The sequence below is a fragment of the Nicotiana tabacum genome, chromosome 21, assembly GCF_000715075.1.
Source record: "Nicotiana tabacum cultivar K326 chromosome 21, ASM71507v2, whole genome shotgun sequence".
Taxonomy (NCBI): domain Eukaryota; kingdom Viridiplantae; phylum Streptophyta; class Magnoliopsida; order Solanales; family Solanaceae; genus Nicotiana; species Nicotiana tabacum.
The window spans coordinates 13,535,534-13,607,622 of NC_134100.1; the positions used below are offsets into that span (position 1 = coordinate 13,535,534).

At 36.4% G+C, this 72,089-nt stretch overlaps 3 protein-coding genes across 6 annotated transcripts; all 3 read right to left on the minus strand.

Moving 5' to 3' along the window:
* Positions 1-5,404: 5,404 nt before the first annotated feature.
* LOC107767996 (uncharacterized) lies at positions 5,405-16,017 on the minus strand. Of its 4 annotated transcripts, none has more exons than XM_075242442.1 (7): positions 15,795-16,017; positions 15,259-15,376; positions 15,069-15,154; positions 14,527-14,609; positions 7,158-8,567; positions 6,907-7,075; positions 5,405-6,205 (listed from the first exon to the last, which is right to left on the minus strand). In XM_075242442.1, the coding sequence occupies exons 3-7, from the start codon at positions 15,145-15,147 to the stop codon at positions 5,568-5,570; spliced, it is 2,379 nt and encodes a 792-aa protein (XP_075098543.1). In that variant the 5' UTR covers positions 15,148-15,154; positions 15,259-15,376; positions 15,795-16,017; the 3' UTR covers positions 5,405-5,567. The 4 variants fall into 4 exon arrangements, with proteins under 4 accessions (XP_075098543.1, XP_075098544.1, XP_075098542.1 ...); XM_075242443.1 differs by lacking the exon at positions 15,795-16,017 and adding an exon at positions 15,477-15,776; XM_075242441.1 differs by lacking the exon at positions 15,795-16,017 and having other exon boundaries at positions 15,259-15,776.
* A 5,324-nt stretch (positions 16,018-21,341) lies between these two features.
* LOC107767997 (uncharacterized) lies at positions 21,342-28,573 on the minus strand. The gene is made up of 6 exons (XM_016587100.2): positions 28,416-28,573; positions 28,258-28,345; positions 28,013-28,103; positions 22,938-23,022; positions 22,552-22,708; positions 21,342-21,979 (listed from the first exon to the last, which is right to left on the minus strand). The coding sequence occupies exons 1-6, from the start codon at positions 28,455-28,457 to the stop codon at positions 21,864-21,866; spliced, it is 579 nt and encodes a 192-aa protein (XP_016442586.1). The 5' UTR covers positions 28,458-28,573; the 3' UTR covers positions 21,342-21,863.
* Positions 28,574-37,200: 8,627 nt separating this feature from the next.
* LOC107767998 (HMG1/2-like protein) lies at positions 37,201-39,266 on the minus strand. The gene is made up of 8 exons (XM_016587101.2): positions 39,119-39,266; positions 38,975-39,020; positions 38,356-38,457; positions 38,203-38,260; positions 38,065-38,109; positions 37,770-37,850; positions 37,609-37,680; positions 37,201-37,523 (listed from the first exon to the last, which is right to left on the minus strand). Exons 2-8 carry the CDS (start codon positions 39,010-39,012, stop codon positions 37,503-37,505), a joined length of 417 nt encoding a protein of 138 aa, XP_016442587.1. The 5' UTR covers positions 39,013-39,020; positions 39,119-39,266; the 3' UTR covers positions 37,201-37,502.
* Between the last annotated feature and the right edge of the window lie 32,823 nt (positions 39,267-72,089).

A 72,089-nucleotide genomic window follows, 5' to 3' on the forward strand; every position in this document is an offset into this window, starting at 1 on the left:
CATTGATTATGGTAAAAATTCCCTTTTTGTGAAGATCCACTTCCCAAATATTTAATTGATAAATAAATGGAAAGTGGGGGGACTATCTGTATTGGGAAAAAACTGGATTTATCTATTGAGGATGACGTGTCATGACACGTGGACTAGTCAAATGGTCAGAACACGGTAATCAACCAAGAAGGCACGGGCGACAACAGATATGGAGAGAAGAAAGTTAAATAGGCACGAGTCGCTATTCAAAAGGTACGAGTTTCGTACCTATATAAGTCATTTAAAACCCGAAGATCGGAAGGGATTGAAGATATGAATCTGATGACGCACAAGAGTCCAAATTCAGCATTAAATATTAAATATGTTAGAGAATTTGTATTTAATAAGAATGATTGAGTAACGTTTCTTTTAATGTCATTTATTGCTCATAATTTCCTCATTAAGACAAAGGCATTATACCTTCTCCTAAAATCAACTATAAAAGGAGAAGGACTCGACATCTGTAAGGGGACAAGAAATATTATTGAGATTACACTGAAATACAAAGTCAAAAGTCTTTTATTATTTTCGTCTCTAGATTATCAGTAACCCGAATTTCTTTATATTTCTAAAGCTTTGACCAAAGACTCAGACTTTTGGTTAAACAGTTGTTACCCATTGTATTGTATTGTATTGTTACTTTAAATACGATGTTTGTTTTGATTGTTACTTAAATTTTATTGTATCGTATCGTTAAATCCGTCGTTACATAACAACGAAATGTGTCACTTTATGTAACGACAGATTTGGTGTGGTCGCTTCGTTACCTTGTCTTTTTCTTTCAATTTCACCCTTTTAATGTGGCGGATATTGAGTAGTGATGTCAGATTCATCTAAACTCAATGTTTTCGATGCGAAATATAAATTTATATAAAAAATTTATTAATATATAACAAATAATAGGTATAAATTCATAAATTTAAAAATACAATACATTCGGTGCGAAAAACTTTAAAAGTTTGAAGTCACAAAATTAAAATCTTAATTACGCATGTGTCAGCGTTTGCGTTAATTTAACTAGTTAATCAATGGATGAATGTTGTTTGGTTTCTTTTTTCCTTTTTGTTGGGGTCCAAGAATCACTCAATATATTTATTTGATTCACCCTAGGTAGATTAATGATAGAATAAAACACTCTTTAATTATCAATTTAAAAACTCTATAATGGTGAATGAATTGCTTTGAACCATCCCACCACATTCTTGATATTAACAAATGTAGGGGTGGCAAACGGGCAAGTCGGATTGGATATGGTTCGGATCGAAAATGGGTAATGAAAAAACACGTAAATTATCCAATCCGACCCATATTTAATACGGATAAAAAATGAGTTAACCGGCGGATAATATGGGTAACCATATTATCCATTACTTCTTGCATATGATCATTTTTGGGAGAATTCCTAGTCTTCCTAACTTGAGGAACCCCCAATTTGAGGCTTTACAAATATAAAAGTTAGAACCATTGGTTATCCATTTTCTAAATGGATAATATAGTTCTTATCCATATTTGATCCGTTTTTAAATAGTTTATTATCCAACCCATTTTTTAATGGATAATATTGGTGGTTAACTGTTTTCTTTGAACCATTTTATCATCCCTAAACAAATGCAGTGGCAGAGCCACCTTATCCAAGGGGGGTGTTAACTGATATCCTTTTGTTCGAAAAATTATACTATGTAGCTCGGTAATTTTTACTTGTTATGTATATATTATTATACGTGGAATCCCCTTGACTTTTTCGTATGTTTACTTTTTTGACACCATTTAATAAAAATTCTGACACTACAAATGCTTCTTTCACCAAATGCAAAATAGTGAAGTAGCCAAGTAGGGATTTTAGTGTTATTGATATACCATGACTTGACTTACATTTAGCTGAAATTTACCTATTTTTTAAGCTTAACAGAATAAGAGTAACATGATTACTGACCTTATTTGAATAATAAACAAATAGTAGAACTACTTTCTGTTTTTATGTTGTGAGCCTGTGGGGCATATGTAGCCTCAACATCACATTACTATTTCCTATACACTGTAAATTTTCGTGAGGCAGGTCCGGTGCATCACCGACTTTTGACATCGAGTGCGCTTCCACGGCACCGCCGCATCACGTGGCTGGGCCCAGGGGTGGGCCAAAGTACAATTTACAGGTTTGGCAGAATTCAAAAGTTTCGGTTTAAACGATGTATTTATCTTAAAAATATATTGAATATGTACAAATTATTAATTAAGAACTCAACAATTCAAAATGATTAGAATTCTGAACTCGTAAATTTTAAATTCTGGCTTTATTCCTGGCTGGGATAGTGTATAAACCCGATTAGATAAGAAAGTTAGGGAAAAAAGGACTTTTAAAATTTGCGGTCTAAAATAAGTTTTACATATTTGTATAGCTAAAAATTATCTCACTGAGAGTAAAATAAGAATTTTAAAGTTAAACTTTTTCTAATTTTAGAAAGGTAACATTCTTTTTTAGACAAACAAAAAAGGAAAGTATGTTACATAAATTGCAACGGAAAAGTAATTCTTATTGCCTCATCGGGTCTATGCACTATTCAAATCGGCATATTATAATTTTGAATTTATTGAACAGTTACCTATATGGAAAAAGAGTAAGGCTCGAGAAAGTAAATAAGGGGTCAAGAAAAAAATTAAGGGAATTCGAGAGAAAAGTTAAATAAAATGTGACATTGAGATTTTGAGGCTATGCTCACAGAAGATGTAATAGCACATGTACTATTACTGTTACATCCCAGCACTAGCTGTTAGATTTGGATGAGTCTTTGTTAAGTTATTTTAGGTTGTAATTTTGTATTAGTTACGTATTTTTTATCTTCTTCAATTAGTTTGTTTTTATATGGATCATCTATTACTACTTTTTAGGAGTTATTTTATACCGATTATTGTTTTCTACTTTCTAGGAGTTTGCTTAGCATAATTGGTTTCTTTCTTATATAAATTGTATTGGAGGCATTTTTATTCCAATTTTTTGCTTTTATATGATATCAGAGTCAAAACCATACCTTAATAAGTAAACTATCCAAGATCCTTTTTATTTTTGCGCTCTGCACATTATTTCAAACACTAATTCAATTCCACCCATAGGCTCATTAAATGGATTTTTTCCTATCTATACCATATATGAAAACTTATTACTAAAAATGTGCATATTTCCATTATTACCCGCCATGTTTATATTTTTCCTACAAAATTTATATCATTCATTAAATACCCAATATTAAGAGCTGATTCCTTCCAAATTAGGAGCCTACAAATCTGGGATAAAATTTTGAATAGCTTATTCCTTCCAAATTAGGCGCCTAAAAATTTGGGACTAAATATTTTTTCATATTCACATTAGATTTGTTTCCTCCTTTTTCTGCAGGCTTCTCTTTCCTCATTTTTCACGTATTTCTGTTTCTCTAAGTATATACCAGTCTTCCCTTTCTAAAGCTCAGAGTCTTTTTGATTTGGTTCTCCTCTTTTTTCTTTTAGGAATGACTGAGCATATTTAAATATGCAAGGCTCTGTTTTCGTCAACTATTCGAAGGGAGGAGCTCTTGTTCTTGACGGGAGTGAGCTGATGCGCTTGGGTCAACAAATTTTCTACAAATAAACTACAAATCAGTTTAAGTATGTATAAAGCAATATTGTTTTAATGGTATCTACAAATTACTATATTTATACTACAATTAAACTGCAATCTATATTGAAAAAAATGTTGACTACAAAATTTTCTCCTAATCTACAAATTTTCTACAAAAAATCTACAAAGAAACTACAAATCAGTTTACGTATGTATAAAGCAGTATTGTTTTGAAGGGTATCTACAAAATTACTACATTTATAGTACAATTACACTACAATCTATGTTGAAAAAAATGTTGACTACAAAATTTTCTCTTTATCTACAAAATTTCTACAAATAAACTACAAATCAATTTTTCCAGGATTGATGAAGAACAAAACAACAGAAGATGCAGAAGATGGGCCACCAGAGTTGCTCTTTATTCATGGTGGCCATACAAGTAAAATTTCTGACTTCTCATGGAACCCATGTGAAGACTAGGTCGTCGCTAGTGTTGCTGAAGACATTATACTACAAATCTGGCAGATGGCGAAAAACATCTACCACGATGAAGATGATATACTCAATGGGTCTCATCCCTGTATTTTTTGAGAAGAAGAAGGAATGGAGAAGAGAAAGAAATAGGAGGGGGAAAACGAATGTGGTCAGATCTTAGGAATTAAGGGGAAAGAGAAACGTGGGATATATGAATACCTTTAATTAAGGAGTAAAAACTGCCCATTAATTAGACCCTTAATTAAGTATGGTATAGGATTGGTAATTTGGTATACGGGTTTGTAATTAAATCAAACCTTAAACATTGAGGGTAATAAGTTTTCATATATGATATAGATAGGTAAAAATCTCTCATCAAATACACATGCTTTTCATTCCAATACTTTGCTTTTTTAGGATCCAAAATCTATAATTCGCTCAGTTTCTTTTCTTTCTTTCTTTTTTTGCCTTTTTTTGTTTAGCTACACGAATAAATATTTAGCTCCTTTGGTTGATCAAGATCTTGTAATAATAAAAATATTTCTCAGCGCTAACCAAAAATTAGTAGCCCCATGTCCAAGACCAACATGGCAAAGTTATATTGAGGAACAATATGTTTTATCATTGCATCAATAGGCTCAATACACCACAGCCCCACCTCAAGTTTTACGACTTTATAACACACTTGACTTTCTGAAGTATCACCTAATATTTGATTCTCAATCTCAATCTTTCTTTGGAGGCAATGTTGGTCTAATTAGCCTGTCCAAATAGACTCTTAATGTGGTATGATATTGTCTGATTTGAGCTAAATCTAACACGGTTTTCTCAATAAGTCTCACTCAATTAAAATTATCCTTGTACCTTATATGCAAATTATTTTCTTATCAACTTCTAATATTGGACTTTGTCTACACATCTAACGGGAACGACCAAAGAGATAGCAGCATCATGGTTCCATGACTGTAATTCGACAAGCATAGCGGACCTATACACAGAGAAGAGAGGTCACCAGACCCCATTAACCTCGGCAAAATTCTAGATATATATATAAGTTGAAAATGTGTATATTTTGTCTGGAATCCTTAAGATCAAAAATCTAATGTCTGCTCATATGGCCCCACCACCTTCAAATTCTGGGTCCACCGACAAGTTACCATTACTTCCCATAGTCCATGACTCCATGTTGGGATCAACAAGGTGGGAGTTGGGACTCATTTATTTCTTAGGCCAAACGGTAAAAATAGTTTCACTTTATCTACTATCACGTTGAATTGTGCGAGCTGTCTCATCTAAAAGATTAAGATGTTAGCGAGTTGACACTTTCTGTTTATTTATTTATGCTTGCAACAAACATAATAAGATCAGAAGTTCCAAAACTTTTTCATGAGAGTCATCAGAAGCACCCCTTTTCCCCTTACCTCAGAAACTTACAAATAATAGAAATATAGAAGAGCAAGACAGAACAAAATTATGGCTGCATATCATTGATCATATCATGAATAAGATCACCAATAATCTGGTATTCAATATCTTTTCCGACAGCATTAACATCTTCATCAACTAATCCAGTCCAAGGCATAGATTGCAAGTCTCGGGCTAGTATAGTTTCGAGAGATTGAGATGACATATCAGATGAAGGGTAAACATAAACTCTGGCAATTTCCCATACACAATCTAATAACTTTTTTCCCCGTAGAGGTAGAGGTCGTGCAGTCGGAACAATAGTACTTTTCATATAACTCAAAACTGTAGAAGGTACTCCAAGTACATCCGGAAGCATTTCGTTCATGAAATCACACAACAACTTGTGATTAAACTTCTGGAATTGATCACTTGTACATGCTTCTTCAATATCATTTCTCTTTTTCTTGTAAGACGTTTCGACTTCTTCAAAAACTTGGTTGCTGACTGGCTTTCCGAATGGATCCCATTTTGATAGATATTTATCACATGAACCATCATATAAACCAGAAGCAACAAGAAGATCTCTAACGAATGATTCAGCTGGATCGTCAATCTCCATTATCTCCTCTTCGACAGACTGCTCATCAATCATTGACTCCTCAGAGTCATAAGTTTCTAGCTGATTCAATTTCCTCCTTAGCTCTGTGTTATGAAAGTTACAAAATATCATTAACTTCGTTAAAACTTCAATGCAGTTCTACATTTATGATATAGTATTTGAATTAGTAGCCCATTCTTGGGCAATCGAGAAAGGCACTAAGTTAAAAGTGCAACAAAGGCATGAAATTCTTGGAAAATCATCAAGTGTAGTTAATAATCCAAGGCAACTGTGTTGAATCCCACATTGGCTCAAGATGGATAACTTGGACTCTTCATATGGTCTTGGACAATCCTCACCTCTTGAGCTAGGCCCAAGGTCCGTTTATCACGGTATTAGAGTGAGGCCCATCTCATTATTTACCCAATGTTGGGCACCAATCTTATATTGTCCATGCTCCAGATGTCCAATCTTGGGCATGTGGGGAAGTGTTGAGTCCTTTGTCGGCTCAAGATGGGTAAGTTGGACTACTTATACGGTCTTGGACAATCCTCACCTCGTCAGCGTCCGGGAGAGTGATCCCACATTGGCTCAAGATGGATAACTTGGACTCTTCATATGGTCTTGGACAATCCTCACCTCTTGAGCTAGGCCCAAGGTCCGTTTATCACGGTATTAGAGTGAGGCCCATCTCATTATTTACCTTAAGTCCATCTCATGTCAAATGGTAATCATGCCTGAAATGTATCATAAACTATGAATGCAGCTAGCAGATGTACAAATTTAGACAAGTTTTTACTTATACCATTCAGATTAGAGCTTATCTCTTTGAAAACATGAGGCATTTCACTATCATCCGGCGGATGTATATCTGAGGTTGATGATGAGCTGAAACAATCTGTTTGCCTCCAAAATTCTTCATTAGTAGTGCTGCATACAGATGCAGGACTTGGCGGGACTTCAGTGGAATTTTCCTACAACAAAAATAAAATAGTAAAAGTTAGATATCGATACCATATTTGAGATCTAAATTCCAATATATTTGAGGCTTCTTACATGAAATTTGGATGCAACAGTTGGTGTGTTTAGAAGATCTTTCATGTGAATTTGTTTGTTTCCATTTGATTCCTCCAAAGATTGAATCTTTCTACCAAAGAGCTTTCCTTTAAGTGCAAAACTATATTTAAAGCTGGAAACCTTTTCTCTAAGGTTGAATTTCTCTTTTCTGCACTTTTTGATGTTTATTTTGACCTTCTCAGAAGCTTCATGTTTTCGCCTAATATGAGCCCCCGTCAACATATGTTGATCCTCTAGGAGAAGCTTTCCGAATGATGATCGCGATACAGGAGCAGACAAAGATCTAACTAGGTTCCTATGAAATAGTTCCTGGTCAAGCATTACATTATTACTCAACTCTTGTCTGAAATATCTGCTCTGCATGTCTGATTTGTGATCTTTCATATCGTCCCTATGTCTCACTTTACTAGCAATATATCTGCTTTCTTCAGCTCTGCTCTTTTCCAAAAATCTCCTTTTATCTCTATTGGTGAACTCAGAAGAACCATTCGCGTCACATTGAATTTCACTTCTATAAGACCTCATTGATTTTGATCGAGGTAGAGTCGTTCCAACGTCCCTAGTAACACTCTCTCTCACCTGTTTTGCAATAGACTGAGCTATCTTCTTTGCTTCTGATGGCTTTTCGGTATAAGACGTACCAATGACAGTAGTGCTCCTTCTCAAACTCTTTTCATGCAATTCACATTTTAGTCTTTCCTTAACCTCCTGAAGAAATTCTTCTATGCTACTCCCATCTTCGGATATGCCAGGGGAACTGGCCCGTGATTCTTTGCTATCCCCCGTCCTATCACAAACAGGCCTCAAAATTACAATCTTTGTAGGAGTTGAAGAAACATCAAGTCTCTTTGAGTTCGCGTAAAGAACCAACTTTTCCTTGTTCAGGCGTCGTTGTGCCAACCACTGATCAGTATTTGTGCCAAATTCAACAAACTTTGAGCATTCCTTAAACCTTGTTGCTTGCCATGCTTCAAACTCCTTCTTAAACTTTTGTAGTTCCTCTTCCTGTGGATGTTCTCGGGGTTTAAGTTTGTTGAGCTTCAGGCTCTTACTCCGTCTGTCAATATTACATGCTTCATTGTGATCAAACGAGTTGAAATTCTTTTGTATCGAGGAATGTGTTCTGTGATCAAAGGAACCTTTTCTCAACCATTCCTCTCTGGGAGGATGTCTATCCATCATTTCATTCTTCTTTTCGACCTTCTTTGTTGATGGTTTTGTATCCACGGATAACATATCTAAGCCCATCAGACGGGCGACAACACTAGGTGCATTCTGTCCTGAGTTTGGAGTACTTCTTGATAATTCTTCACTGATCAGTTTCTTCATTGGAGCGTCATTGAAATAACAGTTGTTCTCTGACCAGTCATTTGTCATGTGATAAGTGCACTGTATTTGAGCAAGTAATGAGTTAAATTGCAAAAGCTCAACCAAATGAGAACCAAATATCTCAAAACTTTCATTCAAAGCCTAATTTCACTCTTGTGATATATCAAAGAAATAACAAACTGTATTCAAAACAAAAAACCATATATTAATTTTTTGAGACACCATAAGCAAAAGGAAACCAACGGTAAAAACTTACCCGCACCGGGTGTTTACACCAAACCAATAGATATATGACATGTGTCTTGCATATGGACTTCAATCATTTAACCATGGTAAATTATATGCATTCTCATCTAATTAAACTAATTAACCATGGTGAGTTAATATAGTTTGGTGTAAACAGCCGTTGTGGGTAAGTATTTACCGAAACCAAATGATATGTAAAAGTTGACAGACATGTAGAATGTGAATCATCTTAAGTTCAAAATACCAATGTTTTTACTGCATGACTTCTCCTTTCTGGAAAGCTATGACTCCACAGCACCTAATGCATCTATTGTGAAACTTAGGATTAAGTTGACAAAATGATGATCAAAGAGAAGAACCAAAAGCTCAAGAAGTCTCCAAATTTCCATTACCAGACATTGAGTATTTTGTCATCCTGAACTTGCAAAATGCTTAAATAGTAGAAGATGATCGCAGGACGACATTGTTGCGGAAGCCAAATGTATAGAGTGTGAATAAGTCACAACTACTATACCAAAAATTATGACAACCACCAAATAATAAATAAGACAATAAAACAATAATAAAGGGAACACCAGAATTTACGAGGTTCGGCTAATTTTGCCTACTCCTCGGACACAACCAAATATTTTATTCCACTCCAAAAATACAAGTGAAATAATACTAAAGAGAGAAGATACAAATGCCTTAAATAGATGAGAAGGCAAATGAGAGGTGTGTTTCAATCCTAAACATTAGGCCTTCTTTTATAGGGGAAAAATCCCCCCAAACTTAACTCCCAACCAATGTGGGACTTTGGCATTTTGCCAAACTTCAACAAATCTCCACCTTGGCAAAATTCCACATTTTCAATTCTCTCTCAATAACAAATTTTGGTTGTGTCTTCATCTTCAATCTTCAGTGTTCAACAATGTTGATCAAATCCAAACAATGTTGAAACTTGACCGCAGTCACCACCTTTGTCAGCATATCAGCAGGATTCTCTGTAGTATGAATTTTCTTCACCGTGACTCCACCTTCTTCTATGATTTCTCGTACGAAATGATACCGAACATCAATGTGCTTCGTCCTTGCATGATAAACTTGGTTCTTCGCTAATTGAATAGCACTTTGACTATCACAAAAAATTGTGATACCTTTTTGTTCAACACCAAGCTCCTTTAGCAATCCTTGAAGCCAAATTGCCTCTTTCACAGCATCTGTAATAGCCATGTACTCTGCCTCTGTTGTAGACAAAGCAACTGTTGACTGCAAAGTAGACTTCCAACTAACTGGTGCCTTTGCAAAAGTAAACACATAACCAGTAGTTGATCTTCGTTTGTCCATATCACCCGCAAAATCTGAGTCACAATATCCAACTACAAACTGATTGTCTTCCTGCTCAAAAACTAACCCGACATCTACAGTATTATGAATATACCGTAGAATCCACTTCACAGCTTGCCAATGCTCCTTTCCTGGATTGTGCATATATCTGCTAATAACTCCAACAGCTTGTGAAATGTCAGGCCTTGTGCAAACCATTGCATACATCAAGCTACCAACAGCATTTGCGTATGGTACCTTTGACATATACTCTCGTTCAGCTTCATCCATTGGCGACATAGTAGTACTTAGCTTAAAATGGGAAGCAAGTGGAGTACTAACTGGCTTAGTCTTGTCATCTATGCCAAAACGTTGAAGTACTCTCTTCAAATATTCCTTTTGAGATAAACAGAGTTTCTTTGAACGTCTATCTCTAATTATCTCCATGCCAAGAATTTTCTTTGCCTCACCCAAATCCTTCATCTCGAACTCCTTCTTCAGTTGAATCTTCAACTTATCAATTTCTTCCGAATTCTTGGAAGCTATCAACATATCATCAATATATAGGAGAAGATATACAAAGGAACCATCTTTAAGCTTGTGCAAATACACGCAATGATCGTATTTGCTTCTCTTGTACCCTTGCCGCAACATAAACTCGTCAAATCGCTTGTACCATTGTCTAGAAGATTGTTTCAATCCGTACAACGATTTTTCAAGTTTGCACACCATATTTTCTTTTCCAGCAACTTTGAATCCTTCTGGCTGAGTCATGTAGATTTCCTCCTCCAAGTTTCCATGTAAAAACGCAGTTTTTACATCCATCTGAACTAGTTCCAAATCCAATTGTGCTACCAAAGCCAACATAATTCTAATGGAGGAATGTTTTACAACTGGAGAAAACACTTCATTGTAATCAATTCCCTCCTTTTGAGCATATCCTTTGGCCACCAATCTTGCTTTGTAGCGAACATCTACTTGGTTAGGAAATCCTTCCTTCTTTGGAAATACCCATTTGCACCCAATTGCTTTCTTTCCCTTCGGGAGATTGGCCAATCTCCATGTATGATTCTGATGAAGGGACTGTATTTCATCATTCATGGCAATCCTCCACTTATCTTCTTCTGAACTTTGGACAGCGTCTTTATAAGTAGTAGGAACATCATCAGCTACAATTGAGGTTGCACAAGCAACCGTCTCTATGAGACGAACAGGTTTCGTTATTGTTCTTTTTGGCCTGCTGGTTGCTATTGATTCAAGTTGTTGTTGAGATTCCTGAGTTGGAATCTCCTCTACTGGCTCTCCTTCCAGAGGGTAATCTTCATTTGTTTCCTCCTCTGCTTCTTGTGTAGGAAAAATAAATTTTCCCTCAAACTCCACCTGCTTAGAAGCACCTTCATTTTGTTTGGTATCTTCTGTTACCTTATTTACCATAGCAAATTCATCAAAGGTAACATCTCTGCTGAATATTACTTTCTTTGTCATAGGGCACCATAAGCGATATCCTTTGACTCCAGAAGTAATTCCCATAAAAATAGCCTTCTTTGCCCTTGGATCCAATTTTGACTCCGTCACATGATAATATGCAGTTGAGCCAAACACGTGCAAAGAGTTATAATCTACAGCAGGTTTTCCGTACCATTTTTCAAATGGTGTTTTGCCATCAATAGCAGCAGATGGTAGACGATTAATGAGGTGACATGCATATGTAATTGCCTCAGCCCAAAATTCTTTGCCCAAGCCAGCATTGGACAACATACACCGTACCTTCTCCAGCAAGGTCCGGTTCATACGTTCTGCCACTCCATTCTGTTGTGGTGTATGTCTAACAGTGAAGTGTCGGACGATGCCATCATTTTCACAGACCTTATTGAAATGATCATTTTTGTATTCACCTCCATTGTCTGTGCGAATACCCTTGATCCTCCTGCCTGTTTGATTCTCCACCATCGTCTTCCATTTGAGAAAAATTCCCAGCACTTCATCTTTGTTTTTCATTGTATACACCCACACTCTTCGAGAAAAATCATCAACAAAGGTTACAAAATAGTGCTTCCCACCCAATGAAGGTGTTTTGGAAGGACCCCAAACATCAGAGTGTACATAATCCAAAATGCCTTTAGTATTATGGATCGCTGTACCAAATTTAACCCTTGTCTGTTTCCCTTTGACACAATGCTCACAAAATTCCAAGTTGCAAGCCTTTACTCCTTTTAACAATCCTTGATCTGATAGAGTTTTCAAGGATTTTCCTCCAGCATGTCCCAAGCGCATGTGCCATAGCTTGGTTGCTTCTGCCTCTTTGTCGTCACTGGATGTTACTGTCGCTGTCCCAATAACTGTACTGCCACGATAGCGGTACATATTATTATTCTTCCGATTAGCCTTCATTACCACTAGTGCACCGGAGCATACTCTCATCACTCCATTTTCTGCAATGATTTTGAACCCTTTTGATTCTAGAGCTCCCACAGAGATGAGATTCTTCTTCAAATCCGGTACATATCGAACATCTATCAATGTTCTGATCATTCCATCATGGTTCCTTAATCGTATTGAACCAATGCCATATGAGGTAAGAGGGCTGTTATCCGCTGTGTGGATGACTCCATATTCTCCTTCTTGAAATTCCATGAACCAGTCCCTGTTGGGACACATATGATAGCTACAAGCCGAGTCCATCAACCATATATCTGATGATGTTGATGACTCTGTTGTAACTAATGAGAAGTCTGAATCATCACAATCAGCTACATTTGAATCCATAATGGCCTTTCCATTGTTATGTTTGGCCTTATTCTTCAACTTCGGACAGTCTTTCTTCCAGTGCCCTTTTTCTCGACAAAAGGCACATTCATCTTTGCTGGGTCTGGATCTTGACTTGGATCTTCCCTTCTTTGTCCTCGTTTGATTTTGAGGACGACCCCTCACAAATAGTGCTTCTCCTTCTCCGCCCTTCTGTTTTTCTCGCTTTCTTTGTTCATAGCTGTACAAAGCCGAACAAACTTCTCTGAGAGAAACTTCGTCATTTCCATGGAGTAGAGTAGTTTCAAGGTACTCGTACTCATCAGGAAGTGACGCCAACAACATCAAGGCCAAGTCACCATCATCATAAGTTGTATCCATATTTTGCAAATCTGTAACCAACTTATTGAAACTGGTGATATGTTCATTCATCGTGGTACCAGGAACATAGGTGAAGTGAAACAGTCTCTTCTTCATGTACAATTTATTTTGACTGTTTTTCTTCAAAAATTTATCCTCCAGTGCTTTCCATAATTTACTTGCAGAAGTTTCCTTTGTGTATGGATATTTCTGCTCTCTAGCAAGGTAGGATCGAATGGTACCGCAAGCAACACGGTTGATAATTCTCCAATCTTCTTCTCCAATAACATCTGGTTTCTTTTCTTCAATGGCCAGATCTAGCCCTTGTTGAAAAAGGACATCTAGAACCTCGCCTTGCCACATCCCAAAATGTCCGGACCCGTCAAATATTTCGACCGCAAATTTCGCATTTGACACAATTCTTGTCATAAGCGAAGATGCCAATGATGACGTATTGTTGACACTTGATGTAGATTCTTCTTGTTTATTGTCTCCCATCTTTGACACAAATATTATTTAATAGCTGACGACACAAATCAAGATTATTTCCTTTCTGGTGTGGAAGATCAGACTAAGCTGCAACCACAGAGCATACTCAGACAGAACCTTGACTCAGTTACCAAGATAAATCTTTTCTGATGTGGAAGATCAGACTATGCTGCAACCACAGAGCATACTTAGACAGTACCTTGGCTCTGATACCAATTGTTGCGGAAGCCAAATGTATAGAGTGTGAATAAGTCACAACTACTATACCAAAAATTATGACAACCACCAAATAATAAATAAGACAATAAAACAATAATAAAGGGAACACCAGAATTTACGAGGTTCGGCTAATTTTGCCTACTCCTCGGACACAACCAAATATTTTATTCCACTCCAAAAATACAAGTGAAATAATACTAAAGAGAGAAGATACAAATGCCTTAAATAGATGAGAAGGCAAATGAGAGGTGTGTTTCAATTCTAAACATTAGGCCTTCTTTTATAGGGGAAAAATCCCCCCCAAACTTAACTCCCAACCAATGTGGGACTTTGGCATTTTGCCAAACTTCAACAGACATGAGACGGGAGAAATTCTAGCTTCAATTTTGTTTATTAACCCATAGACCTATCACTGTTTTATCATAAGATTGTGACAAATAGTTCTCATTTCTCTTTCGAGGCTCCATAAGGGGCGAAGTTACAGCCTTTGACCACCCTTAGGTTTTAGAGTATAAAACATATATTGAACACCCTTGGAAAAATTCCTAGCTTCGCCACTGGACTCCATATGGTAAAATATAACCCTGTATCAACTAAAAGAAGGTAAAGTAACCAAAATTTTGATAAATTCAGAATAGCATAACAAAATTGTTACCAGCAGATCGCTATCACCTTCAATGCAGAAGCTAGGGGAAGCCTCTACTTGCTGCTCCAATCTATTTCGAGGAGCCACCTCACCTGCAGAATTGATGAATGTATCATAATATTTCTAGTCAGTAAGTAAAGAAGAAAAATGAAATGAAAGTACCCTACTTCAGGATTTAAATGATCATTCTGTTGACTAAGCTAAGAAAGACTATGAACTCAACTAAATTAAGTAGGTCAGAAATCTCTCTGATCCTTTAATCGTGCAATCATTCTTCGATATTGTTGGTCAAAAATCATTGCGAGAAAAGGAAGAAAAGTTGATATTTGTAAGTTTGAAATCACTAATAAATACTCTCAGATTCATTAACTGTTTCTGTCAATTCGACATGAATGTATGGCCACTTATCACTCTACCACTTCAATTTGGAACTTCCAAAATCAGGATATGAGACAATTCATTAAACTTGTAGAAAGATGACATCTTTGAAAATTATTACTGTCACAACATTAGCCTACACTAGTTGCAACTAGAGAAATGAAAACACTTACCCTCATTTCTCTTATCCGAAAGAAACTTCCTCGTCGTCCCTCCTTCATTAAGATCAATGAGATCTGACAATCTCACCATTATGCAGCTGCCCCACTCCCCGCCAACCCCCACCCCACCCCAAAAAAAAGTCCTTTCTTCAAATCCCCACGACACCATTTTTCACTGTCAAAACAGTTTTCACCGGCGCACTTCTGGATTAAACAAAAATCTGCTTTGTATATAGGGTGTCCACTACTAATATATCACTATTTTACCGATCTTTACGTTGCTGATGACCCCTCTCGCTATAGCATAGGTCCGTCTTTGCCTGCAGATACAATAAGAAGAAATGAAGAGATTTATCAGGTGAAAAAATATTGTGTAGGGAAAAAGGAGATTTGAAGACAAAAAAAGGCATAGTTCTTCACTTAGTATGCTGATTGAGGGATAACTAACTGCAATTATTTTCATAAAATGAAGAAACTATTGTGGTCTATAATGCAACTAATAGTCTCATATATCTAAGGCAACAAATAAATTTACTAAAAAGATGCTTATATGCAGTGAATAAGTTTTTTCTTTCTCCTTTTCCTAATAGGGAGCGCTTCCCCTTTTTAATGGGCTCTACGTTGCGCGAATTCAGATTAGTCAGGTTATTGAGTTCCGGATATTGAATGGTTAAACAAAAAAAAAAAGATTCTAATGCTAAATTAGAGAAATGTGAAGAAGTAAGAATATGTACTGACAGAAAGAGAATTGCAGAACAACTTATTTAGAGAGCTCTGCAGTTGACGTGGACTCATGAATGAAGGAGGAGAAGAATGGAGAATTGTGAAAAATTTAATATAACTCCATCAAATCTTAATAACATTATTTAAAAACAGAATTTAAGATAACAGCATAGCTTAACGGTCAATTAATTTGGAATGGATAGTGGAGATGAAAGGTTCTAATTTTGGTAGAGTCAAATCAATCATGCGTGATTTCTTTTTGTTTGTCTAAAATTTTGGTGGATAGTGTTATATATATTGGTAGAATATAATAGGAAGTGCACACAAACTGACAGAAAAGTATTCCTATAAAAAAAATTATTAGTAATAAATTTGACTACACATTGCATTAGTTTTAGGGGAAAAAGAAGTCATTGTTGAAAATTTCATTTAAATCAATATTAAAAAAGGAATTACATAGTATGAAATATTACTAGTGAGGAAATATATCAAATGTTTAAATATAACGAATTTTTAAATGAAGAGAGTCGTAGTAGCATATACTGGATGAATTAGTTAAATTGTGTGTAAACTGATCTAGACATCACAGTTGTCAAAAAAGGAAAAAATAATTATTTGATTTTATGATGCATATTAGTTTAGGTTTTTAAAAGAGAGAACATCTCAAGAAAGTTAATTTGATAAAAGAACATCACATTATATTTAAATTTTAAAAAGATAGATAAATATTATGTGAAAATAATATTAGAAGTAAAATGGTGTCCAATAATATTAGTTCTAAAATCAAGACTGTGGTAAAGACTATGAGAATTAGAAGAAATATATATAATAAAATAAAAAAATAAAAAAGCATTGCCTTTTTAGCGTGAGAGTTCATTGATGCAACCATATCCTCCAGAAAACTAATGTTGTTGTTCTACCCCAAAATTGAAGTACAAATTTTCTTCCTATGTCCTTTTCTTTATTATCGTTCACTTTTTTTTCCAATTTAAAAAGGGTTAGAATCAAGTAAGTACATTGGACCACAAGGAGTAAGGTATACGATCTTTACAAGAAATATATATATTTAGCAGCTCCCAAAATAATAGCCGATAAAATATATTTTTTTTGTATGTGTTGTATATTATTACATATAATATATATATATATATATATATATATATATATATATATATATTTTATATATTTTTTGGCTAGCGAATGCAATTATTTTTGCCGACCGACCAATTTTGTATTTTTAGAGGAAGTTTGAATCTGAAAAAAAGAAATCCTGCAACAAGTAATTTTTCTTTTAATTGGCCGAGCAAATTCAGATTAGTCAAGGCCTTAAAAGGGATACAAGTGTGAAGCAAAAAAAGTACACGATCTTTTTCTAGGGTTAATTTCACTGATGGTCACTCAACTATGTTTTAATTTCACTAAAGTCATTCAATTATTTTTTGTCACTTAAAAATAACTAAGCTTTCACGTTGTCACTTAAAAGTCATTTTGGCTCAAACTCTTACCATAAATATGACATGGCATAAAATTTAATGAGAAAAATCCAAAATTAAATCTCGCATAAGCTTAAATGGACCATACCCATTTTAGATCCATTTCTCCCTTAATGTGATTTGACCCATAACTCAAATGGGTTTCAATAAAAAAAATATTAAATTTCACATTAGTTTTAAATGATTATCCTATACTACAAAATTCTTGCCTTTTCTGTTACATAATGCCTATTTATAATTATTCTATACTAAAAAAAATCTTATCTCGTTTGTATGGCCCATCCGAGTCGCTTTATAACTATGTTGAAGTTAAAATACAACTGTATCCAACTCACATAACATATTTAGAATTTTCTAATGAAATTAAAATAGTATTGTATTCATCTTACATAACATATTAATGTATCATAAGTATACAAGAATAATAATAAGGCTAATAAGAGTCTATTTTCACGATGAACATGCAATTACAGACAACCTATTATAATTGTTTAGACAAAAAAAATATTGTATTTGTACGATAAAAATCACACAAAAAAATTACAAGACCTAATTTTATTAGGGGTGTATGTTTTTTCCCCTATTGAAAGTTGAAACCCATTTGGGTTATGGGTCAAATTACATTAAGGGAGAAATTGATCCAAAGTAGGTATGGTCCATTTAAGCTTATGTGGCATTTAGTTTTGGATTTTTCTCATTAAATTTTATGTCATGTCATATTTATGGTAGGGTTTTGAGCCAAAATAATTTTTAAGTTGAAAGTTTAATTACTTTTAAGTGACAAAAAATAATTGAGTGACTTAGTAAAATTGAAATATAGTTGAGTGACCATAAGTGAAATTAACCTCTTTTTCTACTACCCGAATCCGAGAAATCAAACTTTCTTTCTACTGCAAAAATTAGAAAAGAAAAACTAAATGAACCCTAAGTGATCTTGACATTTGGAAATTGGGAAATTGTGAATCATTTATTTATTTAGTTTTGGAAAAGTTTCTACTTGTTTAGAACTATATTACTTAGTACGAAACAACTATATCTATACAGAGAATTTATTTTAACTAATATCTTGATGTGTACAGAATTTGATATGTGACAAGGTTTTATACTGGACCCTTCCTCTCAATATTTTAATAAGGAAAATCTACACTCTATAGCCTCCTTCTAAATTAATAGCCGAAAATATATATATTTTGTACTACCTCCGTTCACGTTTACTTGTCACATTTCGCTTTTCGAGAGTCAATTTGATTAATTTTTTAAGCTAAATTATATTAGATTTCTTAATATTTTAAAATTAAAATTTTGATATTTAGAAACTATATGAAAAGTACTATAATTTGTAATTTTTCTCATATCAATATGGTGAAAAAATACATGTTAAATCGTTGGTCAAAGTTTATGCAGTTTGACTCTCGAAAAGCTAAACTTGACAAGTAAAAGTGAACGGATGAGTATATTAATACATAATATACATATTCAATGGTATTTTCTTAAAATATATTTTGGCTAGTAGTTGTAATTATTTTCGGATGATCGGCAAAATATGTTAAAAGCCCTTTTAATAATGGGATTAGGTATACTCGATGTATCCCATTGCCTTATAAATATGTCTGGCAAAATGATCCTGAATTTATGATAGCTGCATTTAAACTATATAAAAATATTAATCATGTTCAAGACGGCAAGCAATTTCCATAAATTATTAAGTGCCTTTTGAAAGGCAAATAACAAAATTCCCACTTCATTTTAAAGTTGGGTTAGGGTCGCGTTTCGTGGATACTATTTATATTTACTTTTATATTAGTAAACATACTAATATAGAAAACACAAATCAATCCTCTACTTTAGGACAATGGCGAGCTGTACAACAAATCAATCCCCAAATTTTTTATAATATCGAATTTTGACATATAACAACTATTCATAACAAGCTTGATATATTAACTTGAAAATAGAGCAATAATCTGTTATAATCGATTAATATTATGTAAAAATACTTTATATTGTCAATATATATATATATATATATATATATATATATATATATATATATATATATAACTTAACGTTAGTGCTGTCATCGGCGTTAAGAAAAACAAAAGAAAGAATGCTGAAATCGTTTTGTATTTAATCTTCCATTTGATTAAGATAGCATTATTGGTGGGAAAGTATATAAACTATAAAATCAAGAGTCATGGCTGCTCCCAGGAGGTTTCAGGTTCAAATCTGACACATACAAGAATATCATGTGATTTCTTTCTATATGTTTAAGTCTTAGTGAATAAAATTATTCAGTATTTATGCTGGTGAGAGATAACAAATACCCGTTAAATTAATTACAGTGCAAAACTAATAACCCGGACACCATGATTATTTAAAAAATAAAAAATATAAAAATAAAGTACTGGCCGGTAATGAAGAATGAAAGGGGAGTAATGGAGAAGATCAAAACCCTATCACTTACAACTCATGAACATGCTGGTGAAAGTTTTTTTGTGGGGCTTATTGACTAAAGTCTACTAGAAAGGCAGAAAAGGAACCTTATCGAAATGATGTTGAAGACTGGTGCCATGTTCATGCAAAGTCAAGAAGCATGACATTTTAGTGAGCTTAATAATGAAAGCTATACAATTTTATTTAAAAATTATTGGTCCCCTCAACCCCCCACCCACCCCCACCCAAAACCCAACCTACGTTCTACTTCTATCAACTGACCATGCAACTTATATTCCTATTTATTCTGATCCTATGCCTATTTGTACTCCTCTAATTGGTTCTCTTTTCAATCTAAAGTGGTATGCAAAATTAAGATTTAGAACTACAATCTACAATGAGCATGTACTACTTGGTATCCAAATTGGCCCATTTACCTTTAAGCAAACGTTAGGAGAGCAAGAATTAACCTAAATAGCTATCTGCCTAACCTCTTAAACTAAAAATAGTCGAAAAGTATTTAATATATGTATAATTCATCTATAATACGTGTATAGCCATGTATAATCTATATATAGCGACTAAGAAAAGTAAATAATGAAGTCGGTCGGCTATGTGTGAAAATCCTTATTTACGATCAAGGCCCATATCTTGAGCCAGTAAACTTGGGAGAAATTCAAAAATAGCCAGATTTACATCTGGTCATTCAAAAATATCCCAGTTTTAAAAGTAATCGAAATTTAGTTATTTTTCATGTAAAGATAAATCTGAGCGAAAACACTGTTCAAAACCCGGAAAATACGCCAGTATATTATGCTGGAGTTCCAGCATAAGTACACTAGAACTCCAGAATAATATACTGGAGTTCCAGCAAGTATACCGGTCCAGCATAATATGCTGGAGTTCATACACAAGTGCACCGAACTCCAATATATTATGCTGGACCGGTCTCTGTTGCAGCAAAATAGTGGCTATTTTTCATTGACTTGGTAAACGCTGGCTATTTTTGAATGACTAGTCCGAAAACTGGCTATACCGTGCTATTTTCACAGTAAACTTTCAAGAATCCTTACCAACCCAACTGAAGGCAATGAACGTAATGGTATCTGACTAGTGGCAGATACACCCATTTGTAAGAGGTGTCACCCGACACCATTTCGTCAATAAAAAGAAAAAAAATCATATATAAATACAACGTAAACATCAATATGAGACATGAAATAAAACATTAATAAAACCAATGTAGTCCTAAATCTAAACCTGCCTACAAGACGAATGGTAACAACATTGTTTATGCAAAATCTTGTGTAAGCTACTGCTCGTGGCGCTTGTTTCTAGCTTCCTTTTTCTAGCGGAAGGTGAAGTTTATTGCTTTAATGTAAAGCACATTGTGACAGTGAAAAGGAAATTTATCTATTTGCTTATGATGTTTTGCACCAAAGTGAAAAGGAAATTTATCTACATCCTCCTGAATATGGCATGTAAAAACTTTAGGTCCCTTCCACTGTGATCCTAAAAAGAAACTTCAACAAGAGGCATCACACTTTCACCTCAAAATATTGGTTTCTTGTTTTTTCGCCCCCCAAAAAATTGAATGTAAAGGAAATGGTAACGTGAACTAAAAGCTCAATCATAATCTACAAATGATTTCCCAACTCCAAAGTTCACGGAAGAGCTGTAGGCACACGATTACAATCCACAAACAAGAATAGTCATTTAGTAAGCATCTTTCAGCCTTTCAGTACCATACTAAAGACAGTAAAGAAATTGAAGCTTCAGGCAAAAAGTTGAGATTGTGACATTAGTGAAATTTGAGAAGAGGCAGATGGTTGTAGTTAGAGTCATAAAACACCGTTTGTCCATTTGTCCTCTCGTCTTCAAGTCCTCTCTATCTTGCAGCAGCAGTTCTGAGCATTCTAAACTATGGTGTTCAAAGAGGCGTTCAAAGAGTTGGACCTTCCGAGTTCCGAGGGAGAAGGGGAAACATTCCACTTCTCCCATTCTTGTCTTCTTGAATAGTGCATCTCCAAAGGACAAAACTGTGATTAAGCAACCTATAGGGAAGGTAAATTTCTGGAAGTATTAACTATCAGATTCGAGTTTGTTTAACAGCAAGAAGCATTTGCAACATTAGCTGGAACATTATGCCCTGCATCATCTAAGGCTTTTGCAACATATCTGCTAAGGCGGAACATATCTGTTCTCTCATAGCATCCCTGTTATTTGCACTGAGTGTAAAAACTCTAGCTCCTGGATGATTTCTCATCCTCGCAACTGCAAAAATCCAAAACCATGTTGGTTTATTTTTTCCTCGATGAGTAAAAGAAAATTGGTTTATAAGTCCAACAACTTGTGGAAAACAGAGAGGTCAAAGCGAAGAATAAAAGACAATAAAATAAAATATGTATAAGATTTGTGAAAAAATGACCAAGAAAAGAGGCATAAGTTGAATATGCAGAGTGCCCGAGAATGGTCAAGTTGATAGCTTATGTACTTGCATCCATGTATGGGCAGAATTATTTAGCAAACATAATTTCAGAGTTTTCATCTCTTGTTTGTGGCTTCAATGAAGGTAAATGGTCAAAGAAGTTCGATTAGCATTTTTATTTTTGGACTATTGGCGAGCTGCCCCTTTAGTTACTCTAAACCCTTGCATAAAATCTATTTGGCCCTTATACCACTCTAAAGTAGAAGATATTTCTTCTATGAATATGAATCTGTAGTACATAGATACTTGGCTAGCAATGTGATTGATTTGGATTTGGTATATCAAATTACCGGTGTGATCGCAACAAAAGTAAGTTTTAGACCTACATAAAAGCACAACATACAGATAGAGGGAATACCTCCAGGAATATCTCGGCCTGCTTTTGGAATGGGGATAGAAGCCAAGAGTGGGATATTGGATTGCAGGACCTTTAGTACAGCTGGAAAGAATGAGGAACTGTAGAGCTCCATCTTCCCAACTTCGTCGATGATGAAGAGATCAGTATCTTCCCTTACCTAACAAATTTATGAACCATCAAAATGGCAAAATACAATGTACTACAGATCAGACAAGTTTTTTATTTATTTGATAAAGTAAAGATGAGACATATTAAACGGTTTATAATTTACAATCAAGATAAGCTATTAAAGAAGAGGCACAAACAAAGTTATCGCTCAAAGCAAAGGACAGCAATGTCAGAGACCCTCTTATGAGACTAAAATCCTACCGAACAACTCAACCGACCTGCAACTCTGGCAATGCCAGCAACTCAAATGACGCAACATCTACCCTGTATCTTCCCACAGTGGGCCATCTGAGAGACTCTGGGCTGCATGGCTAAAAATGCTTCAGCAAATATGACACAATTATACAAAAACCATGCCATTATTTATGAGAACATAGTCAGATAATTTAACATATTGCTGGCCTGAACTAGAAAACAACCTTAATATATAAGCTATAACGTTTGACATTTTTGTTACCACTTCACAGAAAATAACTCAACTGTAATTACTCATGCTGCAATTATTATTTTTATTTTATTTTTCAGGTAAAGTACTCATGCTGCATGTTATGATCCAAAATAGGAACTTGAGGAAGAGTAAGTTATCAGAAACTAGCAACTTGAATCAAATTTGACATCATTCATCAGAGAGAAAAAGGACTGGAAGATAAACAGATAATTATTCAGTCTTCTCATTTCTCCCATAACTAAAAACCGATGGATATAATAACAAAAGAAATAGGCTGAACACAACATCTCATATGGAACTCTCAATTCATAAAACTCTCGTGGAATAATGCTATAAAGTTAAAGGGCAAGAAATACTTCGAGACATAATTAACTACATATCATTACCATTTTCACCGAGAAATGCATTTTCAGATAACTTGATTGGGAAGAAACTTTCTAGAATAAGTACTAGAAGAAAAGAGGGAGGACCAGGTTTCCTATTCAAATTAGACCTTCAAACAGTCAACTATCACGTGAATTAGAATTTCTAGGATTTTGTGATGTTGAAGATGGTTTTGGAGAACAGTGGAGAAAATGGGTAAGTTCTGTATATCGAAGGTGAGTTGCTGAGTCCTGGTCTAAGGGAGACTGTGTGGTTTTCTCGACAGCTCCAGAAGGTTGAGGCCGAGACTCATTATCTCTCTTTTTGCTCATTCTGATGATGGAGAGAGCAAGATGACGGACAAAGTGGTGGCAGAAGGTTCTTCTGAAGGGCTTTACGGCAAGAGTTAGAAGTAACGATAAGTTAGACGCTATCCCTTGTTCGCAGATGATACCCTGATATTTGTAAATTACTAAATTTTGTAATGCTGAGATACTCTAGTTATCTTACCCGAGATAGGTCCTAATGTGGTCCAAGTAATTTCGAGGCTGAAAAATCAATCTTAAGATGTGTGAGATTTTACTAATGAGAGAGGTGGACAACATTAAGCAATTAGTGCAGGTGTTCAACCACAGGATAAAAGCACTTCCAACAATTTATATTAGGGCTACTGCTAGGAGCATCAAACAGGGACCTAGAGTTTAGATTGTTGTGATTGAAAGAACAGGACAAGTCGAGTGGGGTAAAGAAAAGGTAGTTGTCCAAAGTGGTTAAGTCTTGATCAAGAGTACACTAGCAAGTATCGCAACATATTACATGTTCCTCATACTCACACAGACAAGTATAACTGAAAAGTTGGAAAAACTTCAGACTCACACTGACAAGTATAACTGAAATGTTGGAAAAACTTCAGATAAACTTCCCGTGGAACAATGGGACACAAAATTTCATATGGTAAATCAAACGTGGTCACATCCACTTTGATCTGTTGGCTGTTGGAGGGTGCGGAGTAAATGATTTAAGAACTTCAAAAGAGCATTACCAGGCAAGTGACAAATGGATATTTGGGACAGAGGACCAGGCATTATGATGAGCAGTGGAGATTCGAAAATAACACTTGACCTTATGGAGATGCGGTACAGAAGAGCAACATGAAGGGAAGAATGTCAAATTGCTGACATTTAAAAGGAGAAGAAGTAAATGTAGAGCTCGGAATATAGCCCCCTAAAACTTATGTAGGTGTGGGTGCGAAAGAGAAAGGAAAACGAGAGCTCTCTTTCTTACTGTGGGATGAGACTCGGATTATTTTCCAGTGGTAATGGGGTTGCGCCGGGGATCAGCTCTTAGCCCATTTTTATTCACTCTGGCAATGGATTTACTGACGCGACACATTCAAGGGGAGGTGTCATGGTGTATGTTATTTGCAGAAGACATAGTGTTGATTGATAAGATGCATTTCGGGATTAACGCTAGGTTGGAGGTGTGGAGACAAACCCTAGAGTCTAAAGGTTTTAAGTTGAGTAGGACGAAAACAGAATATTTGGAGTGCAAGTTCAGTGTTGGGACGCATGAAGCTGAAGAGGAAGTGAAGCTTGATACACAAGTCATCCCCAAGAGAGAGAGTACTAAATACCTTGGGTATGTAATACAAGGTAATGGTGAGATTGACGAAGATGTTATTGTATTGGAGCGGGATGGATGAAATAGTGACTCGCATCTGGTGTTTTGCGTGATAGGAATGTACCATCACGATTTAAGGGCAAGTTCTACAAGGCGGTAGTTAGACCGACTATGTTATATGGAGTCGAGTGTTGGCCAGTCAAGGAGTCTCATGTTCAGAAGATGAAAGTGGCGGAAATGAGGATGTTGAGATGGATGTGTGGGTACACCAAGAGAGATAAGATTAGAAATGAAGTTATTAGGGACAAGGTGGGTGTGGCTCCTGCAGAAGACAAGTTGCGAGAATCGAGATTGAGATGGTCCGGGCATGTGAAGAGGAGACACCAATGTCCCGGTTAAGAGGTGTGAGAGGTTGACCATGACGGGTCAGAGGAAGGGGAGAGCGAGGCCTAAGAAGTACTGGGGAGAGGTGATTAGGCAGGACATGGCACTACTTCAAATTAAGACTTTGTACAAATTAGAGTATGCCTTTAATTATTTTTATAACTTTTGGACAGTGGACAACCAAGAGATTCATGCTAGTACAGATGACTCTGTGTTCTTAAGAAACCATACTTTTGTGTAGGTTCTCCACATTTTGCTATACTTTTTTTATACGATTGTGTAAACAACATCACTAAGTTATTACTCCCTCCGTTCCAGTTTACGTGAGCATATTTTTTTTTTGGTCCGTTCCAAAAAAGTGATACATTTCTAAATTTGGAAACAATTTAACTTAAACTTCCAATTCTACCCTCAAATAAAAGCTTTTATAGTCACACAAATACTTTGTCATGTTTAACACCACAAGTTTTAAAAGAGTAATTGTCACACAAATGCTATGTCTTTTTAGGAGCACAAGTTTTAAAAGTATTCATTTTTTCTTAAACTTCGGTTCACATAAAATGGAAGGGAGGGGGTACTCTTTTCGAGAGGGACATCACTAAATTATTACGTCATCATAAGAAAGTACTAGAAACATTATGTTTCATAGTCTCAACTTGATATCAAAACCAAGGTCTCGTTAGACTTCCTCTACTCAGTTCACTCCCCCTCAATCTTCTATTGATCTTCTGCACAACTATTCCAACATCAGAAGAGTTCTACCAATTGAATTTACCTACACAAATTACCTCACCGGGAAGGTTTCCTCACTATACTAAAAAGGCTACCTCTTCTTTCTCCACTATGCTAAAAATCAATACTTCATCTTCTTGGTGGATGGTTCCATTCCATGTCCATCACCCACTCACGATGAGTATTCTTTATGGATTCAATAAAGCACTGTCACCCTTAACTGGATTAATACTAGTCGCTCACCCCTTGTTCTTGACAACCTTGTGAAACCTCCAAAGGATTGAAAACCTGTCAACGAAAATGTTGTGACTCAAACCATCCAAGGATCACCCCTCTCTGGTCACACTTCTGTTTCCAGGCTTAATGCCACTGGTCAGTGCCATCATTCATAATCTCGCAGCCCGTATTCTTAACTGAGGAAGCACATATCAATACAGCTACCTAGGATTACTTCACTCCTCAAACAGCTTATTAGCAGTATACGCTGACACAAAATGGACCTTCTATGTCCTCTCAAAACTTCTTCTAACATTCCGTCATCCAAGGTTCAAATGGTGGACAGGTCAAGGAAAAAATAACAAGGGCCACTATAAAGGTTGGGATCATTGGCAATATTCTCCTAATGCTTCTTATCCCTTTTCTTAGCCATTGATTTGGTTTGCAAGAAAATTTTCAAACTTGTGGCGATGGTGTTCTTGGCTGTTCATACTTCAACCTCTCTAAACAGTACAAATTCTCTTTCTATTTTAACCATATTGCTTTGAAATGTCCCAACTGGTTTAAACATGCTTTTATGTCCAATCTCTAGCCTGAATGCCATTGGAGTTATGAGTTTAGAGGAGGGTTCAACAAGCAGTTTGTTACCAAGAAGCCCCAATTTCACCAAGCCAATAAACCAGAATCTTTCATTGTCTACTTGTCATTACAGTGGTCCATCTCAATTCATGACCTGCAATGGCAACCTTCTACTATTATACTTTCCACAAGCACTTCTACATTTTCCCTTTCTTTTCTTTCTTTTACTCTTTTCCTTTTGACCTAGAAATTTGTTGCTTCAGCAACTCAAGGATTACGCCAAACTTGTCCACCCTTCTTCACCTAACAACCACACTTGGTTCAACAACCAGCACTTATATATCTACCTTGCATTGTTTTTAAAAGCGACGAGCCCAAAAAAGTGACAAGGTCCACAAGGCTTGAAGTGAAAAAATGATAAGTGAAGCGCACAATTTATTGGAATCACGGCGCTTCTCTGAATGCATGGTTTCGGCATGAAGTGATAGCCCCTAATTTCGCATCAGTTCATCGCTTTAAGCAACAAAACATAGCTTTTATAAGCACATCTACCACGTATCTACCACGTATCCTTTTTTTGCAAAATGTTTTACTCAAGAAAAAATCTATTATCTATTGAGCTTATACAAAGACAATAATTATTTACCAATTGTAACAAACCCGATATTACACCCAACCAACTGATTATATTAACTCAACAGTAATTGTGATTACAATGTAGATGCTAACGATAGTAAGGATAGAGCAACATAAATCTAAGAAGAAAGGGGATGAGAATTAGACTGATACAGAATTGGAGATGAAAAATATAGAAGACCAGAGATGAGAACACAGAGCTAAGACTTGACAACTTCAGCATAAATTACTTAGATAAAACACCAAAACAAACAGATAAGCCGCGTATGCATGTGTATAGAAATTACTTAGTAATTAAGAAGAAATCAGAAGCACCTGGAGATTTTGTTAGAAGCAAGAAGCCCTTTACGGCCATCGAGCGTCACGACCTCAAACCCAACCCTCTCCGTTCCTTCTCTAATCTCCCCTTCACCAAATTTAAATCAACAACTCAAGAGTTATTCAATCATAGTATATATTTGTAAATTAGACACTCCAAATAGTATAATTAAAGATATTGAGAATATATACACAGCTAATATTATAAACAGGAACAAATGAAGAGAGAGAGAGAGACATACGAGTATAGAAACCCTGAAATTTCAAATTAGGATTGGAATTTCTGAGGGTTTCGAGTACTCTAACTATCAAAGTTGTCTTTCCAACACCCTGCAAAAAAAAAATGACTGTAAATTTCAGATTTTATACAAAGTAACAAAAATGGGAGATAAGAGTATACAGGAGAGCCAGTGACGAGGAAGCATTTTCCTGTAGCTGCCATTTTCGTCTCCCTAGTGTTTTCTGAACTGAAGAATTAATGATTTTACAGACGGTTCAAGTTTCCACACATCCCAAACCGGAAAACCGAGCCAGGCCCGGAAATGAACCGGCAGCCGGGTTATTTTAAGTTATTGATTTCTAAAGTAGCATACTTTTTGTATATTTAAGGGGTCGTTTGGTTCATGGGACGAGGGAAATTGTGTGGTATTTGCCTTTGCCTTTAGTGAAGCTTCAGGCTCTAGTGAGGGTGTACATGGACCGGGTTGGTTCGGTTTTTATCAAAACCAAACTAAATCAACTATATCGGTTTGGATTGGTTCGGTTTTGTCGGATTTTTCGGGTTTTTGGGTTTTTTTTGTTACATGAATATTATTTCAATCTTACTTTGTTAAAATTATAGATAAAGTTTTGATAAGTGAATATATGTTTAGTAAATATGGAAAAAAATTGACAAACATATGATCTATTAAAATATTCTAATGGGAGAATTTTTTTAGTAACACATGATAGTTATTTTCGTAGTCGTCTAACAATAATTTTTTGTTAATTTACGCTTTCAAGGTTAATACATGAGAGTACCCCAAATATTTCTACATTTTCTAAAGAAAATTCACTATAAAGTCTTAAAATATAAATAAAATTTATATATTTATATGTCGGTTTGGTTCGGGTTTTTTTATTCAATACCAAACCAAGTCAAACCAAACCTAGTCGGATTTTTTAATCGGTTTGGTTTGGTTTTTCGATTTGGTGCGGTTTTCCGGTTCGGTTTGAACACCCCTAGCCGCTCCAGCATAAAATAGGTAATTTTCATGTGACCAATTTTTTTGAGAAAAATGTCCGAATTTACACCTTCAATGTTGCTTATGGTTTATAACTACAGTCAAGTCTCTCTATAACATCCTCCTTCATTCCAATATCTTTTGGCTCCTGTAATGAAGTGTTATTATAGAAAATATATATTATAACATAATATAAAAATTGAATATAAAAAAATTTAGCTTTTATAGTGAAAGATTGTTATATAGGAATGCTATCATAAGTCTGACTATATCTCACTTTGGAGCTCTGTTAGGGGGTCATGGAAAAAAAAATATTTTTTTCTAATGGCGCGAGTAATATTAGAGTAAAGTTTATTCACAAAATAACACATGGATAAATTTGACCATTTTCCTTACATTAAAAGTAAGTACTTATTTGGAAAAATCATTTACAACGTAATATTATACCATGGAGGTTTGACATTCTTTTTAAAACAAATAATTGTTCTCCTAAAACGAAAAAAAAATCTGCTTAAGAATACCCTTTATTGAATACTTGAAAAACTTAATTACAAAAACTAAATTAGAACTACATCCAATGGCGTGAAAGAAAACAGGCTACAGTCGATTAATTAAAGGAAAACTTTCAGAGACCCTTCAATGTTGGCCCCTAGTGCTTCTTTTCAATTTTAGATATTGTACATTCAAGTTTATTTTCTTAAAATTTTCATAAGTGTTCCCACATGTTGTGAGTTTCGTGCTCGATTTATACTTAATTTTATTCTAGTAAGACTAAAATTACAAATCAACAACATATTAAACCATATTAAACCACTTCTTAATTCATAGGAAGCACTGTCATGATGGTGTTTGAAGAGGCTGAATTTGGATTTTATTCTTCAAAAAACTAGCGCTTAGTATGATAAGAGAAACAGATTATACTAGTGAAAAATTGTATAGTTTTGAAATAGCTTGTTAGGTGGTTATATCTTACTATTACTATTTCCTCACTGTAAGGAAATGGGAGCCCAGATTCATCGCCTCAACAGCATCACTAACCTTCTCAGCAGACTAGGCCAGATTACCAGAGCTCCCAACGAAGTTCTACGACTATGAGATTCTTCACAAAATAGGAAACAAACTAGGAAAACTTATTAGGATCGACACGTGCACCACCTCAGCCACTAGAGGTAAATATGCAAGATTATGTATACTAACACCTATTGAGAAACCCCTTAAAACACATATCATCATAGGAAATCAGTACCAAAAAACAGCCTACGAAAGTTTTAACCTGTTATGCGAGTCTTGTGGACGGCTAGGGCACAATTCAAATAACTGCCCCAATGCAACATCTACCTCAAAACCAAGCAATGATACTAACAATAGTAGGTCCATGGAGGTTGAAACCCCAACCAAAGAAATAGACCACTGGACAATTGTGACACACCAAAGAAAACCAAAAAAAACTCAAACCTGGACTAGTTCTAACCTAAATGATACCACTGCCTCAAACAAAATCGGGCCAACTGGAACCACAAGAACCAGAAACGAGGAAACCAGAAATGAGGAACCAAATCTGGAAAACTTCCAACGTTCACAACATGCTCCTTTGCCCAAGGACAACAACGTGCTTAACCCTGCGGTCAATACCTTTCCCCCCAACCAAAAACATAACCTAGTCCACATTGTTGAAACACTAGTCAACCCTAGGAACTTACCCAACGAAAATGATCAAAAAAAACGTAGGAAAACTTAGCTATTGCACCAGCACTAAAGCCCCTTTGTACAAAAGTACATTGGACAACCCCTTACCCCTCCTTTGTCAAACCCCTCCACATCACAATTAATGCCCCAATTCACTACCCTAGAACCCACATACTCTGCAACAAAAAAAAGGCAGACTCTACCTCTAAAACCAGCGGACAACAACTAAAGAACCAAGAAACAAAAGAGCATGCTGAAGGCAAAGTCCTAAGCTTAACAAACAGGTACAATCTGATGGACATAGACCATAATCCCACTTTAGACAAAGCCTCGTCAACATTTAATGTTGATTACAATCATCCTACAACTAGGTCTCCTACATCCACACACAAAAAAAAACCTACCTCAAACTACTTTCTGTCATAAATCACTCCAACAAAAACCATTGAAGAAATCCTCTCAAAACAAAAATCAAACCAAAAAGCTGATAATCAAGTCCCATCAACCTTGTACATTACACCAATGTTCAACAAATCAACTTCTTTATCTTCCAACTCCAACAAGCTCTCACCATCCAAAAATACAACTCCCTTATTGCCAAAGCTCAACGAACAACACCATGGCCAGATTTCATCAGACCAACTACCAACGCAGGCACAACAGAAACAGGAGAAATGTTTGGATGAGACAACAACCAAGAATACCACACCATGCACCTTACCCACCCATGAACCCACCGGAGCCAATAATCTGCACAACACCACCATTACCAATGAATCATGCTCCACAGTCATGGCTGGAGTACGGGCTGACATGTTTCTCCCTCAATCTGAACCTCTAGTTGGAAGGGCGAGACATCACGATTCAGCTGGAAAATCCGAGCTACCTTGCTCAAATAGTAACGAAGGAGTTGAGGATAGCTACAGTAACGGTACCAAACAATTCCCATGCACTTGCTCAAACACAGACGGACGAGGGGGAAGACGAGGAAGGATCATCGATAGCAAGACGAGTGGAGTACGGCATGATAAGGGACCCAAAGACGCTGGTGTTCAAGGAAAGAAGAGAAAAATGATACATCTTACGCTGCCCGCACGACTTGAGGAAATTCTCGATCAATATAAGAATTCTTCAAAGCCCCCCGGGAATTTACAAGTATGGGACAGAAATAATCCCAACCTTGTACGAGCACCACTGGATGAACCAAGTCAACATGGCATGGGGGAGTCCACATCAAGAGACTTCACGATAGACACAGGTAGATACATCCCAAACCCTAAATAGATCAATGAGTGTCATAATCTGAAATTGCAGGGGAGCGGGTAATGAGGAGTTCAGGAGGATATTTAGATCAATGTTAGACTATAACAGACCCTTTCTGGTGGCCTTACTGGAAACAAAGTTAGCGGAACACCAAGCTATAATGGAGGACTTTGGGTTTACAAAAATGACCCAAGTTGCAGCTTAGGGCAACTCAGGTGGAATGGTTATGATGTGGAATGAAACAGAGGTGACAGTGGATCAATAAGCTAGCATTGAGTAGGAAATTCGCATCATGGTAAAGGTAAAAGATTCCCTACACCAATGGCTTTTATCAGTAATTTATGCTAGCTGTTTATTAGAGGAAAAAAGTATCTTATGGAATAACCTAAAAATAGTAGCAAACTCCTTTAAAGGCCCCTGGTTAATCGCGGGGGACTTTAATGAAGTGACAGGGGCAAATGAAAATTTTGGTGGATTACCAGTCAATAATAATAAGGTTTCCAACTTCATAAACTGTATTGACTACTGTGAACTCCTAGACCTAGGGTTTAAAGGTCCAAAGTACACCTGGTCAAATAAAAGGAAAAAATCTAAGTTAATAATAATAGAAAGGTTAGATAGATATATGGCAAACACCAACTGGATTAATATATACCCTGAAGCCCAAGTAACTCACTTAACCAGGGTTTACTCGGATCACTGCCCTATAAAACTTGAATTAAGAAGAAGTATGCCCCGTGAAAATAAAGTCTTTAGAATAGAATCAATGTGGTTGTCCCACCCGTCCTTTAAACCTCTAGTGGAAGCCAATTTGAACGTCAATGACTCTATTCTAACTGCTATTGAAAACTTCACAAAAGAAGTAAAAACTGGAACATAACTACATTTGGGAATATCTTCCATAGAAAAAATGTTACCCTGGCTAGGATCAATGGGATACAAAAATCCCCTAAATATACTACTAGTCAATTTCTAAGAGACCTGGAATCAACCCTAACAGAAGACCTTAATGGACTTTTAAAACTAGAAGAGAAATTCTGGAAACTCAAGTAAAGAGTACAATGGCTAAATGAGGGAGTCGCAAACACAAAGTTCTTCCACATTACCACAATATAACGTAGAAGAAAAAATAGATTCCTTAGCTTAAGAGTTGAGGGGGGGTAATTGGTTCTACGACCAAAAGGAGATTATTCCTTTAATTACTGAATTCTTCCACAATCTCTTTAAAACAAGTCATACTTCCTCCATAACTAACCAAACTCCAATGTCCTACTATACTACTCTTAGTAGTTGGGACCACCCTACACTGAGCTTAGAACCAAACCTCCAGGAAATTAAACAGGCAGTCTTCTCCTTTAAACCTTATAAAGCGCCAGGACCGGATGGCCTTCACCTTTTCTCTTTCCAAAAGTTCTGGAATGAAACAAAAAATGTTTTAATTAGATTTTGTAAGGAGATATTTCGAAATAAAATAATGACGGAGGAAATGGACAAAACCTACATCTGTTTAATTCCAAAATGTAAGAGTCCAGAAACTATTAAACAATTTAGACTTATAAGCCTCTGCAACACTGCCTACAAAATAATTACAAAGATTTATTTAATAGAATCAAACCACTGCTCTCAAAAGTCATACACCCCACACAAACAAGCTTCCTAAAAGGGATAAGAGCCTTTGATAATGCCATCATTGTGAACGAAGTAGTGTCTTACTTCAAAAGAACTAAAGGGAAGAAAGGGAAATGTTAATTAAAATAGACCTGGAAAAAGCCTTCGACAAAATAGAATAGTCCTTCGTAAGATTCTCACTAATCTCTTTAAATTTCCCCAAAGATATGATTGACCTAATAATGTCTTGCATTTCGACCACTCAAACTTCAATCCTGATAATCGGGTCTAGCATGGACTTTTTTAGACCAACGAGGGGGATTGGACAAGGGGATCCCCTATCCCTATCCCTATTCATAATCTGCATGGAAATGCTATCTAGGCTTATACACCATGAAATTGACTGTTGCAGATAGACCCCCATAAAATGTCTAATAAAGGACCACAGTTGTCTCACCTATTCTTTGCAGACGACCTAATCCTGATGGCAGAAGCCAACCAAAAAAGTTGTAATTCAATAATAGACACCCTTAATAAATTCTGCAACTATTCGGGATAATCCATTAACTTTCACAAGTCAAGAGTTATGTTCTCCAAAAATACCTCCTCCAGAAACAAGGAATACATTAGTCAATGTTTATCCATGAAACACTCGAATGAAGCAGGGAAATACTTAGGATTCCCAATCCTGAACTCAAATCCATCCAAAAAAGATTTCCAACCTATCATTGATAGCCTTAACAGTAGACTACAGGGATGGAAAGTTAATCTCCTGACTACAGCAGGTAGGACTACCCTAATAAAATCCACTCTTGCAGCAATCCCTAATCATGTCATGCACATTTATAGCCTCCCAAAAGCTACACTAAAACAAATTGACACCATTCAAAGAAACTTCCTGTGGGGGAGTACATCTGAAAAGAGAAAATGTCACCTCACAAATTGGAACACAGTAACTAGGAACAAGAAGGAATGAGGTCTGGGACTATATAAAGCCAAATGGAAAAACCAATCATTTAATGCAACTCTGGCATGGAGATTTGCAAGGGAAAACAATCTCTATGGGTTCAAGTCCTACAAAATTGATATAACATCAATATGGACTCTTCCAGGTGGAAGGACCTAGAGAAAAAAGGAGGAACCCACACCTGGAAAAATATCTGTATTGGAGGAAAAATCTGCGAAAAAGGCATACACTGGGAAGTAGGAAATGGGGAATCCATCAACCTTTGGCATGATGCCTAGATCATAGACTCAGGCCCCCTTCGATCCTTCATACAGGGGCCTCTGCTTCTCAATGAAATAAATCTCCCCCTAAGTTCTATTCTAGTGGAGGGCTCTTTCAATATCAATATCCTATCTTTCGAACTACCAAAAACCATTTATAAAATTTTTTTAGCACATATGTCAAGCAGAGCGAGCCGGCAATAGACAAATTTACTTGGGAAGAGGGACCTAATGGATCCTTCTCGACAAAGGCTGCTTACAAAATTATCCAAGCCCAGTCCAAAGAAGAAGGAAACTGGACTAACATTTCTTGGCTATGGAAACTTGACACCTTAAACAAAATCAAGTCCTTCTTATGGACAGTTGTCCCTAACAGGTTACCCACCTCCAAAATGCTACATAATAGGAAAATCATTAACTTTAGCATTTGCAATATTTGCCAAAATGAAGAAGAAGACATGGAACATATGTTCTTCAACTGCCGACACTCAAAACCTATTTGGGATCAATTGGGAAGCTCTTACAAATACCCAGATCAGCCTCGCAATGAGCTCACTATGCATAATTGGCTAAAACCTCTTTGCCACACTAAATCCTCCTTTAACAGATACTTAACTAAGGCAGATATCCTTCCCTTTACTCTTTGGCACATCTGGATCCACAAAGAATAATGTCATTTTAAATAACAATAAATCTCCTCTCCTTAAAAAACATCGTTAAAAGTGCAACGGAATTTAAGTTGTTAACAGAGCCTATACAGAGTCCTAACCCCAAGACGACCGTCTACATAAAATGGAAGCCATCTTATCGGGGAATTTTTAAACTAAACATAGATGGTTCTAGCTTAGGCAACCCTGGGAGGGGCGACATTGGTGGGGGATATCAGGAACTGCGAAAGCAATTGGATTATAGGCTTTAACATGTCCATTCCTCACGCTACTAACATATACATGGACGAACTCGCCCTTATTCAGGGTCTAAAAATAGCTATTCAACAAAACATTAGGCGATTAGTGATTGAAATAGATTGCAGTGTCTTAGTTAACATGCTTACTAACGATGATGGTCCGTATCAAAATTTGATTACTGATTGCAGATGGATGCTTACTAGAACAGGAGAGCCTCAGGTCACTCACGTCTTCAGAGAAGCAAATGAAGTGGTTGATGCTATGGCAAAACATGGAAGCAACTCGAACATTTTTCGAAATCCTATGTTGTACTTATCCCCGCCCCCTTTTGTTCCTACTTTTGAACTGGACAAGCTAGGAACTTTGTGTCCTAAAAAAGTCCCAATTTATAATAACTCTTAAACAAAGCGAAATAAATATCTTCGTTACCAAAAAAAAAGTGGTATAAACAGTTCAAACTTAATAAATTTCCTACTTCACAAGCAAAGAATATCTTGCCTTTTTCTCCAAAATTAATTGAAATTTAATACACCTCCTGTACAATCATTCACCCTCTTTTCTTCCCTGTTAGTCAAGCATCACATCAATTGGAAATGCCATAGAATCAGAGCAGTGGGCGCACATTTCCTTTAGGCGCTATATTGTTAACTAACATTTTCTGTTTTCAAGAGCAACCGACTTTAGAATAATATATATTAGGTGGGGTATACACCCTCTACTCCTCCCAATAATTACAATTAGTATCATAACAAAAATATCGTTGCAAAAACAACAAAAAATATCTTGAGTTCCAAGGCGAGAAGTCTCTCTCAACGCTACCCACTTATACTTAGTCCATTAGTCACCTCATATTAAACACAACAAAGACTCAAAATATGAAACCCGAGCAGCAAATAAGTAAACACGGTGTAGTAAAGCACATGGCATCGACACATTACCAAAGAGAAATATAATGGAAAAGGACAAACAAATCCATAACAGACAAATTATTCACATTTCAACGAAAAAGCGGGTCCAAGAGAGAAGTCAGATGGGATACCACACCAAAAGCAAAGACAACTTGGTATGCACAAGTATTTTATCCGACTGAATAGACGCAAGATATTTTCGCACATTTGGTATGGATCTATAAGCATTAGATCCGGTCCCCCCGCCACCATAGTGTAAAAAAAATGCGTGTGGTTCTGGGGGGTGGGGGGGCAAACAAGAGAGCTACCTCTAGAGGTCAAAATGAAACATCACCAGATAAAAGAAATCAACACCAGAGAGATTTTTGACCAACAAAGCTACAAAATTAATTAGCAAAAACACATGATTTCCATATACTGGCCAAGAAAGAACTAAGGCCTATCCGAATAAACATTAAGCTGCAGCATCAAATTAAAAAAGTACATAGTCATTTGAGCTTTAAAGGCAGCACTTTCCTAATTTCATCTTTTTCCATACCCTAAGATACCCCAAAAGATAAACAAAAGACAAGTATTTAATAGGAAAAAGAGGAAGTCATATATGGAAATCTCTAAGATATTACACAACTCCTCCAACCAATTTCTTCATCAACTAACACTTCCTTTAGTCATCATCTTCCTCCTCCTGAGCAAACAAACTTTCAAAATCAATACACATACCCCAAAATCAAAACTAAAGAAACTAATGATCATTTCATCAAAACACAAACCTCGTCACTTCCTTCTTCCTCGTCAACCTCAGACTTTGACTTGTCAGATTCCTCTTCTTCAGCTTCACCAGCCTAAACAGAAGAACAAATGAAGAGTTCTTTAGAACCAAAACCACATCATAACATAGAGGGCATAAAGGAACTATACACAAGGTTTTTACCTGTCGCCTGTTATAAGCATCCATGTTCTTTTCATATTCAGCCTTCCTTTTCTCTGCCTTTGCTATGTAAGGAGCTTTCTCCTATATTATTGTCAAAAACATAATTAGGTATGAGATAATTCCAGAAATCAGACAGCTAATTGGTAAAATTATGACAATTATCCTCTGGCTGTAACAAGTCAGGCTCAGCTACATGAATTCTCATTGACCATTAGTCGAACTCTTCTCGTGCAAATATTATGGACATACAAATAAAAATATTATTTTAGTTAAATGCTGAAAAGTAGATACTTACAGCATCTGACAAATGTTTCCACTTGTCACCGCCAGCTTTACCAACCTAGAAACGATTATAAGGATAACAAAAACTCGATCAAACACAAACAAAGGGAATTCTACAATGACTTCGGATCTGTAAAGGGGAAATACTCACAGCAGCTACAGATTTGTTGTTTGGGTGTTTTTCCTTATACTGCTTCCTGAAGTCCTCCCTTTGTTCATTAAGTCACAAAAAATACTATTAAATTCAGGATTTACTAAACAGAAAAGTCAACAAAAATAATAAGACAAGCGCTCAGATGTGTACATGAAAACAAAGAAAGCACTTGCTGGCCTCTTAGGCTTGTTGGGATCCTTGGCAGCCTGCTTCTCCTTTTTAGTCTGAGGAGCGGCCTTCTTAACGCCGAGCCTGTAATAACCCATAAATCTCACATTAAAATCCAAAAAACATAATTATAGGATGATAATACTAGAAAATATCAACAATATACATGAAGAGCCATCAACAAGGAACCAAAATCACATCAAAATCATCAAAAATCAACAAGATAAATGAGAAATACTACCAAATAACAATATACATTCGTTTATTAATTCGTCAAAATCACATTAAAACGAAAATAAAAAATCATACAAAATCATAGGCCAACAACGCCGGAAAATATAACAGATTTAAATCTGACAAGCTGTCGTGATACTCCAAAACATATTAAAAACAAAAAAGTAGATCCAAAATTAACAGAAAAATCTCAGATATAATAAATAGGCTGTAATAATTAGCCAAAAGTATATTATAATCATTAAAATACTTACAAAATCATACAGATTCAAAACATGCATAAATATCACATAGTCACACCTCAATCGTAGATCTAAAACTCAAATACGAAACAATAAATCATAAGTAAAAGGAAACGAGTACTCACTTGTTATCAGATTTAGCCTTTGATTTACCTCCTTTCATGATTAAACCTGCAATTAAAGGAGCAAACCCGGTCAGAATCGGTTGAAATCGGCGAAAACCAGTACGACTCGGCCGAGTCAGGGCCGTAGGTGAGTTAACGAGTTACCTTTAGGGTTGAGAAGAATAATATGGTATAGACAACAAGAGAGGAAGAAACAAAGAGTTATATGCCGGTTGGGTGTGTGTGTGTGTGTTGTGGGCTGAAAGGGGAAGAGATAAGAAGGGGCTTTGGTTAGGGACTCAAAAGAAATTTTGGGCACTCATAAAATTGAATATAAGCAATGAAATTTTCAAGTCCGGCTCCGTTTGGGCGGGATTTCAAAATATTGGCCACGTCATCGATCCGTGTGACTTGAATCTATTGGTTCAAATTTACTGTGCTTTCTATGTGTTTGTTTGTGGGTAGGATCGGGGCCTTTGGGTTGTCTAGTGGAGGAAGAGTGAGGACACGTGTCGGGATCTGGTGATTTAGAGGCTTTTTTGTAAATTGGCTCACGCCTAGTTGTGGTTTAGTATGTAATGACAGTTTTAACCTTATTGTGCTATTAAGGACAATTGAGGGGCCATTGTGATGCTATTTGAGAAATCTTGATAAAGATGGAATATTGGAATGTAATACGTCCATCTTGCGTGGTAGGGTTATTATAGTAATTTCATCAGTTTAAAGAGTACTGCTATTCTTTTTTCCTTTTTTGGTCCATTCTGTATGGACTATGGAGTACTGTACGCTTTCAAATTGTAGATCTCTATTTCAAATTTCTATGAATTCGAATTTCAAACTTTTATTTGATTTAATTAAAGTGACTAAAACCTGTTATAATAAAATGATCAAGGATTATTTAAAGATAGGTATCTTTAATAGCGTATTTTTACCTGGAACGGAGCCAACTCTGCAAACTTCATTATTTTGAGATTCTTGTAAATACTGTAACATATAATTGTTCAAGCGAATATTTGTAAGATTAACGCTTCTTCAACAGTATCATCTAAATTTAAAGATGATGAGGAGGAGGAGCAGGAGGAATTTTCATCATTATTATTAGATGAACATTCAGTGTAGAAATTCATTTTCGGAAGATAAATAAGAATATTTGATTCGATTTTGACATGAATTAAAAATCGTTAGTTATTTTCCTAAATGATGTTCATTTTATAGATTGAAGAATGTGTAGATATTTTTACCTAAAGATAAATTTGAGATAAGGATGAAATCCATCCAACGGTTGAGATTATGAAGCAATCCATCCGACGGTTGAGATTATGAAGAAATCCATCTGACGGTTGAGATCAAAATAAAATCTAATTGTTATTATCCAGTCAATAATTATGTCTACTTTATCTCTACACATTGAAAAATGTGTAGAGATATTTTATCTAAAGATAAATTTGAGATAAGGATGAAATACATCCACGTGGAGTGGTTCGCTGTCCATCTGTGTTTTTGGTACCAATATGCTGGTGAGTTAAATCATTCTATCCTGAGAGGATATATTCCAGAACCCCAGGTACTTGAGGGGAATAATTTCCTTAAGGACACATTGTGTATTCAGTGGACTCGATTTGTTCCTATACTGTTTTTCAGAATTTATTTCGAAAGAATTATGGGGCGCACTTGAGAAGAAGTACAAGATAGAAGATGCATGCTTGAAGAAGTTCGTGGTTGCCAAGTTTCTAGACTATAAAATAATAGACAACAAAACTGTGGGAACCCAAGTTCGGGAGCTTCAACTTATTTTTCACGACCTTATTGCTGAAGGTATGGTCGTGAATGAAGCATTTCAAGTAGCTACTACGATTGAAAAATTGCCTCCTTCGTGGAGAGATTTTTCAAGAACTATCTTAAGCACAAGCACAAAGAAATGAAGTTGGAAGATCTTGTAATACGTCTAAAGATCGAGGAAGACAACAAAATAGCCGAGAAGAAGTCTCGTGGAAATTTAATGATCATGGGAGCTAATATCGTTGAGGAGACTGCTCCAAAAAGTAAGAAGAGAAAGAGGTCTTCTGGACAAACTAAGAAGCAGAACAAAAAGAAATTCAAGGGCAACTGCTACAATTGTGGAAAAGTTTGTCACAAAAGCCCTGATTGCCGTCTCCCGAAAAAGGATAAGAAGAAGGGACAAGCCAACATAGTGGAGAAGAATGATGACATTGATGATCTTTGTGCAATGCTTTAGGAATACAACCTAGTTGGAAATCCGAAGAAGTGGTGGATTGACTCTGGAGCCACTCGATATGTTTGTGCTATCAAAGAAGCATTTGCGACTTACTCTACTGCTAGTCCCGAAGAGATTTCCATGGGAAATAATGCAACGGACAAGATTGAAGGTTATGGGAAGATATTCCTAAATATGACTTCCGGCAAGGTGTTAACGCTCAACAACGTTCTTCATGTTCCTACTATTAAGAAGATTTTAGTTTCTACTTCTTTACTTGTAAAGAATGGATTCAAATGTGTATTTGTTTCTAATAAAGTTGTTGTAAGCAATAATGAAATATATGTTGGAAAAGGCTACCTCACGGAGGGCCTTTTCAAACTCAATGAAATGGTCGTTGACAGTATGAATAAAATTTCAGCTTCTTCTTATTTATTTGAGTCAAATGATTTATGGCATATTCGTTCAGGACATGTCAATTGTAAAACCTTACGGAAGTTAATTAATTTAGAAGTATTGCCTAAATTCGAGTGTAATAAATCGAAATATCAAATATGTGTTGAATCTAAGTTTGTAAAACATCCTTATAAGTCTGTTGAAAGGAATTCAAATCTTTTAGACTTAATTCATACAAACATTTGCGATATGAAGTCGACACCATCTCGATGTGGGAAAAAGTATTTTATTACTTTTATTGACGATTGCACTCGATATTGTTATGTTTATTTGCTTAATAGTAAGGATTAAGCAATTGAAACATTTAAGCAATACAAGAATGAGGTAGAAAATCAATTGAATAAAAATACCAAAATGATTAGAAGTGATAGAGGTGGAGAATATGAATCTATGTTTGCAGAAATATGTTCGGAATGGAATTATCCATCAAACTACTGCACCTTATACACCTCAATCCAACGGAATTGCGGAAAGGAAAAATCGGACATTAAAAGAAATGATGAATTCTTTATTAATAAGTTTTGGATTACCGCAGAGTTTGTGGGGGGAAGCTATCCTTACAGCTAACTGAATACTCAATAGAGTACCCCACAACAAAACACAATCTATTCCATATGAAAAATGGAAAGGAAGAGAACCCAACTTGAAATATTTCAAAGTGTGGAGGTGTCTAGCAAAGGTACAAGTTCTTTTACCTAAAAGGGTTAAAATCGGACCAAAAATAGTAGATTGCATTTTCATTGGATATGCTATGAGCATGTGATTTTTGCTCTATATGAAATATTCCTACAGAATCCCAAAAAAATAGATTTTTACTTTAATTATTTGTCATTTTAGGAATTTTTGTGAAATTTTCTTAATTATTTGTATTTTTCTATGCATGTTTAATTTTTAGTTTAATTCATGAAAATACGAAAATACTCTGCATTTGCATTTAGGATTTATTTTTGCATTTTTTTTGGTTAATTATTAAATTAGTCGTTTTATAAAAATGAAAATCAAAAAAAATAACTCACCTTGCATTTTAACTCTCTAATTTTGAATTTTATAGTTTTTCTTTTAATTTAGGAGTTAATTAATCTTTGTAAATACTATGACGATTAATTAACTTAATTTGGTAAGTTAATTTAGGCTTTAATTTTAATTTGAAGAGAAGGAAATTTGAAAATTAAAAGGAAAAGGAAAGAAAATGAAGAAAGGCTGATTTTGGGCTAATTCAGCCAGCCCAATTGAATTTCCCCAGGCCCAATCAAATTCTGCCCCAACCCGTTCATAATCCGACCCAAATCATTCCCCTAATGCGGTCCAAACCCCCGCTCAATCAAACGACATCGTTTTCGCCTCTTCTCATCTGAGTCGTCGATCTTACTCAATCGGATGGTCCGAAACTGGCCGTTAGTCTCCTATATTAGTGTCCTAACCTAGGCCACCCCCTCTTTCATTCCCCTTCAGTTTTCATTTCCACCTTCAGAGACTCAAGAACCCTAAGCGCCGCCCTAACACTCCTCATCCTCTCCGGTGGCGGCGCCACCCCAAACCGCCTCCAAAACTACACCCCATGATCCCTGGCCTCCCCTCTTCCCAAAACTCAAAACAATTTCCCTCGAATCCTTCTCCCTTTACTCGAATTTCAGATCTTAGTTCCAAGCCCTAAAACCCCAAATTGCCTTACCCCAGATCTTTAACATGCAAGGTTTAGGTCTTCAAGTTTCCGAGTTTCGAAGGTCGATTTAACTGAAATAGATGTTAGTCGTTGGTTCTTGGCAAAGAACATGCGGTTAACATTAGTTTGGGTTTAAATCAAAGCAGTAGGAGTTCATCAAGATAGTCAATGTGTATTTTCTTTCTCTATACCCGTCTTTGTGGTCGTATTTGTTTTCCAGTTTCTTTTTCCAATTTTAAAAATTGTTCGTTTGATTTTGTTTGGGGTTATTTATTTGCCTTGATAAGTTTGTTATTCATGACAGTAGGTTAATTCCTTCTTCTTTCTCTTTGTTTTTCCTTTGATTAAATTAGAACTCTGTTAATGATTCCAATAGGTCTAGTAGGTTTCTTCTCCCCTCCTCTTCTTTTCCCTAGTTAATCAGTGATGCTAGATCATAAATGGTTAAACTTGTTTGCTGTTAATTCGAATTTCTTTTGGGTTTTTGGTGTTCATTGCTTTGCTAATTTTGAAGCCTCCTCTTGGGTTTGTGGTAATCCAGACCTGGGGCATTAGAAGCTCATTTGTTTAGGCCCAGGTTTGAGATTCAGGTAACCTGCTTTGGCTCAGGCTAGGAAGGGTAATAACATGAATTTAAAGGGTATTTGGGAAATTTTGATTGAAAGAATCTCGTGTAACTGCATAGGAAGCTGCTAGAAAGGTGGGGTTGGGGTTTAATTTTAACAAACAGAACCAAAGATCAGGGTCTAAATTGAAAAAATGAAAACTGGGGAAGGGGTATTTGGTAAAACTAAAAATCATTTCTTCTGCCCTAAAGGTCCTCTATATGAGGCTTGTTTTCCTTCATTTTCAAGGGGGGGTTTTAGAATTAGATATCCTAAAAAACTTAGAGACAGCTGAACAAAAAATATTCTGAAATATAGAAGTTTCTCGCACTATTTGGAGGTCAATAGTGACTGGAATCGGGTTTTAATCTCATTGTTAGCAGTAATCAAAAAGTTTCAAAAGCTTTTCTTGATTTGTTTGGTATTCAAATGGTTTGAGGAAGCTGGTTTTGCTGTGTTTGCTTTGCTGAACTGCAAGCCGCTATTGTTGCTGATTCTTTCACCTTCCTTTTGCTTTGATTTTCCCAGGTACTTCTTGGATCTTGCTAATTTGAGCAGTGTATTTGGAAGCCTTGTAATTGATTTAACTAGTTATAGATGAATGTTCACTGAATACTAGTCTATATTCTTCAAAGTTCACCTGGTTGTTCTTTACTGAAGTAGCCTTACTATCTTGAACTTTTTGTATTCAGCCATGCTTAGATAGTACATTTTGAACTATATTTGAACTCTTTCTTTGTCATGTACTTAATCTAGACTGCTGCAGCATGGGTCATTATACACGAATAACATCTTCTTTTGAGAGGTTTTGATGGAATTATTTTCAAACTAGTAGGGATAATCAGTCCACAATGAGTTTTCTTATAATCTTGTTGTACCTAGCAGTAATTATACTCGGTAAAAGTTATTTGGGAGTTGTTTCTTTCAAAGTTTGGTCTTGGATGAAAGTTCAACTTTAGTATTGGTGTACGAGGATGTATGTGAATGTCATAATGTTGATTTTGAGTAAAATTCAGAAGGTGATATCTTAATATGATTAATGGCATATGTATTGGAGTCATCGTGAGATTAACTAGTAGTTTTCATAATTTAGAGTCATATGGTTGAAATGGATAACAACAATGGTTCATAAGGCTTTTGAGGGTTAGATGCATTGAATGTTTAGGATGGTTGTTTAAAGTTGGAATGGTGTTTTAGCATGTCTAACTACTTGAATGGTAATAAATTAGGGGGTTCATTTGTTTCAAGATCTATAACCTGTTTTAATTCCTTAAGTGAAGGGAGTTCATTGTATAAAAGTAGGGGCATGTGAAGTAGTTTGGATTTTTGATTTCAGAGTTCTAGCATAGTCCTGTGTTGGCAAGTAGCACTGTTTGAAATCAATTTTCTTATCCCTTTTTGTGTATGAATTAACCCTGCGCTAGAATTGGTCTGCATTAAGCCTTGAGTTTAAGGCTGGCCCATTTGTGGCCCGAATCGATAGTTAATGGGGTGTGTTGGGCTCACTTTGGGCCAGTTTAATTGCTAAAAGGTTGCTTGCCACTTTAAGGCGTGGGCTCAAGTTCAGAATCCAACCCCCATGTGTTCCCTTGTTTGAACGTTAGCTATTCCCGTTGGCCCTTTGTGTTTAAGGTAATTGGGCCTCCTAATGGCCCAAGCCATCTTCAAGCAATCAAACTTGTTTTCTTTTAACGCAAGCCCAAAAATTGTTGAATTAGTTTGAACATTGGTTTAGAATAAATTCAAATTCCCTTAGTCTTCTTTAATTAATTAGACCCTTTTAAGCTAGATTGGGGTATGCCATGTTACCAAAACCAATGATTTTATGGCCTCAAAGATTAGATCAAGAAACATTTAAGAATAATTTGAGGCGTGCCATGCCGAATAAAACCCCAAACCCATGGCCCTCATTTAATTAATTTTAACTCTTTTAAACTCGAGGTGTGCCATCAATTGAATTTTCCATGGCCCTCGCAATTTTTTTTATTAATTTGAACTTTCGTAGTCGCTTTAGGCGTCTTCTTTAAATTGATTTTCTTCAAATGACTAATTTCGGGTGTGCATTTCATGTGACCCAATTCCAATTCTTAACAATGTTAAATAGAACGTGTCGCGAATCGCGGGTGCATTTCATGTGGCGTGGTTCAAAGCATGTCTTAAATAACGTTGAATCTTCCTAAAAATATGTCAAAATAATTAGAAGCGGTCAAAAGCTAAAAATGCACAATAGGTATAAAACATGTAATTAATCAGATAATTAAGCCAATTATTAATAGTTAAACGGCCGTACTAAAACCACGGAACCTGGGAATGCCTAACACCTTCTCTCGGGTTAACAAAATTCCTTACCCGGATTTCTGTGTTCGCGGACTGTAAAACCGAGTCAATTTTTCCTCGATTCAGGATTTTAACCAGTGACTTGGGACACCATAAATTATCCCAAGTGGCGACTCTAAATTTTACTAAATAATCTCGTTTCGATTGTCACTTTAATTGAAAAAAACTCCCTTGTTACCCTTCCGGGGGTAGGAAAAAGGAGGTGTGACAGCTCTGGCGACTCTGCTGGGGACAAGAACCCAGAATCTCTAGCTCAAGTTTTAAGAATTCGAGCTTAGAATAATTGTTATATTTGGCTTTATTTATTACCTGGTTTTATTCACATGTTTGGGCCTAATGTGCAAAATGTTATTTTTTACCACTTTGATATTGTTTGGACTATATATAAATTGCTACGAATCCCTCATCTCTATGAGTCTTCTAAATCATCTGGGAAGGGTGCACTTCGTGTGACTTCTCTTCTGTTAGAGTCATATTCCAGTTTTAGAACGAGGTTCGGACAAGTTGCAAAGCTGGTGAAGCTTTTGTATTTCCGGTACGCTGCCCCCCTCGGCTCGAGCTGTCTGCTCAGGTAAGCCATGTCTAGAATAAATAAACCCAGGTTTTTAAACCTAGAATAATACAGCCTCATGCCAGATCCCTAGTAGGAACGTTTACTTGCATCACGTGCATTTGACTTTGGGGACTCAACACAGGGGTTGAGTCCGTCTAGGACAGGTGTACCCCAAAAAATAAAAGATCATCCTGATGCATCCTAATATGCTACATGTTGCAATCTTCAAGGGTAAAAGGGGGTCATTCGGCGGACCAATGATAGTTGAGGGCAAATGAAAAAAAAAATGAAAAAAAGAAAAAAGAAAAAAAGAGGGTGAAGTGTTAAAATAAAACAAGTAGGGCCCAGTTATATTTTCTGTCACATTTTTATTAAGAAAAGACAAAAAAAGGAAAATTCAAAAAAAAGGATTTTGCACTTTTTCATCATTTTTTTCGAAAATCAAAAATTTTAAAAAGGAAAAAGAAAATTCAATTTTTTTTACATGTTTCATCATTTTTCAAGGGAAAGACAAAAAAATATATTTTCTATAAATTAGTTGTTTTTTTCTTTCTTGCCCGTATCCAATCTGCCCGAACTACGCGAACCTGATTCTCGTCCCTCGGGGCGCGATACGTAGGCAATCCACATAGGGTCCGGTCTTCCTAGTGAGTCTTAGGTTCTTGGCTTCGCGGGCTCTTAGCCAAATCTTGCATTTTTAGCCACTTTAGCCACATAGGTTAATTTTGAAAAAACAGTCACAATCATGTCTTGCATGTGTCTAACAGGATGAGTTATTGTCTTACATAACGTTCTAGGTCTTTAACTTTATTTGGTCTTAATTTTCTCATACAGGTGTGGATTGACTTACCGGAGTTTGAGCATGACAGAGCCCTAGGACCATCTAGTAAGGATCGCTCATTCAGGAGTGTATTAAAAGAAGATTTTTTTATGTTTTTAGTCTGTTTTTCTTTTTATGTCGTCTTTTACTTTCTAGTCTTGTACAATAATGTCGAGTCTTTTATTATTGTGTTTCCTATTTTGTATTTGAAAGAGTGTGTTATAAATCAAAAATCCAAAAAAAAAATTGTGTTTTTATATTTCCGTTAGAATTTTCTTTAGAAATACTACTCCTAGAAATTGAAAAAAAAATCATTTGAGGTGGTTTTTCTTTATTGAATTAATATCTAGAAATAAAAAATTACTTTTATATTTTCTTTAGTATATTAAGATTAAAAATTCAAAAAAAAAATTCTTTTAGTACCTCTTTAAAAGTTTTCTTTAAGATATTAATTCCAAAAATCCAAAAAAAAATTCTTTTGACGTTCTTCTTTGAGAAATTAATGAAAAGTAAAAAAAAAATATATTCTTTCTATTTTCACTAGAACTTTAGGACATTGTACATAGAAAGAAAAAAAATATACTTTATCTTTTGTTTATCATTAGAATTTCTCCTTTAGGTAATCAAAAACAGAAATCCAAAAATATTTTTTTTATCTTTTTCATTTCTCGTTTCGAAATCTTTTTTAGGATGTCAAACGAAAATCAGAATATATTTTTTTGGTTTATTTTTTTAGATTTCCTTCCTAAAAAAAGTTAAAAATATTTTTCTGTTCTAGGATTTTTTCTTAATAGAGCATTTGTTTCAAAAAGAAAAAAAATTCGTTAAGCTTGAGTTTAGAATAGGTTATAGAATATTAAGTCTAGAAAACTCAAAAAAAGAGATTTGTTTCTTTTATTTCCCTTTTCTCGTCAGAGTAGTCATTAAGGTAAAAGAAAAGAAAAGAAATTGAGAACATTAGTTTGTTTACTTTATTTTCGATTTTCCCGAACTACGCAAAGATCTGATTCATGCGGCGTCATGATACGTAGGTAACCTACATAGGGTTCAATTAAATTATTTTTTTATTATTAAAAGAAAAAGAAAAAAAAGAAAAAAAAGAGGGTGAAATTATGGGATATGAGGAATGAGAGGAAGGAAAAGAGTGATAATTAGAAAAAAGGGAAAGAAAATGAGCAAACCAAGAAGTGCTAGAAAAGAAAAGAAAGAGAAGATTGTAATGAACAAATTGGGATAATGCCAAGTGACCTTATGACCCTCGAAGTCATTCTAGAATCGTTAGTTGTTGCTAGGTGCATTGCACCAAATGTGATATTTTTAGTTTTTAAATGCTCTAATGCTAACAGGATGACCCCATTTTGTTCCTTTTGTTATCTTTATTGAGCAGAAGGGTGATCGGTTTGTGGTTTTTAAGTAACTCATCCATACAACACAAAGTCAAAAAATAAGGTAGTCATAACTAGCAAAGACTTGGACACAGGGGTTATTGATCCGTCTAAGAGAATTGTTGAATCAGAATCTGAGTTGAAATAAGAGGTTTTAAGGTTGAAAGGACAGATGGCCGAAATATACCAAGCCTGGATCAGTGGGCGTCCTCCACCATCAGTTCCTACTAACTACACTGCAAGCCTTGTCACCATTCCGCCACTGTCACAAGTCCAGGATATCTCCCCACAACCTTTTCATACTCTACCCACCAAAACCACCTCATATCCCGCTCCTTTGACCGCTCATGTTTTTGTAGCTCATCCACCTACTACCTTTCCTCGATCCTCTAGCGAGACTGTGTTCAAAATCTCCGATGACAAACACTATGCTCCAGAACCAATTTTCAAGGTCTCAAGTCCATACTCTTACGCTCCTCATTTTGAGCCTCCCGGTGAGACTGCAAAGCCTTCTAAGACAGTAGAGCAAGATGAGATATCCAGAAAGCTGAAAGGGTTTAAGATGCCAAAGTTTGATCTGTATGATGGGCGTGGAGATCCAATAGCCCATCTGAGGGGTTATTGCAGTGAAATGAGAAGTGTTGGCGTAAAGATGAGTTGCTAATGGCGTATTTCAGTGAGAGCCTGACTGGGGTAGCTTTGGAATGGCATACTCGTCAAGATGTCGGTAAGTGGCATACATGGGATGACATGGCTCAAGATTTTGTACGACACTTTTAGTACAATATAGACATTGTCCCAGACCGCTCCTCCCTATCTCAGATGGAAAAGAAACTAAGGAAAGTTTTAGGGAATTTTGGCTCAGATGGAACAAACAAGTTGCTCAGGACAATCCTCCCATTGATAGAAAAAATGTTGCTGAACCCTGCCAACGACAGGATCCAGTGGGCATTCCTGCTAAACGCTTTCAGCCTCAATACCGACCCCATGAACATCCCCAAACTCCACGTAATCCACCCCAGTATTATCCTCCAAACAATATCCAGCCATTTGTCCAACCACTGGGTCACTCCAAAAGGCGATCACGAGCACCGTAAAAGCTTTACCAGCCTCCACAAAATTTTCAAGTGCTCTATAACCCACATTCAAGCCAAGGGTGTAGAAGGGAACAAAGGTTGAAAGATAATTTTACACCAATAGGAGGGTCCTATGAAAGCTTATTTGAGAGATTAAAGCATTACGAGATGATTGCACCTATTCCTCTAAATTATTTAGACCCATGTGTTAAAAGCTTTGACCTTGCTAAAAGGTGTGAATACCATTCTAACGCCCAGTGGTACAATGTTAAAGATTGTCGTGCTTTTAAAAGGGAAATAGAAAGAATGATTCAAGAAGGAATAATTGTTGTCTAAGGCAGTAATACCCCAAGTGTCACATATAATCCTATACAGGTACATGACAATGCACAGATTGTTGGGATGGTTTGCAATGATGAAGGTTTGGTCAAAGGAGCCAATGAGCCATTTGGTGAAGTTAACGATATTTAAATTGGTAGTGGTCTTGGTAATATTGATGTGGAATTCAGTGGCTAAGATACCGAGCTTGGTAATTGGAAAGACGCTCCTTTCTTGGCTAGCCAGGGAGGAGTCTTGGTGGTTCATTTTGTTGTCATTTCTGTTGTCTGGGTTATTTCAGGGTTGTAATCTGGATATTGTCTTGTGACTCAAACTCTTATATCCTTTTATTTTTCCTAGTTTCTTTAGCCGTAGTAACTCATTTAGTGTTATATAGGTTTGTTCCAGGGTTGTAACCCTAGTGTGTTTTGTTTGTTTTGTTGTTCAAACCCTTTTGCTGTCTGTCCAATGCAATTTTCTCTTTTCTGTTATTTCTAGTCATTTTTGTTTAGTTCTTTTTTCCTTTTATAGTTCTTTTCTTGCTGACTCTAGTGACATGGCATGTACGCATAATTCTTAGCTTGAACTTAAAAGTTAGTCTAATCATGAAACAATGAAACAAGTTTTGAAGATGAACATCTGAGGGAAGTAAGTAAAGGGATTTTGAGATCACTTAAAGCCCGAATTGTGTGAAACTGGGGCAGATAATTTGGAAAGTTAATAGGGTGACAAGAATCCGTTAGAGGAGAGTGCATTCCGGACAATTTGAAGCAAGCAACATTAAGTTAAAATGCATCTCAAGTTACAAAATAAAAGAAGTTTTCTCCGAATTGATGAAGGGTATCCATTGTGAAAAGGGAATCACCCAACGAGGGTTCTGTACTTGACAGGGTGCTAAAGAAAAGTGGAAGGCATATCAGTAACATCAATGCTGAAGCCGCAAAAGAAACATTGTGCATGATCTTCAATTTTCATTTCAAGTTGCATGTGTTGTACTTGGTATTTTCAGGGATTGAGAGGTCCTATTTCAGCTACCCAAACACTTATACCCTTCGATCCCCTTTTGATCCTGTACTGATTTCTTTGACCTCCCCTCTTTTGGAATCAAGTTAGAGTCATAAAAAAAACAAAACAAAAAAAGAAAGAAAAAGAAATTTTTTTGTCCCCATAGGTTTATTTTAGAAAGTTCATTCCAAAAGGAAAATTCAAAGAAAAAAAGAAGAGAAAATAGAGATAAAGAAAAAAAAAAGAGAGAAAAGAACAAAATAGCAACAACAAAACGTATCTTTGTGAACTACATTTGACCTGATTCTTGTCACTACAAGATACGTAGGCAGCCTTACAGTTTGGTCATACCAAATAAAATATTTCATAATCCCACGAAGTCGAGAGTGGGACAGTCTTTCTTAGTAACTCCATCAAAAAAAATAAGAATCAAATTCCCTTGTTTTAGAAATTGGGGCAAAGTTCATAGAATAGATTCCAAAAGTTGTAGATAAATTAGCCCCGTTGTCTTAGTTATTTTGAGCCTTTATGATATCCTTTCTTTCTAACCCTATCCAAAAGCCACGTTACAGTCCAAAAAAGAGCTCTCAAATAATCTTTGAGAGTGCTGAGTTTAGACATGCCAAGAGTATATGATGTTTTTGCTATGGTCAATGCCTTGTCATCTACAGAATCGGAGGAAAGAAGAAGAAAAGAACAAAATAAGAGAGTCTTATTGGTGAAAACCTTCACAGGCACCATAAGACGATGATGAGTTGAGAGAAAGAACAAAATGAGAGAGGCTTGATGGTGAAAACCCTTCGGGCACTACAAGTCGAATAAGGTTCGTGAATCAGATAGGATAATCAGAGCATTGAAGCCCAGTTTCATGGCGAAGAGGTACAACAAGAGTTGAACATTAGACTTGCTTGACAGATTAGGCCACTTAATCCAAAGGTGCATGTCATGGTTATTAGAGTTGGTATCCACATCTGATAAGTGTCTACTTTGTAATTTTCTTGTTAGGAATCATCTCTTTCCATTGTCCTTTACTCTGTTCCTTTTGTCTTATTTACTTCATCTTCCTGAGTCTGTTCGGTCAGAACGAGTGAGAAATGACTATAATATTTTCCACCAGCTTTCCAATTGCACAAAACAGGATCTGGCTAGCATATCAAAGTGGCATAAGTCAGGAAAGAACAGCATGCGCATTGAGTTGGTAACAATCAACGTGCTTTGGGATTCATGTGAAATACAAAGGTCCGGTATATGTCAATTCATGAACAATGCAATAGATAGAGGGTGTTGGGTTTGAACGGATCAAAGGTATTTTCTATGATAAGGTTGATAGAGAAAGTGGTTAACCAATAATAAGCAAGGTCTTCCAAGTGGAAATCAAAGTTATCATGGCAAATGAATGAGCAATAGACCTCAAGGCCAAGGACAGTGGCATACGCCAGGAAAGAACAACAAGCGCACTAAGTGGGTGGCAATTGACGTGCTTTGGGATTCATGTGAAACACAAAGGTTCGGTATATGTCAATTCATGAGCATAATGCAACAGATAGAGGTCTTGGGTTTGAACGAATCAGAGTTATTTTCTGTGATAAGGGTGATAGAGAAAGTGGTTAGTCAATAAACAAGCAAGGTCTTTCGAGTTGAAACCAAAGTTTATCATGGGAAGTTAAGGAGCAATCGCCCTCAAAGTCAAGGCCACAAACCAACCACCATATTTATAAACTCACAAGTTTTCTTTGTTTGAAACAGGGATGAAAATTGTGTCCAAATCAAAGCTTGGAAGTTTGAATTTTTTTTCAAGTGTCATGCTCAAATTTTGTCAGCACAAAGGCGGTTTGAGAAGGGGAAAGAAAAATTTGTTCGATCTACAGGAACCCTCCATGAGGAAAAGCATGGTTCAGGGGCAAAGAATTTTGTTCGTTTTGCAGAGATCCTCCAGGAAGAAAGCATGGATCAGGTAAGTTCATTCTCGGCTTTTCAGGACCCTCCTGGATAATGGGATTTAATTTAAATTTTTCAGGACCCTCCTAGATAATGGAATTTAATTTAAAGTTCTCAGGACCCTCCTAGACAATGAGACTTAGTTAAAATGCAAAACATTCATGAGTAGCAAAGATCTAGCATAAGCTCTACCTTGTGGAAATATAAATTAGCTTTGAAGTTTTCATTATTAGGATGAGATTCAATTTGAATTTTTCAGGACCCTCTTGGATAATGGGATTTAGTTCTAAGACCGTCATAGATAACAAGATTTAGCGGAAGTCATACCTTTAGGAAATATAACTTAGCTTTAAAACTGACATTTAACTAGGAGTTTTCAGGACCCTCCTGGATAATGGGATCTGGCTTTCGAGATATTGGGTAACATGATTCAATTAACACTCACAGATGTGCCCAGCTATCAAACTGGGCAGAAAATTTTCTTTGTTTTGTCTATTCTGTTGTAATTAGATGCCCACCTGGAGAGCAAGAGAAAAGAACACGAGTTTCAAGAATAGAAAGCAGTTCAGGTTCAAGCAATTAGGCACCCACTTGGAGAAACAAGGGAGGACAGTTTAAAGGAAAGGCAGTTTCAAGAAAAGGACAATTCAGGTTCAAGCAATCAGGTACCCACCTGTAGAAATAAGGGAAGACAGTTCAAAGGAAAAACAATCACAAGGGAAAACAATTCAAATGTTGATAATCAGGAGCCCACCTGGAGAACAAAGGGAAAGCAGTTCAAGTGTTGGTAATTAGGAGCTCACCTAGAGAACAAAGGGAAAACAATTCAAATGTTAATAATCAGGAGCCCACCTGGAAAACAAAGGGAGAACGATTCAAGTATTGATAATTAGGAGCCCAACTGGAGAACAAAGGGAGAAACAATTCAAGTGTTGGTAATCAGGAGCCCACCTGGAGAACAAAGGGAGAAGCAATTCAAGTATTGGTAATTAGGAACCCACCTAGAGAACAAAGGGAAGCAACAATCCAAGTGTTGGTAATTAGGAGCCCACCTGGAGAACAAAGGGAAGTAGCAATGTTCAAAGGAAGACGATACAAGTTCGGCAATCAGGCGTCCACCTGGAGAACAAAGGGAAGCAACAATTCAAGTGTCGGTAATCAGGAGCCCACCTGGAGAATAAAGGGAAGCAGTTCAAGTTTCAAGGAAGAACAGTGCAGATGTTGGTAATCAGGCACCCTCCTGAAAAACAAAGGGAAAGCAATCCAAGTGTTGGTAATCAGGAGCCCACCTAGAGAACAAAGGGAGGTAGCAATGTTCAAAGGAAGACGATACAAGTTCGGCAATCAGGCGCCCACCCGGAAAACAAAGGGAAAACAAGTCAAGTGTCAGAGGAAAGGAAAATAACTCAAATGTTGGTAACCAGGCACCCACTTGGAGAACAAAGGGAAAGCAGCAATGTTCGAAGGAAGACGATTCAAGTTCAGCAATCAGGTGCCCACCTGAAAACAAAGGGAAAACACTTCAGAATACAATTCAAGTCAGCAGCAAAGGAATTTCACCTAGAGAGTACAAGTCAACAAAGCAACAGAAATTGCAAGATCAAGTTTGAAGATTATATGGGATTCTTGTAATCCATAGATCATAGTTTAGTCTAGCTTTTTTTTATTTTGTCTTGGTGTAATAAGGAGTTCAATAAGCAGTAGCAGCAACAGCAACATTGAAATCACAGCTTCCTGGTAGTCCCAGCTACCAAAACTTCCCGAACTACACTGTCCTTTATAGCCAAGGATATGTAGGCAACCTCGGAAGCAGGGTGCGGTCAAATCTTTTAAAAAATGCTTCCCCACGGAGTATTCAAACGGGCAAAAATCGCTCGTATCCGCTCACTTTATCTTTGCACGAAAACTCTTCGTGTTTCCTAGCAAAGAGAGGCAGCTATGAGCATGTGATTTTTGCACTATATGAAATATTCCTACAGAATCCCAAAGAAATAGATTTTTATTTTAATTATTTGCCATTTTAGGAATTTTTGTGGAATTTTCTTAATTATTTGTATTTTTCAGTGCATGTTTAATTTTTAGTTTAATTCATGAAAATACAAAAATACTCTGCATTTGCATTTAGGATTTTTTTTTACATTTTTAGGTTAATTAGTAAATTAGTCGTTTTATAAAAATGAAAATCACAAAAAATAACTCACTTTGCATTTTAACTCTTTAATTTTGAATTTTATACTTTTTCTTTTAATTTAGAAGTTGATTAATCTTTGTAAATACTATGACGATTAATTAGCTTATTTGGTAAGTTAATTTAGTTTAAGAGTTAATTTAGGTTTTAATTTTAATTTGAAAAAAAGAAAATTTGAAAATTGAAAGGAAAAGGAAAGAAAATGAAGAACAACTGATTTTGGGCCAATTCAGCCAGACCAATTGAATTTCCCTAGGCCCAATCAAATTCCGCCCCAACCCATTCAAAATCCGACCCAAATCACGCCCCTAACCCGGTCCAAACCCCCGCTCAATCAAACGACATCGTTTTCGCCTCTTCTCATCTGAACTATCGATCTTACTCAATCGGACGGTCCGAAACTGGCCGTTAGTCTCCTATATTAGTGTCCTAACCTAGGCCACCCCATGTTTCATTCCCCTTCAGTTTTCATTTCCACCTTCAGAGACTCAAGAACCCTAAGCGCCGCCCTAACACTCCTCACCCTCTCCGGTGGCGGTGCCACCCCAAACTGCCTCCAAAACTACACTCCATGATCCCTGGCCTCCCCTCTTCCCAAAACCCAAAACAATTTCCCTCGAATCCTTCTCCCTTTGCTCGAATTTCAGATCTCAGTTCCAATCCCTAAAACCCCAAATCGCCTTACCCCAGATCTTTAACATACAAGGTTTAAGTCTTCAAGTTTCCGAGTTTTGAAGGTCGATTTAACTGAAATAGATGTTAGTCGCTGGTTCTTGGCAAAGAACAGGCATTTAACATTAGTTTGGGTTTAAATCAAAGCAGTCGGAGTTCATCAAGATAGTCAATAGGTATTTTCTTTCTCTATACCTGTCTCTGTGGTCGTATTTGTTTTCCAGTTTCTTTTTCCAATTTTAAAAGTTGTTCGTTTGATTTTGTTTGGTGTTATTTATTTGCCTTGATAAGTTTGTTATTCATGACAGTAGGTTAATTCCTTCTTCTTTCTCTTTGTTTATCCTTTGATTAAATTAGAACTCTATTAATGATTCCAATAGGTCTAGTAGGTTTCTTCTCCCCTCCTCTTCTTTTCCCTAGTTAATCAGTGCTGCTAGATCCTAAATGGTTAAACTCTTGTTTGCTGTTAATTCGAATTTCTTTTGGTTTTTGGTGTTCATTGCTTTGCTAATTTGGAAGCCTCCTCTTGGGTTTGTGGTAGTCCAGACCTTGGGCATTAGAAGCCCATTTGTTTAGGCCCAGGTTTGGGATTCAGGCAGCCTGTTTTGGCTCAAGCTATGAAGGATAATAATAGGAATTTAAAGGGTATTTGGAAAATTTTGATTGAAAGAATCTTGTGTAACTGCCTAGGAAGCTGCTAGGAAGGCGGGGTTGGGGTTTAATTTTAACAAATAGAACCAAAGATCAGGGTCTAAGTTGAAAAAATAAAAATTAGGGAAGGGGTATTTGGTAAAACTAAAAACCATTTTTGCTGCCCTAAAGGTCCTCTATAAGAGGCTTGTTTTCCTTCATTTTCAAGGGGGATTTTTAGAATTAGAGTATACTCAAAAACTTAGAGACGACTGAACAAAAAATGTTTATAGAAGTTTCTTGCACTATTTTGAGGTCAAAAGTGGCTGGAATCGGGTTTTAATCTCATTGTTAGTAGTAATCAAAGAGTTTCAAAAGCTTTTCTTGATTTGTTTGGTATTCAAATGGTTTGAGGAAGCTAGTTTTGCTGTGTTTGCTTTGCTAAACTGCAAGCTGCTACTGTTGATGATTCTTTCACCTTCCTTTTGCTTTGATTTCCCAGGTACTTCTTGGATCTTGCTAATATGAGCAGTGTATTTGGAAGCCTTGTAATTGATTTAACTAGTTATAGATGAATGTTCACTGAATACTAGTGTATATTCTTCAAAGTTCACCTGGTTTTTCTTTATTGAAGTAGCCTTACTATCTTGAACTTTATTGTATTCAGCCATGCTTAGATAGTACATTTTGAACTATATTTGAACTCTTTCTTTGTCATGTACTTAATCTAGACTGCTGCATCATGGGTCATTATACACGAATAACATCTTCTTTTGAGAGGTTTTGATGGAATTATTTTCAAACTAGTAGGGATAATCAGTCCACAATGAGTTTTCTTATAATCTTGTTGTACCTAGCAGTAATTATACTCGGTAAAAGTTGTTTGGGAGTTGTTTCTTTCAAAGTTTGGTCTTGGATGAAAGTTCAACTTTAGTATTGGTTGTACGAGGATGGATGTGAATGTCATAATGTTGATTTTGAGTAAATTTCAGAAGGTGATATCTTAATATGATTAATGGCATGTGTATTGGAGTCATCGTGAGATTAACTAGTAGTTTTCATAATTTAGAGTCATATGGTTGAAATGGATAACAACAATGGTTCATAAGGCTTTTGAGGGTTAGATGCATTGAATGTTTAGGATGGTTGTTTAAAGTTGGAATGGTGTTTTAGCATGTCTAACTACTTGAATGGTAATAAATTAGGGGGTTCATTTGTTTCAAGATCTATAACCTGTTTTAATTCCTTAAGTGAAGGGAGTTCATTGTATAAAAGTAGGGGCATGTGAAGTAGTTTGGATTTTTGATTTCAGAGTTCTAGCATAGTCCCGTGTTGGTAAGTAGCACTATTTGAAATCAATTTCCTTATCCCTTTTTGTGTATGAATTAACCCTGCGCTAGAATTGGTCTGCATTAAGCCTTGAGTTTAAGGTTAGCCCATTTGTGGCCCGAATCGATAGTTAATGGGGTGTGTTGGGCTCATTTTGGGCCAGTTGAATTGCTAAAAGGTTGCTTGCCACTTTAAGGCGTGGGCTCAAGTTCAGAATCCAACCCCCATGTGTTCCCTTGTTTGAACGTTAGCTATTCCCGTTGGCCCTTTGTGTTTAAGGTAATTGGGCCTCCTGATGGCCCAAGCCATCTTCAAGCAATCAAACTTGTTTTCTTTTAACGCAAGCCCAATAATTGTTGAGTTAGTTTGAACATTAGTTTAGAATAAATTTAAACTCCCTTAGTCTTCTTTAATTAATTAGACCCTTTTAAGCTAGATTGGGGTGTGCGATGTTACCAAAACCAATGATTTTATGGCCCTCAAAGACTAGACACCTTTAAGAATAATTTGAGGTGTGTCATGCCGAATAAAACCCAAAACCCATGGCCCTCATTTAATTAATTTTAACTCTTTTAAAATCGAGGTGTGCCATCAATTGAATTTTCCATGGCCCTCGCAAACTTTGGTATTAATTTGAACTTTCGTAGTCGCTTTAGGCGCGTTCTTTAAATTGATTTTCGTTAAATGACTAATTTCGGGTGTGCATTTCATGTGACCCAATTCCAATTCTTAACAACGTTAAATAGAACGTGTCTCGAATCGCGGGTGCATTTCATGTGGCGTGGTCCAAAACATGTTTTAAATAACGTTGAATCTTCCTAAAAGTGTGTCAAAATAATTAAAAGCGGTCAAAAGCTAAAAGTGCACAATAGGTATAAAACATGTAATTAATCAGATAATTAGGCCAATTATTAATAGTTAAGCGACCGTGCTAAAACCACAGAACCCGGGAATGCCTAACACCTTCTCTCGGGTTAACAGAATTTCTTACCCGGATTTCTGTATTTGCGGACTGTAAAACAGAGTCAATCTTTCCTCGATTCGGGATTTTAACCGGTGACTTGGGACACCATAAATCATCCCAAGTGACGACTTTCCCGTTTTGATTGTCACTTTAATTGGAAAAAACTCCCTTGTACCCTTCCGGGGGTAGGAAAAAGGAGGTGTGACATATGCTACAAACAGTAAAGCATGTTGGTTTTTGGTTCATAAATCCGATAATCCCGAGATTCATGTTAATACGGTAATAGAATCAGATAATGTTGAATTCTTGGAAAGCATCTATCTGTATAAAACTGAATGTGAGTCATTAAGTGAAAGACCTAAACGACCTCAGGAAGAACCAACGGAAAATAGTCCAAGTATAGAAGATCCACGACATAGTAAACGTCAAAGAACATCTACTTCCTTTGGACCAGATTTTGTGACATTTTTGCTTGAAAATGAGCTGCAAACTTTTAAAGCAGCTATGTCATCTTCTGATTCAGCGTTTTGGAAAGAGGCAGTCAATAGTGAGATTCAATCAATTTTGGATAACCATACATGAAAATTGGTTGATCTTCCTCCGGGAAATAAGCTTTTAGGTTCGAAATGGATCTTTAAACGAAAAATTAAAGCTGATGGAACTATTGACAAATATAAGGCAAGACTTGTTGTCAAAGGTTATAGACAAAAGGAAGGTCTTGATTACTTTGACACTTACTCTCCAGTAACAAGGATAACATCTATTAGGGTGTTAGTGGCACTAGCGGCCGTGTATGATCTTGAAATCCATCAAATGGATGTTAAACCAACTTTCTTAAATGGAGAATTGGAGGAAGAGATTTACATGGAACAACCTGAGGATTTTGTGATTCCTGGTAAAGAAAAGAAAGTGTGCAAACTTGTTAAATCGTTTTATGGACTTAAACAAGCACCCAAACAATGGCATGCAAAATTTGACAAAACAATGTTGGCAAATGGATTTAAAATCAACAAGTGCGACAAATGTATTTACAAATACTCCAGGTCATGAAGTCATTGTTTGTTTATATGTTGATGACATGTTGATAATGAGCAAAAGTATGACAGATATAAATGCTACAAAACGCATGTTGGCTAGCAAATTCGACATGAAAGACTTAGGAGTTGCTGATGTGATCTTAGGAATCAGAATTCACAAAACTCCACAAGGTCTAGCATTATCATAGTCTCACTATATTGAAAAGGTACTTGACAAGTTCAAGTATTTGGATTTCAAAATTGCCAAGACTCCAATTGAAGTGAGTTATGCACTTCAAAAGAATGAAGGTGAAAGTGACTCATAACTAGACCATGCAAGAGTATTGGGAAGTTTGATGTATATCATGAATTGTATGCGACCAGATATAGCATGTGCTATTAGCAAACTGAGTCAGTTTACAAGTAATCCCAATCAAATACATTGGATGGCAATGAAACGAGTTTTGGGATATCTGAAACATACCCAAAATTATGCTTTGCATTATAACAATATCCTTCTGTGATTGAGGGATATAGTGATGCAAATTGGATCACCGAATCATCTGAAGTTAAATCCACGAGTGGATATGTTTTCATAATTGGGGTGGAGCAGTGTCTTGGAAATCATCCAAACAAATGTGCATCGCCCATTCTATAATGGAATCTGAATTCATAGCTTTAGATAAGGTCGGTGAAGAAGTTGAATGGCTCCGGAATTTCTTGGAAGATATTCCATTTGGCCCAAACCTTTGGCACCTATTTGTATACATTGTGATAGTCAAACGGCAATAGGTAGGGCAGGAAGCGTTATGTATAACGGAAAATCTCGTCATATTAGACGGAGACACAATACCATTAGACAACTACTCTCTAGTGATGTTATCACAATTGACTACGTAAAGTCAAAAGATAACGTGGCAGGTCCACTTACAAAAGGCCTATATAGAAAGGCAGTTGAAAGATCATCAAAGAGAATGGGGTTAAATACCTAGGACAAGTCATCATGGCGGTAACTCTACCTAGCATACTGGAGATCCCAAGAGCTAGGTTCAAAGATATCAAACAAAGTTATGAATGACGGTTCAACATTGTCAACCAACTCCACCCATTCTTGTGATGAAAACAATGTTAAAAACGAGGTAAAGCATTAAGGCTTTTTGATGAGTCAATAAAGCTTAAAGCTTTTTAATGATTTGCTAAGTCTGATAGGATATGATTAGACAGTGTGTCTTTAGGATTACACGTTTAGGAATCACCTATGTGAGTGTGAAGTGTAAGCCGTTTCAAGGAGAATGAAAGTAAAGGCCCATTCTCTAAGCACTCATGAAATCAGGCGGTGTTCATGGCTGAAACGAACATAACCGTGAGAACTATGGATGGTTAAGGATTGATTGTGTGACTTATGTTGTCTAGGTATACAACAAAACTCGACGGCTCAAAGATATCAAATCTACCGATTGGCCGAGTATATCCGATATAAGTTTACTACGGAAAGTTCAAAGGGAAACCTACTTATCTAAATGCAATTGATTCTTGCATGTGAAACACACACACGTCTGTGCATTCCTATAAGTTTATAGTCATTCCCCATTCATGTGGGGGATTGTTGGATTTTGTTATACTAACAAAAGAAGAGTGAATGTAAAATGGTGGGAAAAGAAATGGATGGAAGTGAAATTTTGAATGATTTCACTTTACTAATGCACTTTGTCCCTCATTGGTAGAAGGAAAGAAAATCTTTGTGTATATATAGAGAAGCTCATCTTTTAGCTCTTAAAGAGCTAAGAAGAAGTCAAGCCTCGCGCCGTCATCATTGTTGCTCGCTCGGCTCGGCTTTGGCTTCGACTGATTTTCCCACAATATTTCCAGCAGCTATGGTTGTTATGAAACAGTGTCAAACCTGTTCCAACAGCTATGGCTGTTTTGAAAATTTGCAAACCTTTTCAGAAATAGTACCAAATTGGATATAAATATTCCTTCAAATCCCAAAATATTTACTTATGAAATTTTCTGATAATCTTCTTCCTCTTTTGTACAAAAATTCCAGTGTGTTTTACAGCCTTCGAGTGGTTCGCTGTTCATCTGCATTTTTGGTACCAATACGCTGGTGAGTTATCGTTTTATCATGGGAGGATATATTCCAGAACCTTAGGTACCTGAGAGGATTAATTTTCTTAAGGATACATTGTGTATTCAGTGGGCTCGATTTGTTCCTATACTGTTTTTAGAATTTATTTTGAAATTACTATATTGTTTCTAGAATATATTTTGATGTTCTAGTTCTACTAACTTTCTGTTTCTGTTTTTCAGAAAGTTTATTATTTTATTTTATATCAATACAGATTTCAATAACAATCTTAAGGAAATTATTTTATTATATTATGTATTCTGTTTGTGGAAATTAAAACCTGTGTGGTTTTCTACTCCGTCTGAATTTTACTATTCTGATTTGAAGATATAAAAACTTCATCTGAGTATTGAAATTCAGAAAACGATTTGAAGAACATAAAAACTTCATCGTTTTCTGTAAAACAGTATATAAAAACTTCGGTTGTTTTTTTATTACGTACTGTTTATTGATTACAATATTATTTACTGTTCTGCTTTTGCCATTAATTGAACTCTTCTGTTGTTGACAATGAGAAATGGCAATTAATAACGGAAATCCTTCTGCGATTGTTGGTGCAATGACGATAGCCTCGTCAAGCCGCACTGCTGTTCCTCCGACCGAGAAACTAGGGATTTTTTTTGGAGCCAACTTCAAAGGATGGCAGCAAAGGGTGTTCTTCTGGCATACCACACTTGGTATGCAGAAATTCACTAGTGAAGAGCCTCTAGTTCCTGTTGTGGACATGCCGGGCAATGAAAAGTTCATGGTTGTTGAGGCGTAAAAACAGGCAGATTTTCTTTGCAAATGCTATATCTTAAGTGCTTTAGAGGATGACTTGTACAATGTGTACAGTGCAATGAATACTTCGAAAGAATTATGGGACACACTTGAGAAGAAGTACAAGACAGAAGATGCATGCTTGAAGAAGTTCGTCGTTGTCAAGTTTCTAGACTATAAAATGATAGACAGCAAAACTGTGGGAACCCAAGTTCGGGAGCTTCAACTTATTTTTCATGACCTTATTGCTGAAGGTATGTCGTGAATGAAGCATTTCAAGTGGCTGCTATGATTGAAAAATTGCCTCATTCGTGGAGAGATTTCAAAACTATCTTAAGCACAAGCGCAAAGAAATGAAGTTGGAAGATCTTGTGATACGTCTAAAGATCGAGGAAGACAACAAAACAGCCGAGAAGAAGTATCGTGGAAATTCAATGATCATGGGAGATAATATCGTTGAGGAGACTGCTCCAAAAAGTAAGAAGAGGAAGAGGTCTTCTGGACAAACTAAGGAGCAGAACACAAAGAAATTCAAGGGCAGCTGCTACAATTGTGGAAAAGCCGGTCACAAAACCCCTGATTGTAGTCTCCCAAAAAAGGATAAGAAGAAGGGACAAGCCAACATAGTGGAGAAGAATGATGACACTGATGATCTTTGTGCAATGCTTTAGGAATGCAACCTAATTGGAAATCCGAAGGAGTGATGGATTGACTCTAGAGCCACTCAACATGTTTGTGCTGTCAAATAAGCATTTGCAACTTACTCTACTGCTGGTCCCGAAGAGATTTCCATGGGAAATAATGCAACAACCAAGATTGAAGGTTATGGGAAGATATTCCTAAAGATGACTTTTGGCAAGGTGTTAATGCTCAACAACGTTCTTCATGTTCCTACTATTAGGAAGAATTTAGTTTCTACTTCTTTACTTGTAAAAAATGGATTCAAATGTGTATTTGTTTCTGATAAAGTTGTTGTAAGTAAGAATGAAATGTATGTTGGAAAAGGCTACCTCACGGAGGGCTTTTTCAAACTCAATGAAATGGTTGTTGACAGTATGAATAAAATTTCAGCTTCTTCTTATTTATTGGAGTCAAATGATTTATGGCATATTCGTTTAGGACATGTCAATTATAAAACCTTACGGAAGTTAATTAATTTAGAAGTATTGCCTAAATTAGAGTGTAATAAATCGAAATATCAAATATGTGTTGAATCTAAGTTTGTAAAACATCCTTTTAAGTCTGTTGAAAGGAATTCAAATCTTTTAGACTTAATTCATACTGACATTTGCGATATGAAGTCGACACCATCTCGATGTGGGAAAAAGTATTTTATTACTTTTATTGACGATTGCACTCGATATTATTATGTTTATTTGCTTAATAGTAAGGATGAATCAATTGAAACATTTAAGCAATACAAGAATGAGGTAGAAAATCAATTGAATAAAAAGATCAAAATGATTAGAAGTGATAGAGGTGGAGAATATGAATCTCTGTTTGCAGAAATATGTTTGGAATATGGAATTATCCATCAAACTACTGCACCTTACACACCTCAATCCAACAATCTGCGGAAAGGAAAAATCGAACATTAAAAGAAATGATGAATTCTTTATGAATAAGTTCTGGATTACTGCAGAGTTTGTGGGGGAAAGCTATCCTTACAGCTAACTGAATACTCAACAGAGTACCCCACAAAAAAATGCAATCTATTCCATATGAAAAATAGAAAGGAAGAAAACCCAACTTGAAATATTTCAAAGTGTGGGGGTGTCTAGCAAAGGTACAAGTTCCTTTACCTAAAAGGGTTAAAATCAGACCAAAAATAGTAAATTGCATTTTCATTGGATATGCTACAAACAGTAAAGTATGTCGGTTTTTTGTTCATAAATCTGATAATCCCGAGAATCATGTTAATACGGTAATGGAATCAGATAATGTTGAATTCTTTGAAAGCATCTATTCGTATAAAACTGAATGCGAGTCATTAAGTGAAAGACCTAAATGACCTCAGGAAGAACCAAAGAAAAATACTCCCAGTATAGAAGATCCAAGGCGTAGTAAACGTCAAAGAACATCTACTTCCTTTGGACCAGATTTTGTGACATTTTTGCTTGAAAATGAGCCTCAAACATTTAAAGCAACTATGTCGTCTTCTGATTCAGCGTTTTGGAAAGAGGCAGTCAATAGTGAGATTCAATCAATTTTGGATAACCATACATGGAAATTGGTTGATCTTCCTCCGAGAAATAAGCCTTTAGGTTCGAAATGGATCTCTAAACAAAAAATTAAAGCTGATGGTACTATTGACAAATATAAGGCAAGACTTGTTATCAAAGGTTATAGACAAAAAGAAGGTCTTGATTACTTTGACACTTACTCGCCAGTAACAAGAATAACATCTATTAGGGTGTTAGTGGCACTAGCGGCTGTGTATGGTCTTGAAATCCATCAAATAGATGTTCAAACAACTTTCTTAAATGAAGAATTGGAGGAAGAGATTTACATGGAACAACCTGAGGATTTTGTAGTTCCTGGTAAAGAAAAGAAAGTGTTCAAACTTGTTGCTTTGTGGACTTAAACAAGTACCCAAACAATGACATGCAACATTTGACCAAACAATGTTGGCAAATGGATTTAAAATCAATGAGTGTGACGAATGTGTTTACATTAAAAATACTCCAGATCATGAAGTCATTGTTTGTTTATATGTTGATGACATATTGATAATGAGCAAAAGTATGACAGATATAAATGCTACAAAACGCATGTTGGCTAGCAAATTCGACATAAAAGACTTAGGAGTTACTGATGTGATCTTAGGAAACAGAATTCACAAAACTCCACAAGGTCTAGCATTATCACAGTCTCACTATATTGAAAAGGTACTTGACAAGTTCAAGTATTTGGATTTCAAAATTGCCAAGACTCCAATTGACGTGAGTTATGCACTTCAAAAGAATGAAGGTGAAAGTGACTTATAACTGGACTATGCAAGAGTATTGGGAAGTTTGATGTATATCATGAATTGTATGCGACCAGATATAGCATGCGCCCTTAGCAAACTGAGTCGGTTTACAAGTAATCTCAATCAAATACATTGGATGGCAATGAAATGAGTTTTGGGATATATGAAACATACCCAAAATTATGCTTTACATTATAACAAATATCCTTCCGTGATCGAGGGATATAGTGATGCAAATTGGATCACCGGATCATCTAAAGTTAAATCCACGAGTGGATATGTTTTCACAATTGGGGGTGGAGAAGTGCCTTGTAAATCATCCAAATAAACGTGCATCGCTCGTTCTACAATGGAATCTGAATTCATAGCTTTTGATAAAGTTGCTGAATGGCTCCGGAATTTCTTGGAAGATATTCCATTTTGACCCAAACCTTTGGCACCTATTTGTATACATTGTGATAGTCAAGCGGCAATAGGTAGGGCATGAAGCGTTATGTATAATGGAAAATCTCGTCATATTAGACGGAGACACAATACCATTAGACAACTACTCTCTAGTGGTGTTATCACAATTGACTACGTAAGGTCGAGAGATAACGTGGCGGATCCACTTAGGAGTTGCTGATGTGATCTTAGGAATCAAAATTCACAAAACTCCACAAGGTCTAGTATTATCACTGTCGCACTACATTGAAAAGGTACTTGACAAGTTCAAGTATTTGGATTTCAAAATTGCCAAGACTCCAATTGACGCGAGTTATGCACTTCAAAAGAATGAAAGTGAAAGTGACTCACAACTGGACTATGTAAGAGTATTGGGAAGTTTGATGTATATCATGAATTGTACGCGACCAGATATAGCATGTGCTATTAGCAAACTGAGTTAGTTTACAAGTAATCCCAATAAAATACATTGGATGGCAATGAAATGAGTTTTGGGATATTTGAAACATACCCAAAATTATGCTTTGTATTATAACAAATATCCTTCCGTGATGTGACGACCCGACCAATCGTCTTATGAGTTACCGCTTTGTTTCCCCCATTTCTGTTTCTTATTGCTTTGTTTATCGGTTCTATATGTGATCGGGTTGGTTGGCTCGGGTTCAGAAAGGTTTTGGAAGGGTTTGAGACACTTAGTCTCTTTTGAGGAAGCTTAAGTTGAAAAAGTCAGCTGGATGTTGACTTATGTGATAGAGGGATCGGATGTGAGTTTCGATGGTTCGGATAGTTTCGGGAGTTGATTTCAGAATTAGGAGCATGATCCGAATAGGTTTTGGAGGTCCGGAGTAGATTTAGGCTTGAATTAGCAAAATTGGATTTTTGGCATTTTTCGATTGGTAGTGAGATTTTGATATAGGGGTCGGAATGGAATTCCGGGAGTTAAAGTAGTTCCGTTGGGTCAATTGGGATGTTTGTGCAAAATTTCAGGTCATTCGGACGTGGTTTGGTTGGATTTTTGATCAAAAACTTAATTTAGAAGATTTTGGAAACTTAGGCTTGAATGTTTTGGTTGATTCTATGTTGTTTGAGGTGTTTTGAAGATTGGTACAAGTTTGAGTAGTGGTATATGATATGTTTGTGCTTTTGGTTGAGGTCCCAGGGGCCTCGGGGTGATTTCAGATGGTTGACGGAGAGTTTGGAAATTTGGTTTCGCAGCTGAAGTGTGGAATTGCAGTCATAACCACACCTGCGGCTAGGGGACCGCAGGTGCGGTCTCTCAGAAGCGATTTAGGAGTCGCAGAAGCAGAAAGGGGCTAGGAAGGCTGGAGCCACAGAAGCGGCTGAGGAGTCTCACCTGCGAAGGTGCATCGCAGATGCGGAAGCTAGGAAATAAGTGAAAACTGTAGAAGCGGCATATTGGACCGCAAAAGCGGTACCGCAGAAGCGGTACCGCAGAAGCGCTAAAAGGGCCGCAAATGTGAAATGCCTGGGCTAAAAGGTATAAATTATTTCCTTCACGATTTTTGAGCCATTCCACCATTTTTAAGTCGGCTTTTGGAGCTTTTTGGGCGATTTGAAGAAGGATTTCAGGGGGGTTTCGTTGAGGTAAGGATTTTAGACCTAAAACTCGTTTCAATGGTATTATTTCACGGATTAGGCTTGTAATTTATAGAAATTAAGGGTTAAAATTGAGAAAACTAGGGCTTGGTATTGGAGACCTAGACTTGAGGATTTGAGGGACCATTTGTGGTCAGATTTTGGTACTTTTGATAAGTATGAACTCGTGGGGAGATAAGGAAGCTATTGATGTATAATTTATCGAATTCCAAGACGTGAGCCCGAGGGTCGAATTTTGGTAATTTTGGGATTTATGTTGTAAATTGATTATTTTTGCATGGGCTTCGTTCCCTTAGTATATTTTGATGTCGTGATTCTGATTAGATTCGACGCGAGTAGAGGCCGATTCGAGGGGCAAAGGCATCGCGGGCTAGAGTTTGAACCGGATTGAGGTGAGTAATGATTGTAAATGTTGTCTTGAGGGTATGGAACCCTGGATTGCACATCGTTGTGCTATATTGAGGTGACGCACACGCTAGATGACGAGCGTGGGGTCGTGCGCTGTTGGGGATTGTGACTTAGTCCATCCCGAATGATTGTTTTACCGCGTATTTGATTGAAAACTGTTTGTTATCATCATGTTTTGGGCTGAATGCCATATTTGGGCCTCGTGCCAACTATTTGAACCCTTAGGGGATTTTTACTGATATTTCCTCATTGTTTTGACCTTATACTTGAACTCAGTCATGTTATATTCTACTGTTTTCATAACTCAGCCATGTCTACTCCGCTTTAACACTTAAAATGATATTTTAAATGATATTTTGGGCTGAGCACCATGTTTTACTGTTGCCCGAGTGGCTTGTGAGATTCTGACCGAGTAAGGCCGGGGGCCTATGTTGTGAGGAAACACTGATTATAATTATGAGGCCGAGAGCCTGAGATTTGTATGCTACGAGGTGGCTTGTTGATATGAGGCCGAGAGCCTATGCGATTATGCCATGAGATGGCTTGATATTGCGCTTGGGCCATAAGGGGCCCCTCCATGAGTCTGCACACCCCAATGAGTGCGGGTACCTATTGTGATATGAGATAGAGCCCGAGGGGCTGGTATTGTTTTGTGTGTTGCCCGAGGGGCTAATTCTGTTGGTATTGTGCTCGAGGGGCAGTTCTTTATGTGTTTACCTTTTCTAGTTGCCTGTCATTTACTTGCTTAATTGTTAAAAAGACATTTCTAAGAAGTTTAAACTGAACTGAGGTGACTTCGCATATTTTCACTGCTTCACTGTTTTTACTAGCTTTTACTGCTTCTTTATAGCCTGTTGATGTTCCTTTACGTGATTTTTTATTACTCAGTCTGCATTTATTATTACTCACTGATTTGAAGTACTCACTTTACTCCCTACACCCCGTGTGCAGATTCAGGCGCTTCAGGTCCTGCTGGCGAGGGTTGAGAGCTTCCAGCAGATTCCGGAGTTCACGAGGTAGCTGCTTAGCGTTTGCAGCCTCGTGCTTCTCCCCCTATCTCATTTATTTTCTCTTATTATAGTTTTGTAATAGCTTTGTAGACTTTTTAGACTTGTAGTATATTGATAGATGCTCATGACTGGTGACATCCCAATGTCGGGCTGTGTTGGTTTTATTTCCGCAAATTGTACTATCACTACTTATTTTTGGGATTTTATCATGTTAAAGACTTAATTGTATTATCTTAAATGCTTAAAAGGGAATTAGGAATGTGTCGGCTGACCTTGTCTTCACGAGAGGCGCCATCATGACCGAGTTCGGGTTTAGGGTTGTAACATGTGATCAAGGGATATAGTGATGCAAATTGGTTCACCGGATCATCTGAAGTTAAATCCATGAGTGGATATGTTTTCACGATTGGGGGTGGAGAAGTGTCTTGTAAATCATCCAAACAAACGTGCATCGCCTGTTCTACAATGAAATCTGTATTCATAGCTTTAGATAAGGTCGGTGAAGAAGCTGAATGGATCATAAATTTCTTGGAAGATATTCCATTTTGGCCCAAACCTTTGGCACCTATTTGTATACATTGTGATAGTCAAACGGCAATAGGTAGGGCAGGGAGCGTTATGTATAACAGAAAATCTCGTCATATTAGACGAAGACACAATACCGTTAGACAACTACTCTCTAGTGGTGTTATCACAATTGACTACATAAAGTCAAGAGATAACATGGCGGATCCACTTACAAAAGGCCTATAGAGGCAGTTGAAAGATCATCAAAGGGAATGGGGTTAAAGGCCTAGGACAAGTCAACATGGCGGTAACTCTACCTAGCATACTGGAGATCCCAAGAGCTAGGTTCAAAGAGATCAAACAAAGTTATGAATGATGGTTCAACATTGTCAACCAACTCAACCCATTCTCGTGATGAGGACAATGTTAAAAAACGAGGTAAAACATTAAGGTTTTTTGACGAGTCAATAAAGCTTAAAGCTTTTTAATGATTTGCTAAGTCTGGCAGGATATGACCAGATAGTGTGTCTTTAGGATTACATGTTTAGGAATCACCTATATGAGTGTGAAGTGTAAGCCGCTTCAAGGAGAATGAAAGTAAATGCTCATTCTCTAAGCACTCATGAAACCAGACGGTGTTCTTGGCTGTGATGACCCTTTGGGTAATCACTTGTTTTTAAATTAAATTTTGTATTCCGAGGCCTTAAAAGCCTCTCTTAGCATCACCTCAATTTGCATGCGCAGTCCAGGCACGTAGCCGGAAAGCCTATATGTGAAAATCTGTGGAAAATGATAAATTTTGACTATAAAATAAATTAATTTGACTTCGGTCAACGTTTTGGGTAAACAAACCCGGAGCTGTGATTTGATGGTCCTGGAGGGTCTATAGGAAAATATGGGATTTGGGCATATGCTCGGAATCGAATTCCGAGGTCCCAAGCCCGAGAAATGAATTTTTGAAGAAAATTATTTTCTGAAATTGTTCATAAGGTTTGGAAATGAATTTTGATTAGAACATGTTGATATCAGACTCGTATTTTGGTTCCGGCACCTGGTACAGGTCTTATATGTGATTTAAGATAATTCTGTGAAGTTTGGTAAGAAACGGAATCCGTTTGGCGTGATTCGGACCTTAAATGCAAAATTTGATGTTCAAAGAAGTTTTGAGAAATTTCATTGATATTGAGGTTTAATTCGATGTTCTGATGTTATTTTGGTGATATGAGTATAGGAATAAGTCCGTGGGATATTTTTGAAGTTGTGTATATATATGGTTTGGAGCCCCGAGGGCTCGGATGAGTTTTGGATAGGCCACAGAGTGCATTTAGAACTTAGAAAGATTGCAGAAATTTTGCTGGTATGATCAGGCCTGCAGGCTTCGCATTGCTCACAAATGCGAAGGCTGGTTCGCAAATGAAAACCAGCCCAGACCTTCTTTGGCTCAAAAATGCGAGATTTTCTCCGCAAATACAAAGATTTCCATATGGCCAGTGATCGCAAATACGACGTATGTGTCGCAAATGCGACCTTATTATCGCAAATGCGAAAGCCAATAAATTCTTAAGGGTTCACAAATGTGAACGCTATTTCGCAATTCCCATGTTAGTAGAGGTCGGGGTTCGCAATTTCGAACCCCTGTTTGCATTTCCCATACCTGCGACCTGCAACTTTTATACTTACACGATTTTAAACTCATTTTTCACTTCTTTTCAAAACACAAACTCCTTTGGGCGATTTTCCAAGAACAACTCTTCTTCCAAATCGATTGTAAGTCATTTTTAACTAGTTTTCTTCAATCATTAACATCTTTTAACATGATTTCAACTTCAAATCAATGATTTTCATGGGAGAAATTGGATGTTTTGAGTAGAACCTAGATTTTTCAAAAATTGGGGATTTGGACCTCGATTTGAGGTCCGATTTCAAAACAAATTATATATTTGGGTTCGTGGGGGAATGGTTAATGAGGTTTTGGTTCGAACCTAGGGTTTTGACCATGTGGGCCCGGGGGTGATTTTTGATTTTTTGGGTAAAACTTTGGAAAACTCATTTTCATGCATTGGGGTTGATTCATTTAGCATTAATTGATGTAATTAAGTAACTTGTGGCTAGATACAAACGA

Coding starts and splice junctions, on each gene's coding strand:
- LOC107767996 (XM_075242442.1), bottom strand. CDS start 15,147: ATGGTGAGATTGTCAGATCTCATTGATCTTAATGAAGGAGGGACGACG. Junction 14,610..15,068: donor TTCGGATAAGAGAAATGAGG/GTAAGTGTTTTC, acceptor TCAATTCTGCAG/GTGAGGTGGCTCCTCGAAAT. Junction 8,568..14,526: donor AAGGTGATAGCGATCTGCTG/GTAACAATTTTG, acceptor GCTCAAATACAG/TGCACTTATCACATGACAAA.
- LOC107767998 (XM_016587101.2), bottom strand. CDS start 39,012: ATGAAAGGAGGTAAATCAAAGGCTAAATCTGATAACAA. Junction 37,681..37,769: donor ATGCTTATAACAGGCGACAG/GTAAAAACCTTG, acceptor TCTTCTGTTTAG/GCTGGTGAAGCTGAAGAAGA. Junction 37,524..37,608: donor AGGAAGAAGGAAGTGACGAG/GTTTGTGTTTTG, acceptor TTGTTTGCTCAG/GAGGAGGAAGATGATGACTA.
- LOC107767997 (XM_016587100.2), bottom strand. CDS start 28,457: ATGGCAGCTACAGGAAAATGCTTCCTCGTCACTGGCTCTCCT. Junction 23,023..28,012: donor GCTTCTAACAAAATCTCCAG/GTGCTTCTGATT, acceptor TTAGCCATGCAG/CCCAGAGTCTCTCAGATGGC. Junction 21,980..22,551: donor AGGCCGAGATATTCCTGGAG/GTATTCCCTCTA, acceptor GGATTTTTGCAG/TTGCGAGGATGAGAAATCAT.